The sequence below is a fragment of the Patella vulgata genome, chromosome 4, assembly GCF_932274485.2.
Source record: "Patella vulgata chromosome 4, xgPatVulg1.2, whole genome shotgun sequence".
NCBI lineage: Eukaryota > Metazoa > Mollusca > Gastropoda > Patellidae > Patella > Patella vulgata.
Window position 1 is genome coordinate 21263220 of NC_065882.2, and position 72034 is coordinate 21335253.

Consider the following 72034-nt stretch of genomic DNA (forward strand, 5'->3'; position numbering starts at 1 on the left):
AAAACAGGACGAAAAAACGAGATCCCATGTAGGCCTTCACACTGTCGTGTACGTAAAAGAACCATCGACAGTTGGAATTCGAAATAGGAGCAGGGCAAAATTTCTCTCATAGCACACTGTCTTCATTACCCCAGTCGCATTACCCCAGTCGGTGCAGCAGAGCAGTAGGGCGTTAAACCCCATTTCATTTCATCTCGTTACACGTGCATGCCAACAAGACTTTGGTTTTTCGTTCCATCTAGATGGTGTTCATTATCAAACCCTCCGTGCTACACCACTGACAGGGAGAAACCCACGCCAGAAATTTCACGGGCTTACTCACTGAATCACCGTGGCCATGTTATTGTGTTCATGCAAGTCAGTTTGAATTTCACGTTTCACAAACGTGATCGAACACGTGTACCTGTATCAGAATTTGAATTCGTTAATTCTGTTATTGATGGAAATTAAAATCGTGTTTATGTTGATTCGTGTTATCCCGTCATTTCTATATCGATATAGTCCATAAGCACGACAATATACACAAAATCATATAATTGCTACTTGGATGTGGATGAAAATAAAATTAATCTCCAAATATATCCTTCGTGCCATATATACGACAGAGCATACAGGTAATTATTTTAAATACAGACGGTGGGTCTATGCTTATAATAACTAATATACGTGTATTAATTAATAACTACAAACAGGTTATATGTGTGGGATTCGCCGCGCGGTAAACATGTTGATTTTACAGTTATTTAAGGTGATCTAGTTACATATGCAATGACCGTAGAAAAAAGCCATGGTCGTACAATGCAATATAAATATTAAGGGTGGGGCACTCCCTAGATTATGTTTTGAAAAATAACTGAAATTTCCTATAAATTATTGGTCATTCAGACGGGCAAATGTCCTTAATCGGGGATTCAAATTGTTTTTTTTATTTCGTTCCCGCAACCACCTGTTCGTGCACGGTTAGACCATAGGTTTTCTTCCAACCAAGTTGGTTATGCTTACTATACCCTTGTCAGTCCTGCAGACATTATCAGACGCGAGAACCCGTATATTAGAAGAAGTAGTGTAATATTTTTATAGTCAAAAGAATAACATCTTACCAAGAATTTGAATGACAACGGTTTAAAAACTCTGATCGTGTGTAAATATGTTTGTTTTGTTAATTTATTGTTTATTTGTATCTGACATGTGTATACAATTATTGACTTTGTTTCACTGACCACCTATGACAATTATATTTTATTGGAGAGGACTCCCTTGCAAGTTTTAGTAACTTTTGTCCGATCCGTTTAGTTTAATGTCATAAAATATGTTTAAACTAATGGTTGATTCCACAAACCTAGGCTAGTGTGAAATGCCCTCGAAATCCCCATTTTCCCATGGACTGGATCCCCGGATCCCTTTTGACGAGATGGTGGGGTGAGGGGCTTTAGAGACACTTTATACGTCACCAAAGCAGGCCAACTCCTATCAACTACAAATTACAATTTTTTCCCATTCTCACATGTGTAGAGATACAATTTGCAAAATAACCCTTGTACAGATGAAATTCGAGGAGGAGTATTATGGATATGACACTGTCCGGGCAAAACTCTCTTTTCCCGTATTCCTATATCAACAGCGAAGACCCACGCAAAGTTGATTCATATATTAATTAAGTCTCTTTGATTTTTTTTTATCAGATATGAACCGACACCGTATATGTCCTGATATCGCCGTGTAATAAAATAAGTAAATGGATAGGTCCAAATATAGGTTTATTAAGTTATTACTGTGTATGGCGGTCATACTCACAGCTGTGAACAAGACAGATAAAACCCGATGTTTCAAGTCCGTATTAAATTACGAAAGCATTACGAGACATCGCCTTTTACAGATAAGCTGACAAGCTCGTTAATGATAGTCAGTATTTAAATACAAATAAATGATACTTTTATCTATATAATCGCAAACAAAAGTGTTACATATCAAAGGGCAAAAACTAGTCATAACTGACTCAGTATTTAGCAATCGTTCGTATTTTCGGCCAGGTACCAAGATTTGTGCATTAAGTAACACGCCACAGAAATGAAATGCAATGGGTTTTAACGTCCTACTTTTTTGCACCAACCGGGAAATTGAAGACGGGCATCCATGCAGTGGACTATGAAGGAAGTTTTGAAAGGAGGGTGGCGTTTCCGCTTACTCTTCGTCGCATTCCAACTCCCAAGGGTTCCTTTACGTGCTTGCCGACGTGTACACGAAACCTTGGTTTTTCGTCCTATAGTACCACTGACAAAAGGAAACCACGCTGGAAAACCCTGAGTAACTTTCTTAGCCAACACCGAGATAGATACCGGGCTCCAACGCGGCACAGAGAGCTAACAAGGGTTAGGATTATTTTGAATCTCTTTCTATCTTCTTCACCAAAAATTGTATTTGAACTGTGCTCATTATAGTAATGTCCATAAGCATGTCTACATTAACTATTATAGTGCTTTATTTATTACTTTTCCATTTGTAAAATTGTATTTGGTAGCCTGCCAAAAAGGGGTAGTTTGGTGACTGAGTGGTCCAGGATGTACAGTAGATCATAGGACATGTCATAGGACATTTGCCACGTTTCCGATTTTCAAATCGTTCGGCCTTGATATGTTATCGAATTTCTAATTGTTCTTGTAATTTAGTCGCCACCACGTATGATATATGCATTTGAATATTTTTCAAGTTTCAAGATCAGCGGTCAGTCTTACCTATTTTAAACAAAAACATGTTGATTGTTATGATCGTGATTTATTTATTAATTTTGTGCTATCAAAAACTATATTTAGAACACAGTGTAAACAGGAACAGATGTGTTGACTGTGGAAAATAACAGGTAAACAATACAGCCAGGAGTAATATAATATTATTAAAACCAATTGCGCAATAATATATGTCCGGTTTTGATTCGACGCGTGTGAAAGGCAAAGGGAGATAAATCCAGTTTAACGGCCTACTCCCACTATTCATTGTCTCGTCATCAAATCTCTTCGTCTGCGTTATTTTAGTTGGTACCATTTAATCCACGCCTTGGTCGAATCATAAGGAATCATATCAGACTTCCAAAGGTATAGTAATATAAGCGAACTTTTTTTATGAATAAAGTCATTTTAGATTTAGTTGTATGCTATTCTGACAGTATTGGTGTCAGCCAATATTACATAATAATATGTGATAGAACTGATTAAACACATACCAGATATCATATTAACACGGAGATCATTACTGTGGTGGATGCGTAACGAAGATTTGAAGAAACCGGAAGTGACGCAAGCAAAAGGAAAACACGAGTAATCCTTATATTTCTGACTGAAGGTAAGAGCGATAACAGACGAAACGTTTTAATATTAGACTGTTTGAGGACATCTGTTTTAAGCGATAATTCTAGTTTATCGCCACGTGGATCACAAATCGCGAAAAAGCAAGAACGCTTGGCCTATTTCACGATGAATATTGTGCTTATAGAAACATCAATAATATAATTGTTTAAAACTCGAAACAAGCATGTGCATAACGGTTTATTATTACAAAGTCATGTCAATTATAATTCTACAGACTACACCACGTAGATTACAAATGGCAAGTCTGCGTTCGACTATGAACGCGATCTTTATTCCATTTGCCATCAACAACAAAAATATTTGCAAACTTGTAGCCTATCCAGATTGAATTTCAGGCCTGATTTGTACATTTTATGCCCCTTTGTAATTTTCTTTTTCGTGGGTGTGGTATTTTGGAGAAATTTTAGTATGCCGCTGTGTACGAGGTAGGCTACGCTTACTCTTTCAAAAACACCTCATACCACTTCCCATGTGTGCACTGTATCATAAGGGGTGTCATTGAGTCAACTGGCGTGGTTTCGATTCCCCAGTTGTACTTGACAAAGAGTAGGGTCGCCTGTCCAACCTCGTGGATTTTCTCCGGGTCCTTCTGTTTCCTCCCACTGCTAAAGACACCTACGCGCAAGCGAATTATTGAAATAAAATTGAACCATGTGTTAGTCCCGAAATGATCTGGTTTGTGTCGAGTGGACGTTAAACCCTCTCTCTCTCTCTCTCTCTCTCTCTTTGGTATGAATAAATTTAACTAGGCTTATATGCATTCATATTTATTGTCAACTGTGCTTTACTTCACAATTAGTAATCGATTAATACCTGAAAATAGCCACACCTGGCAGTCCTGCTGCCAGATTGCCTGGAAATCATTTAAGTTGGGGAGCTGAGGGGCCCCTTTCTAGTGCAGGGCCCAATTTCGGGAAATTGGTCATATGTGCCAAAAACCGGACCTGGTATACAAATACATTTGTCTGATTTGTAGTAACCGAAAACAAGCGAATTTCACATTTTGTTCAAATCTGACCAGATCTATACATATGTTGAATTACTTTGTATTTTCACAGATTGAAAAGAAATAAAGTTCATTTGTCGACAAACTTATTGTTATTTTCAATATACATATATATATATGATGCTTCCATTGACACCCATTCTTTCAACTGACAACACCTTGGTATTAAATTGAATAACTTCTTCAAGTTTAAAATGTGTTGTGTAGTCGTAAATATGTTTGGCCATATCTTTGTTGTGTGGGAAGTGGCATTGTTATTGAAAATGAAATGCAAATAAGAGAGTTTAATGACGCATATTGGTCAGTCTTGCCTCGTTAAACAATATCATGGTGATTATCTAATCGTGATTTATTTATTAATTTTGTGGAATTAAACTCTATATAAATATGTTGACTGTGGCGTCTGTGGAAAATAACAGGTAAACAATACAACCAGGAGGAATATATTAAAATTAGGCTAAATTGCGCAATAAAATTATGTCCTGTTTTGATTTGCTCAGCTGTTTACCGGTCAGATGTAAATAACTAGGGCACTTGCAGATATCAAGGTCACAATCCTCGGTAACAATCACGTGCCCTAGCCTGTTTACATCTCGTGACCATGACAAAATCTGGAGGTGGCCTTAATATTTAGACCTTACCGCTGCCTACACGAGAATCGTGTGAAAGTCAAAGGGGGGTAAATCCAGTTTAATTTCCTACTCCCACTATTTATTCTCTCTCCATCAAATCTATTCGTCTGCTTGTTTATCCACGCCTTGGTCGAATCATAAGGAATCTTATCAGACTTCCAAAGGTATAGTAAGAGGTATTTTTATGAATAACAAATTTTAGATTACTGCGTTTGTTTTACGTGCACTTGTGTCGGCACAGGTAGACCTACGTTTTCTGTCCCTTTCAAATGACCACTTTCCTTGAAGCTTCTTCTCACCCTACCACACCCCATGATTCAAGTGGCCTTTTGGAAATTTGATATGTATTTTACTACAACTTGAGACAAATCTGCTACTCCATCGCTAACATTTTTAACTTTTTGATTTGGGTTAAAATGACGATTTTATTGAATTTTAAATATTGCTTTGTTTTGTGGGATGACAATCTGTCTTGGCTGAAATTTATCAACACAGTAAATGAAACTAAAATTGGATTTGTGTTCGACTCTTGCATTATGTTGAATACAAATATAATATGTTATATTTATAGCACGGCTTTCATGAGTTAACAAGTTTAAACATCAAGACGAATGAAGGGTGCTATAAATATGACATGTAACATTGACAACTGCTCAACATGCTTATTGTTATTGCACAGAAAACCCACCCCACTTCTCTATATGATTTCTACTAAAACTAGTGTAAACCAGCAAAAGTGTGCATTAACATTGAACATGTCTAGTTATTGCATGGTTAAGCTCCACACAATCTACTAGAGGGAAAACAATCTGCTTATTCAAACGAAAAGGACAAAGGAAGATTTCCCATCCATGTTACAAATGAAATTAATTACATGTATATTTGTTTTCTTGTTGAGAATTCTAATCCCCCTTAAATTATTAAATAATTGTGAAATGAATGAAAACTAACAATAAAAACAAGGGTTTAATTATATATTACATAATAATTTGTACAATATTTTATATAGAATAACATATATATCAATGTCATCAAAAACAATATTTCATTTTTTTCTCGCACTTTTACAGAGAGATGTAACATGATTATAATAAGTAAGCCATGGCGGATCTAGAGACCATGGATAAGGGGGCCCATGCTGCGAGTGCCATGGGTGCAATGCGCACAACGGAGGGTACGAGTGTCCTTCCCCGGAAAATTTGTAAATCTAGAAGACTGGAAATGCCATTTACAATGATCTGAGACAAAAATCTGGTTCTAAAATAATGAATTATAATGGGGGCTTTCTTAATTAGAAATCCAGATGGGACAGGGGGGAGGAGGGGAGGTCGTGAGCCGGATCCCCCCCACACACACACACTAGATCTGCCATCATTTTGTATATTAATATCTTGATTTTGAGATTATTTGAGTGCAGCTTTGTAATACATATTCAGGTTCTACAGATCTAGAATGATATCAAGTTTTGGCCAATAGCTGTTGAATTTAATTACTTGGCTATCCAGTCAATGTTTATTCCTCAGCTTTGTTAAGTAATTTAGTCATATATGGTCCTTCTAATTCATATCCAATTTTTCTATAATAATTTCTTGTACCAACACCTAATAACAGAAACAATAAAAATAAAGATACAATTAATTGTCCTGTGAACCAATAAAACTTTCCAGAATCGAGACAGAACTTAGCTAACTGCCACACATAGTAAGCTTATTCTATGATCACACAGTTACAGCCTTGTTCTGCTGGTTGTGTAATCCTTGTTTCATTGCAATCAAAAGTACTAAAACATTTGTTAGCTAGGTGAACTCCTCAAATTAAAAGTGTTATTAGGGGTTATAAAAGGTTGAGTTTTAAGCAAAGTTTCATGTAGTGGTCGTGATGATTTTTAAAAATTGAACTTTTAGACAAAATTTTATGGAGTGTCTGTGATGACTTTTAAAAAATTGAACATGTTTACAAAGATTAATGTGCCGATTGTGATGACTTTTAATAACTGAACTTTTTAGCTAAGTTTTATATAATGCTTGCGCTTTCATCTTAAATTTCCGTGATTATATGTATAATTCATTTTTTTTTTTATTTAACAAAATGTAATAGCGCCGCGGAGCAGTAATTTTTACTGGAATGCAGACACTTTATAAATTCATTATATTATTATTATTATTATTAATTATAACTATCTAGAGTTTACTCTAGCTTGGTGTTGAACTGTGTCCTTCAATAAGATACTTTCTGTCTTCCAAGTTACCAAGATCTAACAAGGTACTGGCTCAGTATCCATAATTCAAGATAAAATTAATGTAGCACAAAATATACGAGTTGCAGAGACATGGGGAATGACCTTTAAATGGAGATAAGAATATCATAGTATGTTCTACACCTCAAGGCATGGGTAATGACAGTAAAACACAGAGTTACCCTCCTAGTAAGATGAAAGATATCAAGAATATGTAGGATACTTTATTATAAAGCTGAGACTTATAGAACAAAGTAAGTAAACTTTAACAGTTAATTTAGCCAAGGATTTTCCTAAAAGCATTAAGCCATAATATCAATTCCATCAAATGAGGTGAATCCTTACCGGAAATAACAGCCATTTTCCATGAACCATGTTCTTCTCTTGCTATTCTTTCTGCTTCTTCCATTAATAACATACCAAATCCCTAGAATATATTGATACATTTAACTAAAACAATTCTACTTTATCTTATACTATCTTGTTAACTTTTGTCTATGCCATAATTGTGTAGGTATATACACGTGATCAGTGGATACAGTCAGTATGTTTACTCCTTGAATGTACTAGATTCGAGATTTTCTCAACATAATAACTGATTGGAAAACATATTCAAAACTTCTGGGAATCGTTTTTTACGAAAAATGAATTGAAATGAAATGGGGTTCAACGTCCGACTAGGCTAATGAAGACTACAGCCTACTCTTATTTCAAATTCCAACTGTTATTTTAATTAGCTTATTGGTGGCTTGTTTGACAAGTGCTGGTGTTACTGGAAACGGTGGTTAACCTAATTTATTGTAGGCTTGTGTTACCAACAATAGGCTACTGCAATGGTCCAAACAGTGTACTAATTTACTTATTTAATTTATTTTAGCATCAAACAGAATGACTGAACAGATTTTTAACTGAGATAACTTTCTTTTTTTTTCAAAGATTGAGAGAATTTTCATAAAGTCTCCATTCAATACACATTGGTTTGTTTTTTTAAAATGCTATCTCAAATTGAATTACCTGATGTTGAAACTTTGTAGGATCACGAGCATGTACTGGTACTACACTTCCATAAACATGTAATTCTCTAACTACAGAACAACCACCTGTTAATTCTGGGCGGAATGTATCCTCCGAACATTTACGTAACCTCAATAAACCAATCAAAATGTCTTGTTCAGGATCTTCATATGATAAAAATGTTTCCCAGCCTCCATTAGCAACATAATCTCTTCGAATTAGTTCCGCCTGTAAAGATTCCAATAATAAACATTAACCATTTGAGATTAACATATGGTATTCATTCTACAGTTATGTACGAAATGCTAAGAAGACAAATTATAACTTGAGGCAGCATTTCCATGCAGGTCTACTCTTTATCAAATTCCAACTGACAATAAATGTTTTATGTGCACTACCAATGTGTTCAGAGGATCATGGATTTCTATCCCATTCTAGACTTATCCTTGCAAAGTACCACAAATGAGTAGAGGATTATTGATGGCATAAATTGAAATTCTCTAATTATAGAATAACTATATTGAAGATTCACAGAGAGAGAGGGGTCATTTCGGCACTAACACATGGTTCAATTTTATTTCAATAATTTCTTGCGTGTGGGGGTCTATAGCTGTGGGAGGAGACCGGAGGACCCAGAGAAAACCCATGAGATCGGACAGGCGACCCTACTCCTTATCATGTAAAACCGGGGAATTGAAACCACTCCAGTTGACTCAATGACAGACCTTATGATACAGCTCACACATGCTAACCATTCGGCCATCCAACCCCCCTTTCACAAAGAGAGAAGACATCATTGTCTTAATACATGATTTCTTACCTCATATGGTTGAACTTTGTGGTGTATTTCCTGTATACCAACTTCTCGGGTTCTAACATCACGACATTGTGTTCCTAAATCTTTCATTCTGGCTAAAGCTAGTTCTCGTAAATTACCATGTTCAACACCAGATGTTACTAAAGGCATCGGTATATCTCTGTAAAAACATCAATTATTTAAGATTTTAACTACATAGCGATCAATTCAACTCCATATTCCTGAAGCAATGTTTCAGAATAATTATCTTTCTCTTGTGCTCGTTTCTATGTAGGCTAAACACCATTTATTTAACAGCGACCTTGTAGACAAATGAAATTATAGCTAGCATGTTTTGCAATGGTTAAAGATCTGATAATGCTCATTACCATTACATCAGGAATTTGATTCAACCTGATTGTTTCAAGGCCTTTACACTGAATCCAACGTATGGACGTAAACATGTGATGGTCATAGTATGAGAAACGACTGCTTGTATCGCAGTCACTATAACATTGCTTTCTTGGTTTATTTTCAATATTCCACCCCGGAATTCTTGTCATACCAACAGTTGTAAGGGATGTAAACAAGTCAATGTAGCAGCCTAGGCACAGCATCAAAGGACATGGGAGCTAATTTCAAAAAGACAGGAGCTTGATTTTAAATTTTTATACATGTTTTAAATAATAATTATAGTAAAAGAGCAAATAACATATTGTTTTAAATTCATTAATATATAATTTCATCATTTTGTATTTTTTCAAACAGAACTCATCATTTTAGCCATAAAATGACACTAAGCTTATTTTCTAAAAGAGTTCTTCACTTTGATTTCCAACAGTTTTTCAATATTTTCTAACTGCTTTAGACATATCTAACCTCTGAACTCTGTAGATTCGTGTCCATGGTGGTACTAGTGCCAGTATCCTAGCAACTAGATCAATAAGGACACTAGGGGGATAACTCTTATATCTTCCTGTTTTCCACAATTCATACAAACCTAAAATACAATAAAATAGATATAGTTTATTAAACATATATTAAGCCAGCATCAACAGTCAGAAAGGTATCCTTTATAAAAGATATCCTTAAATCCTTAAATTTAAACCTGTGTGGGCTAAAAGAAAATGAACATGGCCATACAAAGTAGTTTAAAGTACTTCGCAAATGTAATCTTACTTGTTTTATATTAATACAGTTTTATTAGACATGAGAGATGGACTATGCCAAAATTATCTTGAAACAAAATCAATTTTACATCTGTACAAATATCTTACGTGCATACTAATATCAAAGGAATAAAATGTGCATACTAATAGAATTAGACTACTAAAAATCAGAGGGTACATTAGGTAACACTTTGATTTGAATAATAGATTTTATTTTTAACTATATAAACCAAGTTTGTTCACACGAATATTGGGAAATAAATTATACAAACCTGTTCCTCTGATAACTAAAGTGGGATAAATCTTCAAACCATCTGGTCTAAAATCTGGATTCTCAAAAAATTCCTATTCAAAATGAAGATATAAAATATGATGTAAATCACCTATTGCACAAAGCATATCTATTAGCCTATGAACCTCACTAATTAATGCATTTATTTGACAGAAAATAATTTGTATAGAATCTAGCCTGTATGGTCCAGACACTACACAATACAGATAATAGTAACACAAATTTGTTCAATATGAATTTACGAATGTACTTACAATAAACTGTTCTATATCTCTTTCCCAACCAATATTAGGTAAATCAGGCATCATATGTGATACAACTTTAAAACCAGCATCTTTAGACATTTGAAAGGATTCACATGTAGCTTTTACTGTATGACCCCTGAAACATTAACAGGACAATGTTAATAGGTTGGATTGGACTTGGAGATATTCTTACTAATGTGTTCACGACTTTAAATTATTGCATAGTTATTCTTCAAATGTTTTTAACATGATTTTTTCTATACACAATATCATTATCAGGGATGTTCACAATTTAAACAAGCCAACAGTGAGGCTGATGTCCCCCGCCGAAATCCGCAAATAAATAGATGCCACATATTAATTAATCGCACATCTATTTTTTTCAAAAGTATCGACCAATCAAACTGTTTATCAACTTTACACTAAATTTCATCACTCTCTATCAGACAGAATCAAAGTTATATTGTCCCAAAGCATCGACCATGGAAATTGCTTATCTCTGCTTAGCTTGAGATCGATATGTTAATCATTGAACTCAGTCAAGACGAACATCTACATCAAGTTTAAACATTCTACCTCAATTAGAAGCAGTGTGAACATTTTAGCTCAATTAGAAGGAGAGTTATTGTGTTCCGAAGTCTCGGCCAATCAAATTGCTTATCGCTCTGCTTACCCTGAGCAGAAAATGCTCATCATCGAACTTAGTCAAGGTACTGATGTAATAAAACTATACACCAAGTTTCATCACTCTCACTTAATTAGAACTAAAGTTATCGTGTCCCAAAGCATCAACCAATCAAATTGCTTATCTCTGCTTACACTAAGCAGAAAATGCTCATCTTCGAACTCCATCAAAGCATTGACCTAATATACACCCACGCCAAGTTTGAACATTCTAGGTCAATTAGAAGGAGAGTTATTGTGTCCCAAAAAGTGTGACGGACAGACAGACGGACGGACAGGCAGGCGGACAGACAGACAGACGGACGAACCCATTTTAATAGTCCCCTGCTTTCTTCAAAAGGCGGGGGACAACTAAAGTTATCGTGTCCCAAAGCATCAACCAATCAAATTGCTTATCTCTGCTTACCCTAAGCGGAAAATGCCCATCTTCGAACTCCATCAAGGCATTGACCTAATCAACACATACACCAAGTTTGAACATTCTAGCTCAATTAGGAAGAGAGTTATCGTGCCCCAAAGTATCAACCAATCAAATTGCTTATCTCTGCTTACCCTAAGCGGAAAATGCTCATCTTCGAACTCCATCAAGGCATTGACCTAATAAACACATACACCAAGTTTGAACATTCTAGCTCAATTAAAAGTTATCGTGTCCCAAAGCATCAACCAATCAAATTGCTTATCTCTGCTTACCCTAAGCGGAAAATGCTCATCTTCGAACTCCATCAAGGCATTGACCTAATCAACACATACACCAAGTTTGAACATTCTAGCCCAATTAGGAAGAGAGTTATCGTGTCCCAAAGCATCAACCAATCAAATTGCTTATCTCTGCTTACCCTAAGCGGAAAATGCTCATCTTCGAACTCCATCAAGGCATTGACCTAATAAACACATACACCAAGTTTGAACATTCTAGCTCAATTAGGAAGAGAGTTATCGTGTCCCAAAAAGTGGGACGGACGGACAGACGGACAGACAGACAGACAGACAGACGGACGAACCCATTTTAATAGTCCCCTGCTTTCTTCGAAAGGCGGGGGACAATTAGATTGTATACAAATCTTAGATAAATCGGCCAAGCTATCAATAAGATATGGACATACAAATGTTTTAGTGGTTTTCAAGGATTTCAAGGCAGATCAGGACTTAGATATCCCACATTAGACTCAATTTATATTTTTTGGCACTGGATAAATATTTTGCATAACATAATTCATGTTTGAGTGAAAACTGGCTATCACGATATGATACAGAATCATTGAATGAGTTACTTTTAGTATTTACAAAGATGTCGACATTCGGCATCCACTGAAATAATCAACACATCTGACTATCGCTGAAATCTGACTGAATCAATGCCAGGAGATTATCTACCGTTGATATTTTGATTGTGGTTTCTTTATTAAATGTTATGTAACTACTTTGTAGCATGGATTAAGCTGTGAAAAATTAAATATTGTCTGAAAAAACCAAAGGATGATCAACAATTTTAACTTTCATGGGTATTTCTGCAAAATGTAAAGGAAATTGATGAAAAAGTGACTCATAAAATAATCAGTTTAGATTCATAAATGAAATAAATTAAATATAATATACCTATTAGTATCTCTGGCAATATCTTCATATACACTTTGTACTCCAATTTCTAAACGTGTACATCCATAATTTAACATATCACTGAAAATATTCAAGATATTGATTTTCATATAATGATTAGTTTAGAAATGTATTTGTTTAGAAATACTTCAATAATAAACAAACATACTTATATTTATCATAATAATTATTATATATCTTAAATAAACTAACAGTCTTCTGACATACCTTAAATGTTTCTTTAGACAATAATCAGGTCTGGTTTCTATGGTAATACCTATACATTTCGTTCTACTTTTCTCTGAAAACCTAAAAAAAAATACACGAGACAGAAAATATTTTTTGAAATACATGTAAATTAATTTAAAATAAGACAAATATTTATCTTTATTTCCTTTCTATTGCTAAAAAAAATACATTACAAAAACATATACATTAAAAAGAGTGTCTCTTGTTCAACTGAAAAAATACACGTCACAAAGAAACACTTATAAGTATGAAGGCCATGGGCATCACTGTAGCAAAGTTTTGGGGAGAAACCAACAACTTTTATAGCAAGCATCACCATATGAAGTATATCCCTAAATTAACTTGATGACTGCTTATCAGTAACATTATTTCCCCATTGATACTACAGACCATTTAGGCAACTTTAGACAGCACAATATCATATTTAAGAAAATATCAACTTACTTGACTGCTTCATTAACACTACAACTAGTATGACCAGACAGAGCATCATGTAAATTTCTAATAAAATAATCTCTATATTCTTCTGGTAAACTCATAAACGTTCCTCCCATTACAATAAACTCTACTTTATCTACACTATGTCCTAGTTGTTGTAGCTGAAAAATACAAAATAATCATATGACGAGACAACAGCAGGGGCTTCTTAATCTAAGCCTAGTAGCAATTGGTATCAGATGCATCAGAAATACTAAGCATACCATGCATTGAACACAATACCACCACAGCTTGTAACAGGATCTCCAAAACAGCCAGAATATAAAAGAAAATAATTTTGAGGTGTATGAGAACTTCAAGTAAATTAATTTATTTCTCCAAATATTTGATGCAATTAGCCATTGTTAAATTTTTCATTTGAAACCTGCCCAGCTAATCATAAAACAGTAAACACATCAGAGATAATCTAAAATGTCACTGTCTGTTACGACAACATAAGACAATACAGACACCACAAATACACCTACCAGCAGCAATGTTCACAAGATTTTATGAATTTAAAAGTAAACAAGGTGTTAACTTCAAAATATATAATCAAAATATTCTGAATTTCCAAAAGGTTCCTTATTATTCCCCTATGAACAATTTCACTAAGTTTCAATAAATTTATCACCGAGGTTAAAAAAACTGTTTCAACAACTCTAGTAATTCATTGTGTTAACATATTATTTCATAAATCTGAAACTAAAAGAAAGGATAACTCAGCACTTAGCCATCAAAAACATATTAAATTCGATAGGGTTCATCTTTATACTCTAATAAATAATCCCTATGAGATTTAAAATATTTTATCAAGAACTTTGTCCTGTACCAACTTCACAAGATTTCGTAATTCTGAATTTTGAATATCAATTGGGATCTTCCTTACGACCAAATGAACAATCTTTGCAAGTTTGTGAAAAAAATCCAACAATAGCTTGAGTGTTAACAAGAAAAGCGGACAGACGAACAAACAGAGTTGACAATAATATATGTGTACGTTCAAAGTAAATATGAATCCAAATAAAAAAAAAGAAAGAGAGGAATCCAGAACCAGCTGAATAACATAAACTTTGATGGGATCCAAATCACAATAAACTTGATACGGTGGTGACATGGGTATCACAAAACCATCTATTTTAACCAAAGTAAATGTGGGCGTATATAAAATATAAAGCACCAAGTGGTTAATATACTATATTTACCTGTTCCACTCTATGTCTAGTCTGTAAATATGGATTGTAACGAGCTCTTATAGCTCTCATTGATGTCGGCTGCAAAAATATTTATAATACTACAAATATAAGCAAATTACATGGGCACTATTCCTTTCTAATGTTTTCCGAAAATATCTAAATATTTGTTACCTAAAAATTATACAACAAAGAAATTCACACAATTGCGTTGATTACTTTCGATCTTTCCAGCTTTATTGAAAAGCGTTAATGGTCAATCACAAATAATATATTTACCATTGCACAAAATATACATATGATACTGTTTGTTTCTATCATGAGAATCATTCTGATCTTAGTATTAAATTGTTCAACTTTACCTCATAACCTGTATAAGATTGTGTCGAGTATTCAAAGTCAGAATCTGGACCGCCAGGACAATATCTAGTAAAATCAACAAAGATTTATCAGCATAAACACTTTATTAATATACATCATAGATGTGAGATAGGATATCTTCCAGAGAACTACATCATATCAGTCCAACATATTCGTATGTTAAAGATGCATTATGTAAGAGCTAAATTGCCCTATTGTTTTTGCAGATTTCTTTTGGCTTCAAATGTTATATAAACTATTATTTAGACATTTATTCACATGACAAGACTCCAATCAACTCTAGACCATCGGATGGTGGAGATTTAAATGGACTAAAACACGGTCACCATTTTATGATTTAATTTAAAAATTGCGTATCAAGGCTAAGACTTGAATAACAAGTACTGTTGTGATAATATACAGTCTATGCCACATCTTGTCAAAGCTTCAAACAGTGATAACTTCAATCAGAATAAAGTAATTCGAATGAAATATTCAATATATTCATTTTGCATTATCTATTTTTGAACTATTATGGCAAGAATGGCCAGTTCTTTATCTAAATCTTACATAATGTATCCTTAAATTTAAAGTTATATCCTTGAAATAGTTCTACATCAACAAGAAACTCCTTGTCAATGCAATACTGAGAGATCCTACATGAAAAAATTTGAAATGGAACCCCTATTTATAAACAGGACTTAATTGTGTACAGCAATATACAGAGATAAATAGTTCTCAGTAGCTGATCTTTTTTTAAGGCACAATTCAATATGCAAAAAAGAGACACGGTTTTATGTCAATACTTCATGGAAATAACTTCCAGCTATTGCCCCATGTTCCCTTAACTTGAATCATCATACCAAAAATTTTCATAAATTATAATATTACAAAAGACTTACACACAAATATTTCCTGTCATAGCAATATGAGGACATCGATGAGGTTTACACATAACAGCAACTACAGCTATCTGTTCAGAAAAAAAATCATTTCTATCATAAACAGACAATTTCAATAAGATCTGCAGTCTGAGTTTTACACAAGCTGAGGTTTTGTTCTATTAACATGTCTTTTCCAAATTGTTTGAATTTATTGATAAAAAGCTCATAGCATGATATTAGCTTTGCAGATATTTTTCTATTCTACGATATGTCCACTGAACAATGCTATAACTAAAAACTATCAGAGCAATCTGTTTATAGATCGCAAATCTTACTAAGGGTAGTAAATAAAAGAAAAATAGTTTACCAGGTAACAGAAACATATGCTCACCAGCAGCTTCAATAGCAGGACCACATTATAATCATCTCTATATGTATGTAACAATTAAACAAATAATTAATAATTATAACTTACCCCACTGGCTGTACGAACTGGCTTGGCTTTCAGTTTTGGTAGCAATGCCTTAAAAATAAACAAATTACTTTTACCAACAAGAATTGAAACAACTGTATCAGGACACCTGGTAGAAATAAGTTTAAACTAATAAAATTCACACACCAACCCTAAAAACCATCGTTAAAGGACAATATTGGTGCCAGTCATTATCACATATGTGATAGAGCTGGTTAAACACTTTCCAAATATAATTTTAACCTAGAGATCATTGCTACGATAGCTGAGTAATACAGGTTTCCTGAATCGGAAGTGACGAACACCAAAGGAAAACACGAGTTTTCCCAATATTGTCCTTTAAGAAAGTTATTACTGGAATATGAATTTGGTGCATCATGATTTGAACAAATGTTGTTGAAATCAAACGCTGCGGTCACTCAAACTGGTGATTACCAAACGAATGACTAGCTGCTGCATGAACCGTAGCAATGGTTGTCACTTCATACAACTTGAAATCACATAATAGAATCGATGACCCTGCTTGACTTATAACGCAGAGGCATGGAGACTAGTAACTTGTTGATGAACTGCAGGAATAATAAGATGAACCCAAATTCAGAATATCTTCTTCTTTATCATAACAGTGAGGCTGATGTCCTCCGCCAAAATCCCGATACATACTAATTAATTGCATTTATCTTATTCAAAAGTATTGAGCAATCAAACTGATTATCAACTATACACTAAGTTTCATCAGTCTCTATCAGATGCAATCAAAGTTATTTTGTCCCAAATTACTGACCAATGAAATTGCTTAGCTCTGCTTAGCTTTAGCGGGAAATGTTAATCATTGAACTCAGTCAAGACATTCACCTAATGAACATCTACATCAAATTTAAACATTCTACCTCAATTAAAAGCAGAGTTGTTATGTTCCAAAGTCTTGACCAGTCAGATTGCTTATCGCTCCTTAGCCTAAGCAGAAAATTCTCATCATCGAAATTAGTCAAGGTAAAGATATAATGAATCTATACTGGGAGTTTCATCGCTCTCACTTAATTATAACCAAAGTTATCGTGCCCCAAAGCATAAACCAATCAAATTGCTTATGTCTGCTTACCATAAGCAAACAATGTCCATCATCGACCTCCATCAAGGCATTCACCTATGAACGCCTACACCGAGTTTGAACATTCTATCTCAATTAGAAGGAGAGTTATTGTGTTCCAATGTCTCGACCAATCAAATTGCTTATCGTTCTGCTTACGCTCAGCAGAAAATATTCATTATCAAACTTAGTCAAGGTTTGATGTGATAAAACTATGCACCACGTTTGATCACTCTCACTTAATTTGAACTGAATTTATCATGTCCCAATGAAATTGCTTATCTCTGCTTACGCTAAGCCTAAAATGCTCATCTTTGAACTCCATCAAGGCACTGACGTAATAAACGCCTACACCAAGATTGAACATTCTAGCTCAATTAGAATGAGAATTATTGTGTCCCAAAAACTGTGACGGACGGACAGATCCATTTTGATAGTTCCCTGCTTTCTTTTTAAGGTCGGGGACAATTAAAATTATGTAATACGTAAAAACTTACTTTTTTGTATTGGTTGGGTACCGCAGCAATTATATCCACTAATCGTGGCTGACTTGGTAGTCCATATTTACTAGATATCTTTGTTTTTACTCTGAAACAAAAATACTGGAAGTGTCATTTAGATTTAATAAAGATATCTAACCTACATGTAACGGATGACTTTTCAAGTAAAATCATCTATAACTGACATTAATCAAAAGACGATTTTTTGTCTTAACAAGTAGATTTTCTAAACATGTCATTGATTTTAAAATATCATGTTTCTGACTTGCAAATGTAAGTAGGGGCCTAAACTAAGCTGAGACTTAGTCTAATTTCTGAGAGTGCATGTAATAATCAAGATATCTAAAATTATTTCTTTCCCTTTTTATAATGCTTTTACTTTTCATCTCTATATTGTATCACATATAAGTACATTTTGGGTGCTGCAGTGGCTAAAAGCTGGCTTGCACCTGATGTGGGTCGCGAAAGTTTCTCAGGACTGTCCAACCAGGCCCCGAGTTCACAAAGCATTCTCAGACTTAAGTTAAGAATTTACTCAACTTTCAATCACTGTTTATGATAAATATCTTTGATCCAGAAACTCAAAACTTTGCACATAGTTTCTTATTGATGTATTTGATACATTAAAACTACAAAAGTTTTATTAAGGGGCTATAGTTTAGTTAAAATAAGACAAACAATTTTGAGCAAATTCTTAACTTAAGTCTGAGAACGCTTTGTGAACCCGAGGTCTGGTTTCCCATTGTTTAGACATCTGGATGGGATGAAAAATAGAGGTCCCATGTAAGTACATGTTGGCGTGCACATAAAAGAACCAGGAGTAGGAGGTACGTGTAGTGCCGATGTCCGGGAAGCGTTTCCCTCATGGCACACTGAATGACTGCCTGTTTTCATTAGCCCAGTCGGTGTAGAAAAGTATGATGTTAAACACAATTTAATTTCATATTTATTTTCTAGGTGCTACGCTCTCTTTTCAATTTTATCTTACTTATTAAGGTTGATGTCTTTCCCTTCCTGATCAGCCTTGATTAATTCGTTGACAATTTCAGAAACCGTCATCATCATCAGTTCCTCCTTAGAGGCGACTGGCACTGAAAAAAACATTAATGAGGATAATTTCATTTGAGTTGTACAAAACCTTACAAGCATATGTTATAAAAGAAACAAATTCAATACACACAAAAAATATTCAATAATTGTTATTAAAGATTAGGATTGTAGTTACATCATAAAGTGACCCCCTCAGAAAAATTATGAAAAATATATATGTTATAATACATACAGTCTTATGTAAAACTGCAAAGTTATATGACTCTAGCATTAATATTGACTGAGATATGACTATTTGAATCGTGGTACCCTTTCGCAAGTTTTGAAACTACTGTTATGACTCGATTTTTGTGATCTGATGATTTTATTTCTTCTAGTCAGTTTATATTCTTGAAATTATGAGGTTTGTACGAGAATGTTATATAGATTAAAATTCTCTTACAAACCCCATAATTTCAAGAATATAAACTGACTAAAAGGAATAAAATTAGATCACAAAAATCGAGTCATATAACAGTAGTTTCAAAACCCGATTCAAATGGTCATAGGCCTATCTCAGTCAATATTAATGCTAGTGTCATATAAATTTGCAGTTTTACATAAGACTGCAAGTACTATAACATATATTTTTTTCATAATTTTCTGAGGGGTCACTTTATTACAAGCACAGGTCCAGTTGACATGATCATGGAATGACCCTTCAACCTGTATGTATACCAGTACTGTACTTAATGAAGTTAATGTAAAGGTTAGGTCCAAAAGGGTTTGACACCAAATAAACTACAACAGCGATACTTCATAACATTTCTGGAAAATCATTTCGCATTAAAATAATCTTTAAAATGCTGCGCATATTTTATTATTATTAAGTTTGAGACCTAGGCCTACACAAAAATCATAATTTTGACATACACATGTAGTTATTACTAGTAGTAGTCTAGTGGTAATACTAATACTTTAGTATGTAGAATTATAGTCAATGACTACGCTCATTATAGGCTAGATGAGTACCGTTTGTTGTGTATTTTAATAAGATTGGGATAGCTTTCAAAAAATTTACCTTTCTTTTTTGCTTTTACCATATTTCTTGATGTTGATCTCAAAAGACCTATTACTTTGGTTTCGTTGGCTATAAAATATTGCACATTATTTCGTGTTTACATGTGGGGTATACGACCTTCACCTTCCCTTACACGTATGGTTTCGTATAAATAATAGGCTAATCCTATTATAGAAAATATAACAATTTAGGTTCTACTGATAATAAACTAATAATTATATTTTGTTCTTTATACATAATTTGATGAATATGATGGTGTAAAATCTCCTTATATTATATTGTTAGATATCTGATGCGAAACTAACGACACTAATATTTACACATTATTTCCGGGTGAAACCAGTGCACTTCTGGTATTTTTGCGTCATTTAACGGTATATTTGATGTAATGATTCTTGGGAAACGGTGAAACTTAACAACATGTATTGTTTACAGTGGCTGATTCCGGTACTTTTGATACCGAAACCTTTGAACCCAGCGCTTATTTACAATCATGCAATGTTTATTGTCCTATATTTGACAAGTTTTTTTCTTGTCAGGAAACCGTGTACAATTTGCAGTTTGGTTTTCTTGGCTGCTGTGTTTTTGATTTGTTATAGCTGTGTGGGAAATTGTGTTTTGTGGCATTGTGCAGATGATGATTGTGAAGGTGTAGGATGTTAATGACTCCTTGAATCTGGGTTATAAATTTAAAACTAAAAAACAAGTACAGAATTTAGATGATCTTCTGTGGACAAGAGATGGTGAAGACAAAGCAAATAAAGAATTAATACCTGTTTGTAATTAAAGAACATTGCTATACACAAGTTTGAAACTTATGTAATTCATGAGAAGATGGGATAAAATGATTGTAATAGGCAATCCTGTGTTAAAGCATGGACCTTATAATACATGGTTAAAGGCCTTATGAAATTGACATGGTTGCTTGGCTTAGCCTTAGGTTGTTTTGACCATGTTATGAATTGAATATTAATATCATAAACTGCCAATTCCTTTATTTCTTTCAGCCAGCATATTACACAATATATATTATGTGTAGTGCACATTCCCAGTGTGTGCTTAATATGTTGCAATGAAATGCACCTTGTAGATTGACAGGTTTGATCCCAAATAAAAAATTTGTCTTCAAATGGTCTCTTAAATTCCAGTACAAATATAATTATGTATGGTACTTGTTAACATACACCAAAAGTTATGACTGCTGATGTGTTGTTGATAACCTGCTGTGCAAATTTGAAATGTACCGCATGGCAATAGTAGTAGGTATGATTATGGATGATGAGATGAAAATGAAAGGCCAGCTTATAATAATGATCAAATCAATTTCATATGCTTCATAGAAACATATCAAAGTCCGAAAGAAATAATAGGATAAGCCACTGACGATTTTGAATCTTTTGAAAGAGATCTCTTTCAATCCGCAAAGAGTGATAAGAATATGGGATTAAACTAAGCAAGTCTAACTTAAAAAGATGATACATGTAACTCCACCAATCACCAGCCAAAATATATTTTGCAATGTTTGATTACATAACAATTTTACTCGTATTGCATCTTTGCATCTGTTATGGCGACTGGAACTTGATTCTATGTCACACTATTGTAAATCTGTAATTTCACAACATTCTGGAATTTTTAATTGATATAAGTTATCGAGTAGGCAATTTTATTTCTCACAAAGGATGTTCAACCTTGATTTCGATAAATAATCATTTTTCATGTACATTTGCCGTTACAAATATTTCTGAAAACAATCAAACTGACAAGCTTCACCAATGACTAAATTGTATTTAGACACTGTTATAATTTAGATACTGTGCATCACTTTAGTTAAATTACAGATGTAAGATTGATTTATATTTTTACTATTAACATAGCATGTAACAAGTTTAGTTTTAATTTTACGACTAAAATTACATATTACTAGACTTTTTCACTTCTTAAATGTTAAGTAGAGTATACTGTATCTATTTTATCATATCTGAATATTTTCTGAAGGATAAAAATTGAATTGTATAAAATATTATTTATAATTTAACTACATAAAATTATATTTTTAAACCAAAAGAATGGTAACTACATAATGTACATTATAGAGTATGTGTAGATGTACCATAATGGTAGAACTGTTTTTTTTTTTTTTTTTTTTTTAAAAGCTTTCATGTAGTGTATTTTGTTTTAGGTAAGATACTGCTGTACATCTTTGTATCTGTAATTTGTGTAATCTACAATATGTAGGATAGATTATGTGATACTTAATCTCCTTATCTTGTACTTGAAGATATAGTATTAAATTCACCATATGATGTATAGAGATAAATCATTTTGTAATCAATGGTACATGTAATAACCAAAATACACCTCTCTTATCAGATTACTTAATATTTGTTTTTCAATATTTGATATACATGTAGCAGCCACATGCCATTTAAAATGGCTAGACTTTTTTAATCTATATGTAGGTCAAAATACTCAAAAATATAAATTTTGATTTAATGTATGGATTTGTTTTGGGTTATGACAATCTGTCTACTTTCAAAAATATTGTATTCATTGATAAAGCCAAAGTTGAGATATAACAGATTGTGAACAAAGTAAGCCAAAAGCAAAACTAAAATTATAGTATTCATAATACAAACTGACTTCAATTTTAATTTTTCAAAGCACATTACTAAGCAAAATAGCAGATTAGATTGATGTAACTCAACACTTAATTTTGACCTAAATGAAACAGATTTAGCTCATTTAATCCTTATATCTACAGGTAGAAAAATAATGTTGACAGTACTATAAGCTTATTATACATTTAAATGTATCTTATTTATTCATTGAACTGAAATATTATTGAATACTGTATTTAAGGTTTGCCTAATTTGTGTAAATATTTTCTTAACATGTCTAATTATCTAATCTCTTATCTTCCAATTGCAAGGCACAATTCCGTTACCAAAATATATCCCACCTAAGAAATTGTACTATTTATAACACATCAAACTCTAAGAGAATTCATATCAACAAGAATATACAGTACGCTGAATGTATATATCTGTAGTATGTGATGTACAATCGAATTATTGATAAAAAACATGCCACATTTGATACTGAATTGTTTTAGTCAGTGTAAAATCATCTATTTTTTTTAGCCAAATAATGCCGAATATTAATAAGTGGCATCAAAATTCCCTCCCCCCTGTAGATCATTGGAATGTGTAACATACATTTATTTATTACTTTACTATGTATTGCTTTTCCATCCAGCTATGTGTACCATTAGGGTTCATCCATGGATTGTTTTGTCTGTAATTGTGTAAAAATGTTTATCCTGTAAGGATTTGATGGAGGAGGGATTATATGTCTGTTATTTGGTGCTATTTCACAGTAATATGTGTATGTATTGTTTTTATAATTTTTTTTAATGATTCTGTATTGTAGTCATTATTGCTTCTTTTAGATTGTGAGATAGCTGCAAGCTAATACATGTAGTCACAATCTGATTAAAATTAGATATTTGTAATGTTTCATTTTATTTTTGACATTGCACTACATTGACAACTGATATTTTCTTTGAAGCCAGTGTTCAGGCGATATGAACTTTTTGACCAGTCAAATTGCCTGTATTTGGTATACACAGCTGCATTTTGTTGGGAATTATAGAATTGTATACCGCTTTCAAACTCAGTTTGATTGACTGATACAAAATATTGCTCTCCCAAGCCACAGTTGTGATAGAAAGTAGGTTAAATTACAATGTAGTGTTGAAATAAAAAAATACAAAAAATGGAAACAAGTTGTAATCTAATTTTAATTGCTGCTTCACTCTGTGAACAGATTATACCAGCCTTCTAAATCTTATATAAATTATTTTTGTTAATCTCTTGAAAGTGACAAAACAAATTTTTGATATAAATATTTCACACACACAAACTTAAGATTAAAGGTAATTTTAGAGTTCTGGATGAAATATATCATATAGAGTGATCAATAATTGTTACTAAAGTTAAAATTTGATTTATATTTGTTATGCTGGTAATACTCATTCTGGTTAATTTGAAATAAAAGATTACACACAAAGAAATTTGAGCATTTTATGTAATAATTTCCACACAGTATAATTATTCAATGATCATTATTATATTAATTGTATGGTTCTTTCAGTTTTGCCCAAAAATTCTGATTACTGTCCAAAAAATAATTGTTTCTCTAGACATAGTGGGTGGGTAGCTGCAACTTGGGCGCGAATCCTATGGAGCATGGCCGAAATAGCTGGAAATGGCACATACGGCGTCAATCTGATTAAACTACAGATCCTATTGAGCGTGTTTTGCAAGAAACTGTGGGTAATTCACTAGTAACATTAATGCGGATTGGTTAATCAAATGTCTGACGTCATAGGGTCAAAAGCGGCTTGTATGACCTCTGACGTGACCTATCGCTACAACCGGCCAGATCTTCACATAGTGTAGGCCATCGAAAGTATAAAAAGATAGGTTACCAGGCAACAAAACATATGCACACAGCAGCTAAATTGTCCGGGCAGTCAACAAGAGTTGTCGCATATTTTTATAAGCCCACATTTTCATGTTGACGTATTATGCCGTCGCCCCTGTCCGTCCGTCCACAATTGTTTGTGGACTCTCTACAGGTCACAATTCTTATCCGATTTCGACGAAACTTGAAATATAGGTTTATCCCCAAAAGATCTCGGCTGCTTTCGATATTGGCATGTATCGGATCGAAACTTCATGGATTATGGCCCCTGTTTGTACGAAAAATCACGTTTTTAGCTTGTGGACCCTATAGAGGTCCCAATTTTTATCCGATTTTGTTGAAACTTGAAATGTAAGTTTATAACCCAAAGATCTCAGTTCCTTTCGATATTTGCGCATATCGGACAGTAACTTCCTGAATTATGGCCCCTGATTGTACGAAAAATCACGTTTTTAGCTTGTGAACCCTATAGAAGTCATAATTTATACTCGATTTAAAAAAACGTTCTATTATATCACTGTCACACCCTAAGGATGACTGAGTTCGAATTTCGTGAAAATCGGCCCAAAATTGACAGACAAAATGGCTGCCGTTTGTTCAGTTCCTTTCGATATATATACGCATATCAAATTGTAATTTCCTGAATTAAAGTCGATCAGACATTAACTTTCACCTCTAGAGCGTCCACAAGATTTTTTGAAGTTATCGAGGGCCATAACTCTGGTAGTAATTATCGGAAATCGCTGAAAATCAATAGGCTCCCTCGTCTCATGACCTTAAATGCTGGACCGACCGACCGACAGACGGGGGCAACGACAATATACGACCACATTTCAATGTGGCCGTATAAAAACTAAACGAAATATAGATCCGTATTTTAATGATACAGCGTTCCATTTTCCCAAATTTTCTGGGGTATGTATGGTCATAGGCGTACAAGCTCGATGACAGTTAGGGAGGCAGAACCCGAAATGACCGGAAAAAATTGGGGTTGACAGGCAGCGCGGCGCCAGTTCCCTGCAAAGGCGAGCTTGTCATGTATGATGGATTGGAACCCCCCAAGAACATTTTTGAATATTTGACGACTGCAAACGCATTTTCCTGCTATTCCAGCCCGTGAACAAAGCAACTTCAAAGTGGCCTAATTAAGGTGGCTGACTTGAATTCCAATCAATCGTTTATAGTCCATGAAGACGGGACCGTTGGGTGAAAATTTAACTGCTGCAAACGTGTTTTCCTGCTATTCCAGCCCGTGAACAAAGCAACTTCAAAGTGGCCTAATTAAGGTGGCTGACTTGAATTCCAATCAATCGTTTATAGTCCATGAAGACGGGACCGTTGGGTGAAAATTTAACTGCTGCAAACGTGTTTTCCTGCTATTCCAGCCCGTGAATATAGCAACTTCAATGTGGTCCAATATAGCCTACCTGAATTCCAACCAATCAATCGTCGTGGGGTATGGGGGCCCCGCCCTCCCGGAGAAAATTTGGAAAATTTACCCACTCTAAAGATGTCCAATGGTTTTGTAACCGAAATCCCACTCTGTGCCGAGCTGAATTCCAACCATCCAACCACACTGTTGCAGCTGCATGCACAAATAATAATGGGTGCTCAAAAAATTTCGCACAAGGTAGAGTGGCCCCAGACAAAATGTTTTAATCCATAGTCAATTCAGTATAAATTCATGGTATTCAATTAAAAGAAAAGTAAAGTTAGTGTTTTATTTGATTTCGGGCACTTTATTTTACCAAGTAGATGAAATAAAAAAAATTTGTTTTCACTTTACCCAGATTGCCTGAAAGTTAGGGGGGCAGCTTGAATTCAATACCATTTCTCTGGGTGTATGGAAAATGTTAAAAATATCATTTTCAGTTTTTGAGTCACCCACACTAACAGTTTATCATTCGAGCTGTTTATAAAGATTGCTGCAATTTAAACTACATAGCTAAATACAATGCATCTAAACAATGACTACTGGGTATACTCCTGTGCTGTCAGTTGAGATTGTCAAATGGCAATCTGATCAAAACACAGATCCAATTTCGCTTCGTTTTTTATAGTTCAAAATTTCGTTCTTACTTGTCTTCACTACATTTGGATCTGGAAGACTTGTTATTTAACTCGTGTTCTGCTTGAAATGAGGGGTCAGCCAATCAAATAGTCTGTCGAATCAAGCGTTTGACCTTTTTTTGCGCGGAATTGTGGGTAGACATTACCAGCGATAGAAATCAAACGAAGCAAAAGTAGATTTAAAAAAGCATGGCGGTCACTAATTGGTTAATCGAATGACTGATGTTATCGGGTCAAATGTCTCTTGCTTGGTACCTGACGTCATAGAACGTGAACTCCCACTATAACTTGTTAGATCTACATGTAGTGTAGGCCATCGAAAGTATAAAAACGAAACGAAATATAGATCTATATAGATCAGTTACAAATAAGCATAATTAATAAGTGTTTATGAGCTTCCCAGCAGTCCCAGGTTATTGAAAACAAGACTTCTAAGAGGCCATGTTTTACTCTCAGGATACAATAACTCTCAATCTGATTAAAATACAGATCTATATTTCGTTTCTTTTTCTTATACTTTCGATGGCCTACACTACATGAAGATCTGACCAGTTGTAGTGGAAGGTCACGTCAGGTGTCACACAAGCAGCTTTTGACGTTTCTAGTGGTTTACCGAAAGTTCTGTGCACCGCACGCCAAAAACTCGCCGTAACAGACAGTTTCATTCGCTAATCCCTCACATCATCCAGAACATAGTTATATAACAACTCTTCCGGATCCTAGTATAGTAAAGAAAAGTAAAAACGAAATTTTGAACTATAAAAAACAGAACGAAATAAGATCTGTGTTTTTATCAGATTGAGTAATTCTGTGTATGTTTTGAATCGACACATAAAAAATTTGCATACAAGAACTGCAGTAACAAATGAGATGGGGGGGGGGGGGGGGGGGTCTGTCAGCTATGCCAAAGAGTGTTCGATCCCGCAGTTGGTACATAGAAAAGGGTTAACTAATGAAATATACACCATTTTATATGACAGTTGACTGGATCTCAACTCCCAATTCTCTCTATATATTTATCTTTAGTTAGTGTCTTATAGCAGACAGAGAAATGGAGTTTAATGTCCACTTGACACAAACTATATCATTTCGAGACCAACATATGGTTCTCTTTTATTTCAGTAATTTGCTTGCGCATAGGGGTAGCTGTGGGAAGAAATCGGAGGACCCGAGGAAAACTGAGGTTTGGAAAAGCGACCCTACTCCTTGTCATATAGCAATAAAGTTTTAAAATATGAGGCATCATTACCAAGAAAAAAATTGTAATAATATACTTAAATTATATACTTGTCATTAAATTTATTGAAAAGCCAATCACTGACTTTCTAAGAAGGAGGTATTTGTCACCAGCATTTGTTAAATTCCTTGAAAACAGCTAATAAATTTGCACAACTCTTAAATTGAAAATTAAAATGTAAATCATTGCAAAATTTTTCCTACTATCTAATAGTAATTTGAACATCTGATGTAACTCTGCTGATAAATCAAAATTTCTTATTTAACGAATCAACAAAAGCCTGCAAAGAGCTAATGCAGGTTTTGTAAAAAAAAAAAAATGATAACAAAATATATATTTATTGACACCCTCAAAGGAACCCATTACATAATAAATTCCACAATTTCTCATATAATTTACAAGGTTAGAATTGAAATAAAACTTGTTAAAACCACTTATATGCATATATTTCTGTATGGGAAAGGTCATGATCTCCAAAAATAAGCATATAGCTTATAATAATATACCAATATCTAAAACGTATTTAGAACTATAAACAAATCTAATGACACATGTTGGGTATTACTGTCAATATTAAAGTAGCATTAGTAATTACTTGTTAATGTTTTTAAATTCTAACCTCAATGTAATAATTACTATGAAAAAGAAATGCCCATGTAAGCATACTATGAATAATGTAAAAATATACAGGCATTACATATAAACATTGAAAACAAAATTATTTTACATATAAATGAAAACACATTTACATCTATTATTTGATGCAATGGAAAACATATCACTTTGTTATATATGATTTCATATGCATGCTTATATTTACAAAACTATACAGAATAGATACATATTTGAATTTCATTCTTTTCACAATTGATCACTACTTTAATGTGCCCATTCTCCATCTCCAAAAATTGGAACTGAAAGTCCATTGAGGAATACTGTGCCCATACTTTTGTAACAGTTTTTTTTATTAACATTTGTTCGAAGTAAAATCATTGAAAGTTCTTCCAAAGTTGAATACAGTGAATTATAAAGAATATGTCATTCGATAATATATACAATATACATTTACAAGGAAACAATATAAATTTATATAAATAACAACAAAGTTAAATAATGAAAAAAGAAAGTAGGATTATTAACAAAAAAATGTGTTAGAAATTAAAATCCAAACTGGATACACTTGAAAACTAATGTTCATTTAATTTAGAAATTTCCGTAGAACTACACATAAAGTTAAAGTGAAGTTTGAGTCTTATCCGAACCCACTAAAAGTAAAACTGTACATAAAAGAAATGTGAATGAATTAATATATTTATCATGACATCTAATCCTTTTATAATACTCATTTAGAACTCCACTGGTTGTAATAAACATTGTTTGAATAAAAATTTAAAGAAAGATACAAATTGAATTGTTCTACTTATGTCAAGTTCCCTTTGATGAAATAAAATGGCATGTATTGCTATTTGCTATTACTGTACCGGGGGTGGGGGGAGTTGAATTAACAAAACTTCTAATGTAAAATAAACATTTCAATGACAACCATCAATTTACACTACCCTGGTACGAAGATTAATTTAATCAATCTACAGTGAAACAAGACACTATTGTATGTATTTATTAATTGTTAAAATGTTGGACCCCAGGTCAGATCTAGTGCTGTTATCACTCATTGATGTATCAATACAGCAGCCAACCAAGCACATGTGGCAAAAAGTTATTGAGACTCAAATAGCAGAGGAAAGATCTGAGCCAATCCAACCACACAGAAGACTTCAATGCAAGTATCATTATTTATTTTGGTGCATCAATGTGTAAGGATTACATGATATCAGCACTAGTCACAACAATGATATTATTGTCTAGTATTAGACATTTGCAATTTATTCTAGCATTAAACCCAACTGCTAACACATAAGAAACTACCAATCCCCCGCTGATTCTTAGATGACCAAATAAATGAAATGAACTATTATTTAATATTCTAAAATACTTAGAACTATATTTAATCTATCTTGATGGCTGAATATATTTTACAGATAAACCAGTAAGCGGCGAAGAATCCCACAGTACCCGTTAAGATCCAGAACGTTAAGACCATGAGCAGTGTGTAACTAAAATACACCAATGAAGGAATGAACTCGGTTATCTCCAACTGAAGAAAAAAGAACAGAAATAATAATTATGGTATAGATAGAAATAATTTGAAGATAGGTTGCTGAACAACAAAACATACACCTCCAGTTATCCAAGCAGTCTACAAGTACAAAGGTTGTCGCATGGGATCATAATAAACTATAACTGATCAAGAGTAATTACCCACAAAGAAATTATCAGAAATAATAAGAATATGATTGGCTGTTCAAGTTATCTTTCAGAAATAGACTAAACACCAGTGATGGGATTTCGCCTGTATCCTTTGTCGGACAATTCACCAATCCAATCCTGAACAGAAGTCATTGCTTTTCCTTTGTCGGACTATGTATCAATCCAAAAAGAGTGATTATAAACTTAATCTTATTGATTAACATGGGGTTTCTCCATTGTCAGACATTTTAATCTCCTTGATGTCAGTTTACAATATGTAGAAACTAGTCATATATGTTATATCCGTTAACTTGTCTCACATACACACACAGACACACACACACAAACACGGTGTTGTTGGCACGCTTTCATTCTATCGTATTACGATAACACGTAATTTTGAAGGAATATTACTGACATGAATTTAAATACTGCACGGGAATCAAAAATGAACAAGAGCATCGCTACCGCTGCAATATACGTCCACATTCCTGCTTTGATTGATATGGTACTTTTTAAAACTAGAAATGGGCGTGGCTCTGCCCCTGGGGGTCGGGCATGCACCAAAAACAATAGGGATCTTCCTTGGGGTATAAGGAATAAGTATACCAAGTTTGAAGAAAATCCAGTAAGAATTGCGCCCTGTAGGCGACACAAAGACACACGAAAAGAAAATGGGAAATGGGCGTGGCTCTGCCCCTGGGGGTTGGGCATGTACCCCAAACGATAGGGATGTTCCTTAGGGTACAAAGAATGTGTATGCAAGATTATAAGTTAAGAAATGTGGCCTGTAGACGACAAACAAACAAATACTAGAAATGGGCGTGGCTCTGCCCCTGGGGGTCGGGCATGCACCAAAAACAATAGGGATCTTCCTTGGGGTATAAGGAATAAGTATACCAAGTTTGAAGAAAATCCAGTAAGAATTGCGCCCTGTAGGCGACACAAAGACACACGAAAAGAAAATGGGCGTGGCTCTGCCCCTGGGGGTTGGGCATGCACCCCAAACGATAGGGATGTTCCTTAGGGTACAAAGAATGTGTATGCAAAGTTTCAAGATTATTAGTTAAGAAATGTGGCCTGTAGACGACAAACAAACAAATACTAGAAATGGGCGTGGCTCTGCCCCGGGGGGTCGGGCATGCACCAAAAACAATAGGGATCTTCCTTGGGGTATAAGGAATAAGTATACCAAGTTTGAAGAAAATCCATGAAGAATTGCGCCCTGTAGGCGAACCACAGACACACACACACACACACACACACACACACATACATACATACACACACACACACACACAGACAGGGGCGACGGCATAATACGTTCACATTATGAATGTGGACGTATAAAAATAACGAGATGCACCTTTTTTTTTTTTTTATTATGTACAAATTTGAATATATTGTTGACACATGATTTTTGTGTGTGGTCTGAATCTGCCTGCTTAAATAATGATGAGAGTTATGACCCTTTTATTTTCAGTAAAAATGTCTGATAGGAAAAATTTTGTAATCTTAACACTGCTAAACACGGTGTATAAATTTGAATGTATCAGATGATAACTTTAGTCTGTCAGAGGTGCTCAACTGATAGTCCGAAAAGAGTGACATGGAATTGATTTGCTACTGTCCCAACAAGCTTTGCAGTTTGAGCAAAATTGAATTCCAGAAGATCCTGTCAAGTAGCCTTTTTGTGAACTATTAACAATATATAGAATATAACCTACCTTTGTAACAAAGTAAAAGATAGAATAGGCAAATACATATACAGCTGAACCACCAGATACTATAAATGATCTCCACCACCAATGATAATCCTGAAAATAATCAATACAAACATACACTTATATCTGTGCAACTGTAAGGGTGCATTAAAGGGCTAATCAGTATTTAAAATGCAAGTCTAGATTTGATTTGGGATTAAAATAAAACTGTTGATTCCAATGATTTCATCTTTTTATTTGTTAGATGACAATCAGTCTTTGTTAAAAAAAATTATGTCCATAGATACAGAAACCAGCGTTGAGATAAAACCGATAGTGTATTGTATGTAGTAGATACAATTTAATAGTATACAGATTATCTTAGCATTAATCAAAACAACCCTTTTTTTATATTGAAACTTTAATTACTTGTTTGTGAAAAAAAGGACAAAACCGATGTATGCAATTAACCCAGTCCAAAACTTTATTTTACACAGATTTCAAATGCTTGCTGCCAGCCCCCGAGGTGCAATTCAAATAGCTTCAGTATTTTGCTATCTATTAATTAACCTCCCTATATTAAAATTAATATTTAGGCTGTGAGAAATTCTTAACACTGTTTAAAGGGCAACTTACCATGATGACATGCAGTTAACCAATATAACTTTGCTAACTCTATGACATACATAAATAAAGCCTTGATTATTCAGCAATATGTACACAGTAAGGAGACATACATATTATTATAAAATAATATACTAATATTTAATTATATCTTACCTCACCACACAATTGGAAATACACCATAACTATTGAGATTTGGGACACTGAGATAACAAGAATAATAAACACCAAGAAGAGGAAACCAAACAGATAATAAAACTGGTTCTCCCAAATTGCCTAATAAAAAAATAAAGATATGCATTTAGTTAGATATAATTAATCATTTTACTTTATTCCCACAGTGATATAATCAAATATATGAAAAAGAGCACTCCCACACTTCACAGTCAATTCAATTAGATTTACATACACTCATATGTAAAGCAATAGTTTATTATCAACTCAAAAACATTGAGTAATTCAGAAATTCCTCCACATGACCACATAAAATAGTAGCCTAGTTCTATGCAGACACAGATGTAGTGTAATAGTGGGTAACCTAGTCACCAAACATACACCTAAACTCAATAATCGTATTACATCTAAAAGTATCATAGACTTTCTCTGACAGTTGCAAAGAAGTTACTCTCTAAAATATATATCTGTGGTGTAGTAAGAAATCTAATTAAGAGTTCACATGATCTAAATAAAAAGAAAAAACAAATTAGGCCACACACAAAAAAATATTCTGGCTCTCGGATACTGCCGCATCATCAAAAATGGGCTGTGTCACACGTTTTTATTTAAAAAAAAATAAAAATAAAGTCAATAATTTCAGCTCGTTTATATTTTCTGCGATCATGGGGAGTAATTTTATTGAACGTTTCTTGATAACAGGAAATGAACACTAGACTCGGCTATGAAGTCTGTAACCATGAGAAACAAAATTGACAATCAAAAACGGCTCTGGATAATCAAAGGCTAATTTATTACGGAATCGATACCACGTAATGCCAGTAGGCTAATAATGCTCGCCAAAATAAAAAGAGTTATTTTTTGTTTTATTAAGAGTTGAATAAATATTACATTTATAATAATTTTGTTTTTCAAAAATGAAAAACTAGTTAGATTTTGAGAAAAAAAAACAAAAAACATGCTCCCACAATCAATCTATTTAAAATATTTTTTTTTGTGTGACCTTAATGTTTGATTTTTATGGATTGTAGTTAGTAAAGTCTATACTTACAGTGAAGATAAAGAACAGTTCTATAAACATAGCACCAAATGGTAAAATACCTGCCATCAGCGTTCTACAAAATATGTTTCATATTATTACTATACCATTCATACACAGTTTCATATCATTATTGTTACAATTTACTGTTGACTCTGTCACATCCGACTTCTGAATACTACGACATTCTGTGAAATCCGTGATCATTTTCATGTCCCGTTTTATTTCCTTATTACTTCAACCCAAAAAGTTTTGAGTAATCCGTATTCTGAATATTACAAATTATGACATCAATCAGCACACAATTTGCATTGAATTAACATTGTATAATCCGGCCTTCAATGCGTCTTGTGTTCACTTACAAAAGATTGACAAGCGATCACCAATCAATTATTTGAGAGATTAATACTTTTGTTGATCATCTTGATATCAACATAATGACGCACAAGTGGTTTCAACATCAAAGCCTCTAAATATCGGCATGCCTCCACCAATTACACCGTTTTGTTTTTTAGAGCATTACCCGACAGATCATTGTGTGATAAAAAATGCAAAGGCTATAGGAAAGTAAATATTAAATCTTTGCCACCAAATACAACATCGATACAACAGAGAAGATTATACTTCTGGTTTTCGAAGGTACAATAATAGTTCCAGTATTGAGTATGCCGTCCAGCTGTGTAATCCGGCATATTTGAACGGTCCCGTAAGATGTCGGATGTGAAACAGTCCACTGCACATCTATCAACAGCGTATTTAATTATTAAATATATATTTTGTTGAAGCTGACCCTGATTAATGATTTTTTTTAAAATTGCTGAAAATATATCAGGATCATGAAAATATACAATTTGGTAGGGAAAAGTGTTAACATTTTACATATTTATGTTAGACTTATTTGCAATATATATAGAAAATGGGGGGTATAAATTTGTAATATTAACTTGTCAAGCCACCAATGTTAACACTTTTCCCTACCAAATTGTATATTTTCATAAAATAGTGGTATGATATTTTCAGCAATTTTAAAAAAAAATCATTAATCAGGGTCAGCTTCAACAAAATAACTTTATAGAATGGATAACACTTACCCTAAACTCGGACTCATATACCAGGTTTGTTCAGGTACTTGTCGAGGAATCTGATTTGTTCTAACGGGATGTTGATAGGGCTGAAATAGAAATATGACCACTATATTCCTCAGTTAACAAAAGACAAGACAGTGAAAACGAAAACTGACTTTTGACACCCATTTGAATGATACATGACAATTATAGAAGAATGAATACAGATTGAGAACCTACCTGTTTTCTAAAACCAAAGAAAAATCCAAGATAAATTAAAGGTGTAGATATACCAAACCACATACATAACAAGGCTAACATAGTAGTGAATGGTACCTGAAAAATATACCAAGAAGGATTGTAATAATCATAAAATTCTTACAGATACTGAGATTGGGTGACTGATTTGACTGGTGACTGCAACCTCCCTTGTAATGGAGTTTGAGCACAGTTGTCTACTGTCACTCAAGATGACTAGTTTGTAACATCCCCTTTGTTAACACATAGAAAGTAAAAGCTTTATGTGAAATCATTGGAAATTCCAGTCTACAGTTAGAAAATTTATTCTTTTTAGAAGGCTAAGGAGGACAAACAACTTTATCTCTTAGATCAAGATTCAACCACTGATCTTAATAAACAAACTGTTACATCTCTACTCCTCCCCACAAGATCAACTACAATCACCATGATGTAGCTTTTCTTTCACACAAAATGAACAAGCTATACATATATTATATGTACTTATTAAAATACTTACGGCTCCAGACGAATGCTTTCCCCAAATAAAGAAATTAATAAAGAAGCAAACACTGAATACAATGCCAGGATAAAACATGGCCATCTGAAAAGCTGCACTCTTCCATTGTGTTCCCTTCATAGTTTTATACAGACGAGCACAGAAATATCCAGCTAATATTCTGAAATACACAGTAGATTTCATTTAGTTTTGATTTAAATCTTTTTGGGGTGTTTTAATTTAACAATTTTAAATTCTTTTTTACAATCATATATCATTGAAATGCAAATATTAATAAATGCACAGTTGCCAATAGAGTACAATGTTACAAGCAGTTTCTTGTATCCTTTATTCTTTATAAAAATTTACAAAAATTGGTTATTGCTTGCAAAATTATCTCAACTTTCCTTTTTTGCAGGAATAAAGTCATTATTTCAAGAGTATAACAAAATAATGGTTTACTTGTAAATTGATTAACATGTTCCATATTTTTAATAACCTATCACAATATATTGTAATGACATAAAATAAGCTTTTAAATATAGTAATAACCAGAATTTCCCAATCACCCAGCACTCATCTGAGCTCTCTGTCTATAGTTTATAGCCCAATAAATTTTTTACTCACCCCATAAACATATATAAAACAATTGCAGCTGTCATCAATGCTCCTCTAGACGATGGTGATAACATTCCTAACATGGCAAAAACTGTAAATTTTGTATTACACAATTAGTATACAATTTACAATTATAATAATACTTCATATACAATAATTTTATTAATTTCTGCTCCAACATTTGCTTATACTAAAGGACCGGCAATAGACTACCAGTCTTCCCAAAAATTAAATTCAATGAAAATCGAAAGAACATCATTTTTCTTTCATTTTGTTAAAATATTCAAAACCTCCAACAAGTCCAACTTTCCAATAGTAAAACTTTATGTAGAATACGTTGCCAAGTGGTAATCAGTCTGCCGTTGGGTCGTTTTCGAATTATTCAGGGTCAAAGGTCAAATGAGGTCATTTACACTGAAAGTGAATGCACAGCCATTCTTGTATCATAAAGACCCGCTGAAAATGATCAAAACTTATTACTCAATAAAAATTTAAACTTGCTAAATTCACCTTTGTTCTTTGTGACCCCGGAGGTCAAAAAGGTCAAATTTTCCATTTTTGCACTAGGAAGATTTAAAGCAAAATTTTACTATAGAAAAGTTGGGTCTGGTTTTGTGCCTATTTTATGGACACCCCCCCCCCCCCCCCCTATAAATATATTTACATCAAGAAAGTGATTACATTTAATAAGAAAATGAATTTCCAGAAATTGTTTTGGTGTTTTTAGATACTTCTTTTGTAATTCCTGTCTGATCATGGTGGAGGGTATAGAATCACAGGGCGCGTTATTTCAAAAAATGATTTTCAGAGCTGACTTACAAACAGTAATAAGGGCCATAAGAAATATTTGTGTGCCGGCGCCAGTGACAGCTGTAAGGAGTCGTGTATAACGTGGAGGACGGAAAACATCACCATGAACCAATTTCCATCCAGTTTCTTCAATAGTTTCATCCTAAAATAAATAATACAATAAGAATACTTAAACCAGCGGCTGCCAGGCAGGATACGCCCACAATTTTGAGAGATGGATAGAGAACAAGCTAAAAAGAAAGTGATTTTTCCTACAATCAAGGGCCATAATTCATGAAGTTACAATTCGATATGCGCGAATATCGAAAGGAACCAAGATCTTTGGGTTATAAACATGCATTTCAAGTTTCATCAAAATCAGATTAAAATTGTAACCTCTACAGGGTCCACAACCTTGATATACCATATTTTTTACACCTTTCGCGTACAAGCGGCGGCCACTTTGTCCGGCAGTTTTGGTTTAATTTTCAGGAAATTTGAACTCAATCTTTATTATGGTGTTACGGTGATATATTCAAATGATTTTTAAAATCAGATAATAACTGTGACCTTCAGAGGGACCACAAGCTAAAAGAGGCGATTTTTCGTATAATCAGGGGCCATAATTCATGAAGTTACGATCCAATATGCGACAATATCGAAAGGAACCAAGATCTTATAAACACGCATTTCAAATTTCATCAAAATCGAATTAAAATTGTGACCCATACAGGGTCCACAACCTTGACATATACTCTATTTTTACACTATTCGTGTACAAACGGCGGCCATTTTGTCCGGCAATTTTGGTCCGATTTTCCCCTAATACAAACTTAACCTTCCATAGGGTGTAACAGTGATATAATAATACGTTTTTTTAAATCAGATAAAAATTATGACCTCTATAGGGTCCACAAGCTAAAAACACGATTTTTTGTACAATCAGGGGCCATAATTCAGGAAGTTACGGTTCGATATGCACGATTATCGAAAGGAACTGAGATCTTTGGGTTATTAACTTACATGTCAAGTTTCAACAAAATCGGATAAAAATTGTGATCTCTATAGGGTCCACAAGCTAAAAACGTGATTTTTCGTACAAACAGGGGCCATAATCCATGAAGTTTCGATCCGATACATGCCAATATCGAAAGCAGCCAAGATCTTTTGGGGATAAACCTATATTTCAAGTTTTGTCAAAATCGGACAAGAATTGTGACCTGTAGAGAGTCCACAAACAAATTGTGGACGGACGTCCGGACGGACGGACAGACAGAGGCAACAACAATATACGTCCACATGAAAATGTGGGCGTATAAAAAGACAGAGGTCACATCTTTCATGTAACAGGAAAGACTTCATGTTTTTTTTCGAATATATTTAGCTTCAACAGAATACAACAGAGTAACAAAAACTATAAATTTACAAAAAGTGCTTGAAATCCATAAGAGAACATAATAAACCAGTGATTGTATTCCACACAATGTCATTGTTTAATGTGATTAATCTCTGAATACCATCCAAGGATTAAATTCATAAATTAAAAAATAATATAATTATTGGAAGTCATGCTGTTAATAATAAAAAGAGACCAATGAACCATTATTTAACTTGATATTATCATCAGGATGGTTTCACACGTCCACATTTACAATTTCACTCATTATGATTTCCTTACCTTTTATGACCTTTTGCACAAAATACCCATTCTTTGGTACATAATAATGTGAAAAGGTTATAAATATCAATTGAACTTTTTGTTGAACTGTATACAGACATTTATGGTATTCAAGATATAAACAAATAAGAATATAGCAGCCAAATACACAAGCTAGAAATCAAATAATACATGACAATCAGAATAAACTTTTCAATAAATGTCTGTCACTCATATGTCTTATCAGTTTTGCCAAATATGTTCTACACAGGAAGTGAGGTCTAATTGTCTGAAAGTAAATGTTTATTGTGAAACCTCCCAATTAAGAAGATGGTTGTCAAATACAAACTATCACCCATCTTCTACATCTATATAATCTTCACCAGCACCAAGGAAAATAAAATTAAAATAAAAACGACTCTTACATATAATTCGCCTACCTCATCCTCCTTGTTGTACTTGGCAATATCTCGTCTTAATGTTCTTACCATGATCATGGTTAATATACCTAGAATAATCACCAGATACTTTGATATAAACAACTTGATTCATTTGAGCTCTATTCTGCACCGACTGGGCTAATGAAGACTGGCAAACATTATGCAGTGTGCCATGAGGAAATTTTTCCCCAGTAGCAGCGATACCACCTACTATAATTTCAAATTCTAATTGTTAAGGGTTCTTTTAAGAGCACGCCAATGTTTACACAAAACATGAAGGATAATTAACTGGATGTCTTATCCAAATCATCAGATAGTTTAAGTGGTGTTCTCATTTCTAATAGTCCCAACACAATGGTTTTCATGATAAAGTTTTATCAAGGCATTTGTCAAAAAAATCATAAACGGTGAGTTAAGTAGAAAATTGGTTTAACAGTTGAGATGAACTGCACGAGATATACATCGTAAACAGTTTTGATCAGGTTATGTTTAGGTCAATATTTATAGTAACGGGTTGAAGGAAGTGACATTACAAATTATATAATTTCTATAAGAGAATTAATCAGTAAAATAAATGCATTTAGGAACAGTTCCCATCTGTTAAAAATAAATTGTTTAAGAGTTTAATCAAACTTTCCTGAACCCAGAATAGTACAATGACAAGAAGTTAAATACATCTAAAATAATTAAATTTTTCTTTACAAACCGGACAAGAAGAAGACAACAACAACAGAGTTTATAATAGAGAACCAATGGATCTGAACATCACTCATAGATAAAAATATATCCCATCTGGATGCCCATCGTATAGGACTATCTTTCCATTCTACTTCATATGTAAATAAAAGCTCAGTATTTCCTGTAATAAAACAACAATCATTTAATGTAATCTTAAAAATTAGCGCCAAAATGTTATGCATGTCACAGTCCATAAAGTGTTTGGTGAAACTAAGTACATAAAGCATTCACAAAATTCTATAGTCAGCAAGGGCCATAATAGAAGTAATTTGTTGAAATCTAATAGTCTGCCATTTATCAACCATTTGAACTACTATGTATATAAAATACAACAAATGAAATGAAAATAAATGGGATTTAATGACCTACCGTTCTACTCCAACTGGGCTAACGAAGACAGGCATACGCCATACAGTGTGCTATGATGAAAATTTTGCCCGAATTTATATATTATTGAATTTCAATTGCCAAGGGTTCTTTTACATGCACTCAAATGTGTACACAGGACCTTATGTTTTCATCCCATCTGAAGGACTGATTATATATTGTACCTTGCCAGGCCCTGTACATGGGGGAACAACACAAGAAAATCCTGATGAAATTTCTCCGGGATCAAACATGGGATCACCCACTTAGTGAGCTGTCTTACTCACTGAACAACTCTGGTCCCTAAAATCAAACAGGATTCTTCTTGACACCAATATGAAGAATGCATACAAATTTCTAACAGATCAAATGACAGCATTTGTCTACCAATCAATAATCACTAGGCTACTTCTTCCCAATTACAAAAAGATCTGAGCATAATTTCAACAAGAAATATAACACATATAAAGTCAACAGAATTAATGTAAACTTTAAACGACAATAACAAAATTATGTTTTGGGAACCAAAATGGGGGGGGGGGGGGAGGAGGGGTGTATAAAAGTACCAATGAATGTGTAGGTATTAATAGAAATAGTAATTCTAGCATGTTGGGGCATAAGGGAATATAGAAATGGTGTACCTGCTGGATTCACTTTTTGTGGGGCAGGTCTTCCTGATGTTTTATAATTACAAGTACCCGCTTTATCTACAGTTACTTCTCCATAATTCAGACTAAAATTTAAAAAAAAAAATATAACATTACAAACATACACCCATAAAAAAGCATTTTGAAAGATTGCTTGCAAGCTTTCAGGATCAGAGGCAACAGCTATACTCCAACATTAATAATTAGATGACCACTTCATATCCCATTATCCATATACATAAATTTTTAACAAAAGAAGGAATCATGTTTCTAGTTTTTATCATTTATGAATCACAGTTAATAAGATCCAATCTATTTCTCAAACATTTGAAGGCGACTGACAGTTACACACATGTAATTTATATTTGATTTACCTTTTAGGTTCAACTTCACAGCCGACTACACGATAGGTTGCACTGAAAAAATACAAAATGTAAGGTTCATGAATTTATTTATGAAAAGTTCATTCTTACTGTGACAAATGTTACCACTTTTCTTCAGTGCTACAGGTTCAATTTCACAACAAATACATACATGTAAGTTAAATAGAGTTTGACAGTAATATGCTCAATCTATGTAGACTGGTTTAGCACAACTAATGAACTGACCAATATTGTACACAAAATCGACTGTGTGGGCGCCCCATATGTTTGAACAGAATCAGTATCTTTTTTTTCATTAAATTGATATAACTTATTATCTACAACATGGTCGATTAATTGGTGGTGAAAAAAAAGGGAAACTAAGATATGGCTTGTTATATGTATGAATATGGCCTTTTTATTGCTTCATTTTGAGATTTTTTTAAAGCATATGGCACCCGACAATTCTAGTTCAAAAGAAAATCCTGTTTAATTAATTAAACCTGTTTACTTACCCATCTTCTGAATGATATTTTAAGATAAGTTTCAGATGATTATGAATAAATACCTATAAAACAAGACATGGGGATATACATATTATTTTTAAATCAAATATCATACAGTACCATGTGCAATTCACCTCTAAGTAACGAATAATAATCTTTGTTAATCAGTGGATAAGTTAGTCATTTTAAAAAGACTGTAACTTTCATTTTAAATAAATTATCTGTAACTTTCATTTTAAATAAATTATCTGTATAACTGGATAGTCAGGTCATTATAGAAGAGATGGTTTTATAGAAGAATTCAGTTTTCATCAATGTACATCAACAGTTGAACATTAAGCAATCATTGCAAAAAATTCATTTCTGTCCAAGATTTTAAGATAAGATACTTCAGGCATATTATCAAGAAATTGTAGATAATGTGACATTAATAATCTGGCCAAAGAAACTGAACTTACATCATTGGCAATTTCATATCCAAGTCGATATCCCTTTTCATACTGAGCTTCTTTAGAATCTAATAATTCAAATTTAGTAGCACAGGGTAAATTATCTATTAATCTGAAAAACAAAAGTTGAAAAAACTAAGTTCAATCTTTTGTAATCAAAAGACAAAATAAAAACAAAGGGCCCAGGGGCTGTAACATCTGACCCGTGACCAGTTATAGCACTCTCAGTGTAAGTCCTCTACAGAAGTCAGAAAATATAGCTATATCATATATGTGACCCATCAACGAAATGGGTACATGTAGTAAGTAGCAATTTGGCCATACTGAGTTATGTACATATTCTTTGGGATTCAAGCTTCATTTTAGTACCTTTTCTGGCTTCATATTATGTTCGATGGTCAAGATATCGCCAAATACGTCCAGGTCAATTGGAGAGAAATGAAATGGGGTTTAACGTCCTACTGTTCTGCTCCGAAATGGGCTAATGAAGAAGGGCATACCCTATACAGTGTGCTATGAGAGAAATTTTGCCGGAACAGCCTACTCTTATATCGAATTCCAACTGTCAAGGGATCTTTTATGTGTATGCCAATGTGTACACGAGACCTCAGTTTTCCATTTGATCCGAATGACTAGACAGCTATCCTTATCAGTCCCTCCGTCCTGAATCACTGACAAGGGGGAACCACGCCGGAAAATCAGGATGAACTTTCTCGGCCAATGCAGGGATCGAACACCCGACCTCCAGGCTATCGAGCCAGTGTCTTACCCACTTAGCCGCCGTGACCTCCCTCAATTGGGAGAATTTAAAAAAACAGATTTTGAGAAAATCAAGGTTAAAAATGAGTTGTTTAGGATAACATTTTCATCAAATCTAAGTGTCGACCAAAATTTACATACATTTTTTTTTTATGAGTGCTAGCACAATACAGGCCTATTGTAAGACTTTTGTAGCATTGTAAGACTCTTTAAATCAGTAGCATTGAATTAATTAATATCTTTGGCAAATTATTAGATTCACATATATGTACTTAAATCAAAATGAGCGAATAAATGACAGATTGGTATTTAAAAAAGAGTTATAATTTGGTAAACATTAGCTGGTTCTGTGGGAATGAGAATATCATGCTTAACACAAGATTGGAAATTTAGCTATTGCATTATTTGGCTTGAGTAACCAATCTCTATAATTATTTACATCATATTTGACCAATTAGATAATTGAAGGTCCAAAACCCAAAGCTACAAAACTATATTATTTGTGAGAATTCGTCAGACAGCAGCCTGATTCCAGAAGGGAAAAGATGTGACAATTTCTATTGTAAAGTATGCTTATATGTATCCAGCCATGACATATAAAATGTAAAAACGAACCGTTGCATTGTTATTCCTGGTAAGACAAACGTCTTAACTGAGAAAACAGTGAAGTAAATACACAACGTGAAGTGGAAGCAAAGAGGACAGGTGAAAATACTAGACGATCACAAGGCCACTAAGATATGTAGTAAGAAAAGATGCATGGGTCATACACCGGAGGTGGCGACCGGTATCAGCATGTCCTCTGCTCTCCATGTCTGACAGAAAGACCCATGGTGCTACACTATACGATTTACTACCCATTTCGATATTCTCCCCTGTGTGCTAAATTTCACTCACACAGCAATGTCCAAGCACATTAGTCAGTCTTGTGCTATTGTCTGAAATAAAACTATTTCAAATAAGTATCAAGATATTGGCCACTAGTACCATAAACTGTTCAGAAATAGTTCATCAGAAAATGTTTAAAGTTATACTTACAAATGAACATAATAGTTGTGTTTTATTCTGTCAATAATAACCTTAGATTGAGCATCAGTTACTAATTGTTTGTTCTCGGGACATGAGGACTTACATGCTATAGGTTTCTTCATAAGAATCTAACAAAAAATAAATCATCATTATTGATATTAACAAGCCAACAGTGAGGCTGATGTCCCCAGCCGAAATTGCAAAATAAATAGATGACACATATTAATTAATCGCACATTTATTTTTTTCACTAAGTTTCATCACTCTCTATCAGATGAAATGAAATCAATTAGCTCTGCTTAGCTTCAGCTCGAAATGTTAATTACTGAACTCAGTCAAGACATTCACCTAATGAACATCTACATGTACATCAAGTTTAAACATTCACCTAATAGACACCTATGCCAAGTTTGAACATTCTACCTCAATTAGGAGAGTTATTGTGTTCCAAAGTTTCGACCAATCAAATTGCTTATCACTCTGCTTACCCTCAGCAAAAAATGTTCATTATCAAACTTAGTTAAGGTATTCATATAATAAATCTATACACCAAGTGTCCTCACTTTCACTTAATTAGAACCAAAGTTATCGTGTCCCAAAGCATCAAACTGCTTATCTCTGCTTACCCTTAGCGGAAAATTCCCATCTTCAAACTCCATCAAGGCATTCACCTAATTGACACCTACGCCAAGTGTGAACATTCTAACTCAATTAAAATGAGAGTTATTGTGTTCCAAAGTCTCGACCAATCAAATTGCTTATCACTCTGCTTACCCTAAGCAGGAAATGCTCATTGTCGAACTTAGTCAAGGTATTGACCTAATAAACACCTACACCAAGTTTGAACATTCTAGCTCAATTATAAAGAGAGTTATTGTGTTCCAAAGTCTCGGCCAATCAAATTGCTTATCGCTCTGCTTACCCCGAGCAGAAAATGCTCATTATCGAACTTATTCAAGGTATTGATGTAATGAAACTATACACCAAGCTTCATCACTCTGACTTAATTAGAACTAAAGTTATCGTGTCCCAAAGCATCAACCAATCAAATTGCTTATCTCTGCTTACCCTAAGCCGAAAATGCTCATCTTCGAACTCCATCAAGGCATTGACCTAATAAACACCTACACCAAGTTTGAACATTCTAGCTCAATTAGAAGGAGAGTTATTGTGTCCCAAAAAGTGTGACAGACAGACAGACAGACGGACGAACCCATTTTAATAGTCCCCTGCTTTCAGGGGACTTTCTTTGAAAGGCAGGGGACAATAATAATTAATAGGCTTACCAGTACAGAAATTTGCCAAATGTTAAAATAAGAAACTATTGGTATTCTGCCCATGCCATTAATAATAAAAGGCCTTTGTTGTTAGCCCACATTTAATGTAGAAGTATATTGTCAATGTCTTCATCCAGTGCCATCCGTCCACAATTCTTTTTGAATACTCTACAGGTATTTACTTCAAAATCAAATTTATTATTCATTGGTCTAAACGAAAAACTATATAGCAAAATGTTGTTATCTTCTCATTTACCTTTAATTTATGGCAGAGTTCTTCACGGATTTTTTGAACCCTATCAAATTTTAAACTGTTGGGATTAATATAAAACAGGGCAGTAAAATCTATTTTACATTTTTGAAATCCATTGTCAAGTATTTTCTAGTGAGAACTTTGAAGTTCACATGTTTAGACCTTCTAAATATTACAAGACCTACCTCATAAGCAGTATTCACTATTCTATCTCCTCTAAGAACTTCACCTGAAGAAAATAACAGTATTTTTTAAACAGAAGAAAGTTTATTAAATTTTAAATACTTTTGACACAATAACCTATTAATAAGATAAATAAAAAAAGCTTTGAAGCCTAACTCTTTGTTTTCTTGTTTTAACTCATCGGTTGACAAATTGTCATGAATAAGCATAACATCCCCTACTGACTTTATCATCACAAAGCAGCTATAGTAGTAAATGGTGGTTATAGGAAATGCATATTACAGAGAATTATATGTCCTATAAAGACATTCCAGTGATATTCTAACTGCTTGTTATGATGCATAGCACAGGTGCAGTAATCAATTTTAGATCTAATTTGTCTCTTAAAACTTTTTGAAAGAAAGAAAGTTGTTAAAAAGAATATTTATGTAAGAAATTACATAATCTAAACATTCATATTTTTACAATATGTTCCTTGAAAGGTAAGGATACAACAAATTTTAACATATTACTGCCAAGTAGAATTTATTGTTTGCTATCACACTATCGTTGTTTTTAGCATTACCATTTTCTTTAAATCCTCACCTTTTTTACAATTGAAACTGATATTGTATTGTAATAAAAAAAATCATGCCCTTGGCTAAAGATTAATTTCAAAGGAGAGATAACCTAATAAAGACAAGTTACATAACCAAATATAAAACAGTGAAGTATCATAAATATATGGAGATCAGGTTACATGTATATCGCCTCAGGCATATTGATAACTGTTCAGATTTCTATTAGGGAAAAAAGTGAATTCAATTCATTTGTTACAATATTCAGACAGTAAATCTGCTCTTATAAAGAGTTATATTTTTGAAAAAGTAACTGTACTGTACGTGGAAAAGGCATAATGAAATTTTGTTACTGATTTTAAAATCGGTTATTCATGTTTAATAAGCTATAAGTAAGAACTTATTTCAATGTGCATTTGAGAATTTTGTTGCTTATTTTTATACCAAGATGCCTACTCTATGAGTTGGTGGACTAGGGTGTGTGTGTGTATACCATTACTACTGTCTATCTGCTAATCTTTTATTTGAAGGACACATTTTTTTAAACAATAATATTTTAAATACATAAGTTACATACCCGGTAACCTCATTTACTTAGCAACTCTAGCAATCACTTCCTTTTGGCGCAATATCTTTATTCAAAACTCAAACCTCACTTTAATTTACTGTGCTCTGTGAATTCTGGAAGTTCCCCTTTAGATCAATTTTTTATATGAAACCATTAATATTCAAAGATAAGAATTTAACATCTACCACTGAAAACTTTCAAATAACTTCTTTAATCTTTAAAAATAAACTTACCCAAGTTTTCTATTTTATGCACTACTCCCTTTGCTGGTTTGCAAAATGGTAGTGAATAGTATTCATATGGAAGCTGTGTTTTTACACTGGTTAATTTTACAGCCTAAAAACATAATAATTTAATTAACAATAACTTATAAAGGATAATGATCAGTGCCTTATAAAGGAGAGAGAGAGAGAAATGGGGTTTAACGTCCACTCGACAGCCTTATAAAGGCCTTCATGTGAATAAATTCCTGGAGAGTCCAAAAAAATCTCTCCTAAAATTGGAAAAGGGAAAATCGCTGTCCTACAAAGGTTGTGGACTCTCTAGATGTCACAATTTTTATCCAATTTTGATGAAACTTAAACTATAACTTTATATCCCAAAACATTTCAGTCCCTTTCGATAATCGTGCATTTCAGACCATAACTTCCTAGATTATGGCGCCTGAAAAAACTCTTTTTTTCTAGCTTGTTCTCTATCCTACTCTTGCAAAATGTGGGTGTATCTTGCCCTTCAACCGCTGGTTTGCTTATTTGTAGGTATATGTAGTCAATCATTCTAACATAACAAGGAAACAGATCTGCACCACTAACCTTCACTTCTACAATATCTCCATCAGAAAACTCTACAGGTGCTACTCCAGGAACATAAAAACTATTAACACCTCTTAAAACCAGTAAAATACAAACTAAAACTGGAGGTGACATCATGTGATCCTAAAAAATAAATCAATATCTACATTATCAATACAATTATTACAATGTAATTACCATTGGGATTTATTTTAAACATTTCTAAAAAATATATTTTAGATTGATATTTTTAGAGATTCAACTTTCACAATATTGCAAGGCACTCAAAATGCCTCAAATGATGATCATTGATCAAAATTCATGCAATATCAATATAATTTTCATGATGCTTCATTGCACTTTGTGATGACACAAGTTTGCCCAAGCAGTCAAATGGTGTGGCATAAAAGACAACAGTTAATATGTCATTTTTCGATGCCACTGCTGAACAGATGAAAGATAAAAAAAATAAAAAAATCAAGCGCATGTATGTAGTTAATGATGCAGCTAAGTGGATGGCGATACAGGCCACAAACAAGATAAATTATGTTCTACGGTATCACACTCATTACATTTCTAATTTTTTCCAAAAAGAGTTTTCTTTGTTCGCACTAATTTATCGATTGGTACTGCTATCTATGGCAGGCTTGTCGATGAATGCATGTCAACGTATAGCTTACGGATTATCGTTAAAAATTTCTAGTGGCTTGTAAAAACAGTGCAGGTCATTTTGAAATAAATTCTACAGTATATTATTCTGTCTTAAAAAAATAAATTACTTTTACAGAAACGATGATAAAGAACCATAAGTGCAACTATGTTTTATCGTTTGGTAGAGTCTTTTAATAACCATGTGTTTCATGTTAATATGTTCTTTCATGTTTTGAATTGGCCTGTTTCTAATAAATTCATCAGCTGCTTTTTATATACATATTACAGAAATAAAACATTCTTTTCATAAACATTCAACATTGAAAATTTTGCAGTTCCTAGAGAGATCTATACGGTGACGGTGCGTTATCCATTTTTAAAATCGCTTTTGGCTTATTATACATGTAGATTGATTTGACAGTTGTGTTCAACCTTTCCTTTCAGCTAATTCCCGAGTCCGAAATGTCACCTACCCAAGTCCGAAACGTCGAGTCCGAAATGACGCGGGACCGTAATGACATGTCATTGCAGAAAGCAGGTATACTATCTCATATAGGCCTATCTGATCTTATGCAATATATTTATTAATCTAATTCAGTAGCCAACAAATGTCAATTTTAAGCTTTCAAATTCATGACTATGACTGAGAGTGAGACTGAGTGTGAGATAGAATGTCGCATCACTTTTATGGATGGTGTAAATGCAACTATACTTGGTGTCTTAACCAACCCCTCAGAGACTAAAAAGAAGAAAAGTTTATTATGGATGTACATGTATTTGTTAATGGCAAAACTTGGCAAAGTACTAAAAACTAGGCCTAAAATATATCGTAAAAATTATGAATCAATAAATAAAAAATCGTCACGGTGATCATTCATGATGAGGTTATTGTTACATCTATCATTTCATACAGTAACATTATTCTTAATTTACTTAACAGCAAATGTTATCTAGTCTTTGTGTTAATAAAAATAAAATGTATTCATTATCTATGATAGTTCTACAAGAAATCACTGTTTCGAGTGACATTCCATTTCGCATACAAACCTTGGTCGCCATGTTGCTTTGAACGTGGAACTAAATGTGACGTCACAACCGGTGTGCTTTTTGGAAACCGATACTTTTATTTTTCGACCTCAGTAGAAGCTAATCCATCTGACATAAAATATAATAGTATTTTACAAGGTTTCGGCGGATGATCAGAAGCGTCGTTGGATTTTACACGGTGCAACGAGTGTAAATAAATATTATGAATGATGTACACTAAGATGTTCTACGGACCTGTCTATTTTCGTAATAGTAGGAAAGGATAGGCCTAGATACCGTTATATTTAAAAGTTATAATATATCGCTTAGGTACTATTTTCAGACAAATTAAGAATAAAAAAATAAGGCGAAAAATAATAGTATTAATAATTTTTTATCAAGTTATAATAATCAGGGTGCATTTGAATAGCTGCAAAATATCAACTATATTAAACTCTTTCACCCCTTTTTCTTAAAATAGAAAAGTCCATATCATTCATTTCCGTTCATGCGCTCTTCCTTTTGTTATCAACCTCGTGGTAGTTAGAAGAAGATTTCTGGCTCACCGCTGTTCAAAGATAAAAAAAACTTTGATTACGTCGGCCAGCATATAAAATGGTATATAAGTTTTATCCTTAAGTAATTAGTAAAAGGTTATTTCAAAGAAACTGGTTCAAAATTATGTTTATAAAGTGAAAATAAACACCTTGTAATTTATACGTAAAACCATTGAGTTATTCCCCCCTTTGGCCGTATATCCATGCAATAATATTTTTTTAAGTCCTCATGCCAGCCCCTAAGTACCCTTTCGCTCTTTATTTCCTGCAAAATTAAAAATATTTTTCAATGTCTCAATAAGTGGTTCAGTTTGAACTGGAGAAAAAATCGGTGCGAAGAAAGTCAAGCAACTTCTTACTCTTAGCTTCACCATACCTGGTGCCAAGCCAGCGGAAGCAATTCCTGAGTGATTTGGTGGGGGTGGGGGCTACCATCCTTAGAATTTAGTCGAGGGACCAAGGGCCGCCTAGGTCCCAGAAGCTTTCGGGGGTTTAGATTGTCGAAGACACTTTCTAAGCGATTTCTGGCTAGTAGAATTACTCGGCAATGAAATGAACTTTTAATTCTATTTTAAATCCCTTGACCCTTACCATGAAAGCACTGCAGTCGATGGTACTTTCCTGTGATGCTGAACTGGAAATATATATATGCGTAATACCAAGGTTGTGGACACTAGGAGTAGGGGTCAAAAATTGTTTATAACCAAAAGATCTCAATTTCTTTCAATATTGGCTCATATCGAGCCATAACTTATTGGATTATGGCTCCTGATTTTACGAAAAATCACATTTTTAGCTTGTGGGCCCCAGTTGTTTTGAGGCGTGCAATCGCTCCCCAGCACCTGAATGTCGACCAAGGGGAGGTGTTTCTTCCCCGGCTTAAAATTGAAAATAGCTCTCATTATTTGTAAATCATGGACATATGTTGTTTTTTTTCAAAAGAATGTGAAATACTCGCATCCCGATGGCCGCGATGCTGTCATTGTGAACATTTACTTACTGTATTCAATTAGTGTATAATGTGATTGTGATCGCACATGGTAATAAAATTCTGATGAATATGTTGCTAAAAATAGATGGCGCCTATGCGTCATTGGTTAATTTAACTGAAATGTAAAGTATAACTCTCGCGAGACGTGAAAAATTACAAGAGATGGCACGTGAAAATTTCCAATGAGAATTTTGAAAAAATAGATTATATTTTGATGGAATTTTCAAGCGTTTGATTATATTATGAATAGGGGTTATGTTTTTAAACAAATTTTTACAACCTATAAATATTTAGAAATGTCGACAAGTATTTCTATTGGAATACCGTATGTAGTTATAGACGATAGCAGAAGTTTTACCGTACGACTATGAGTGCTATTATTTAACAAACAATGTTTATTATGATTTATGTAATCAGGAATGACCCCTTACACACAGTTATTGATCTTCAGAACCATTTCCCATACATACAACTAATCACTATCCGTAATATCAGATCACTCTCCTTAATTTCTAAATCACTCTTATCGAAACTGGGAGAGCTCTTTTAGGGGAGAGATTTTTTCAACCCAGGAATCAGTATAGTGCATAGCAAGGTTTTTTCTTCTGAAAGCCTACGTTCTACTTCTAGAAGTCTCACTTCCATTTTAATATCAGGCCTCGTCTAGTTATGTCACTGTATCTAACTGAATAGTTACTTCCGGCCAAATTATGGGGATGGGGGGGGGGGTCCTGTCGTCGGGCCTGCTATGTTCATATCAAATTCTTACCTTGGGTTTCACGAAGCAACAGAGCGAGCTTTCTTAACTTCGCTTCAATGCTATGAGTCTACACTGCAAAAGCAAAAAATGATGACAAAGGTAATAAGTGACTTGGCTTAGCACTGATTATTTCTAGCCTTTATGCTAATCCTCAAAGTGAAACAAGATTAGGAGTAGGAACATTTGTTGCAGGCTAGATTGTTTTCTGGTTCGTATCACTGCTTTAAACGAGATAACTATGGAATTTTTCATCCCGGTTCTTACTTGTCATGGGTAGGCCTATCGCCTACAGGATTGACGAGAAAAGTGTTACCTAGTCTTTTAAATGGATCAAGAAACCAGAGGCCACTGGAGTGCATGTAAAATATTTCAACAATTATACCACTATTTTAGTATTTATATACATAACAAGCCTTACTTTTAGTCTTAGGTCGGGTGTTCGATCCCTGCATTGGCCGAGAAAGTTCATCCAGATTTTCCGGCGTGGTTCTCCCTTATCAGTGATGCAGGACGGAGGGGCTGACAAGGAAAGCTGTCTAGTCGTTCGGATAGGACGAAAAACCGAGGTCCCGTGTACATATTGGCGTCAGGGCTGCCGACAACCAGTATCGCAGCGCAATTTGCGATACATATTTTGTCCGTTGCTAACCAAAAATTAAAATCTAACGTTTTTGATTCGCAGTTACTGCGAATCATTAATATGCCTGTCATTTTGGATATTGACACAAGAATAATCCACATTTTGAAGACTAGAAGGCTTACTCAACACTTTCAACGTGTATAAAATGTTGAATAAAATTTTATAAACAAAACTGAATTCTCCGTGTGACATTTTCTTCTCGAACTGCCCAGACACAATACTATATAACACAGGGACATAACTCTATGAATAGGGACTATTAAACCGGAAATAGGGAATCAAGTAGTACCACTCACGTTGTGAGACATCAAGTAATTATATCATATTCATTTTGAAAGAAATAAATCCAGTGTATCTCCCACGTATTGTAAATAAAATATAAAAAAAATAAATACATGTTAACGTATTGTAAAATGATAAATCAAAGTAAAAATTCCCGTAAAATATTATTGTTTATATCGCGTGTGTCTAGTTAATCGAGGTGCGCCCGATTGAACAAAAATAATAATACACGATAAAAAGCAGACAATTGTTTTCTAACGAAGATTTCTAACGTAACAAAAAAAATACAATTAAAATGAGTGGGGCTTCGGAAGTCACTGTCAAGAATTGGCTTCAGACATAAGACCTAACTAAATGTCTACATCACATTCACAAACTGTCACAAGTACTTGTGGCAGTGCTAAAAAATCTAAGAATAGTCAGAATGGAATCTAATCATATTTCAATTCGTTATGAATTAAAGTAATATCTTGTTATTTAGGTGTTTTACGTTGAAACTGAAAAACTGCTAATCAATTTTTAAATTTGCTAATCAAATTTGGCAAAATTGGACATTTTGATTAGCAGTGCTGCTAATCAACTGTGAAAAATTACCGACAGCCCTGATTGGTGTGCACGTAAAAGATCCCTTGGCAGTTGGAATTCGATATAAGAGTAGCCCAGGTTAGGAGCAGAACAGTAGGACGTTAAACTCCATTTCATTTCATTTCACTTTTAGACTTAACATAGTTTCTCACATTTATAGTCACTATATAAACAGTAATGGTGTATTTAACAAATTATAGCCATTTAAACATCAATAAAAAAAAATAGACTGAAAATAGTGAAAAGGTAAATGGCAAGGGGCCATTACGTCAGAGCATGTTTGAATGCAAAATAGTTATGTAACCTAGTGGGTTACTTCCATAAAACGGGAACAACCGTATAATCTGGATATGAATTTATGCAAGCAGTAACAACATTAAAATCGACTAACAACTAAAAAGGAATGAACAATATGGTGTGCATTCTTTGATAATTACAATATATATCTCTACAATTTATGACTTTGTTGTCAAGGTACTAATCTCTATTAGTTTTAAGTTCAATTTGATGTACAATAAACAATTATAAAATGTTGCCACTAGTGACTTAATTTAAATAGTTAATTAAATGGTAAATAAAAACAATGAGCCTACTTAATGCTATTCAACAACTATACAATAATACTTATGTTGATAAAAGATCAAGATTAAAACAATAAATACATTTAATTATATTGTAGGAGATTAGTGTCCCAGTGTGACTATAGCTGTTAAAAAGTATAATATTGGGTTCTTACAATTATTTCTGAATAAACACTATATTAAAAATTTCCGTCAAGCATCATATTGAAATGCTTGGTTATAGTTACATGCCTTTGGTTTGAAATTAGTCGCGCTAAACTAAATCTAATTTAATTACTTGCTAGAGGCAACTCAACAGTTGTTTTGAGAACCTTGTAATTACTACTAGTACTAGTATTCTATTCTTGTCTAACAAGCAAGCTTCCGAGATATTAATTGTACTAAACCAAAATATGCCGCTCGGTATAGTTAAAGATACATTTTTTAAGATTTAGATAGAGCTGACCATTCTTACTATAATAGCTCAAAAATAGATAATGAAAATATTGAAAATTTCATTCAAATTACTTTATTCTGAGCCAAGTTATCACAGTTTGTAGTTTTGTGCTTTGCAGTAACCAGGGCACTGGTACATGTATATTCGAGACTTAACCTTGCTTTCCCATTTTTAAATTAAATTTTTAAATGGCGAACCGCTCTAATCAAGTGAAAATCTTGACTATCCGATGCCGTCGATAGTTGATTATAGTCTTGTTTTGTTAATAAATGTCTAATTAATAGTTTATATAACATTTCAGGCCTAAAGAAATACTTGCAATAGGCAGATTTAGCTCTTGCATAATGTATGTTTAATTATAAAGCAAATTAAAAAACTAAAAAAAGAAATGTAATTTTCTAAAGTTCCTGTAACAACCAAAAAACCAAATTTTACTGTTATTTAGCATCATTAACAATAGATTTTTTACAATAATTATAATGTTGCTTTCAAATCTTGCCATGAAAGGTGAGTTATCAATCGCTTAAGTCATTTTTATGTATAGCAATGTTTGTTGCTCCTATATTCGACATAATGTTATCCCCACGTGAATTACATACACTTTGTACTATTAAAGTTCTAGTAGTACTCAGTATAGTTTATTATAGTGATATGGTGTAATAAAACTGTTATTACTACAACAGAAATAGAATAGTAATAATTTCTCTCAAACCATAATTAAACTCAATCCATCAGTCACTTTAAATAGTTCCTGGACGCTGGAACTAAATTTATATTTATATCTTATTGTTTTTCAAATTGAACTTTTCAGTCCTACGCTAAAGAAACCTCCAAAGCCCCTCCAACTGAGGAAGCAAAGATCCACAGAATCAGAATTACTTTGACAAGCCGCAACATCAAGAGTCTTGAAAAAGGTAAGATAAAATTTAAATGCTTATTATAGCCTAAATTCTTGAAATTAATTTCAAATCTATAAAATCTAATTACGTTCAGTCCCATAACCTATTGTTTCAAACAAAAATCACAAGGGAATCACAGTGGCTCAGTGAGTAAGCTTACGGTCCTGTGTTCAATCACTGGGCGAGCAAGTTCATCAGGATTTTCCAACGTGGTTTCCCCTTGTCTGTGGAGTAGGAAAGAGGGCCTTGCAAGGGACAATGTATAGTCATTCAGATGGGGGGAAAAAAACTGACGTCCTGTGTACACATTGGTGTAAACGAACCATTGACAGAATTCAAAATAAGTGTAGGTCGTAGTGTAGCTTTTTAGGTAAAATTTCCCTCATAGCACACTGCGTGGGGTATGCCCGTCTTCATTAGTCCAGTCAGTGCAGATTAGTAGGGCACTAAACCCCATTTCAAAATCGGTTAGCTTTGTTCTAGTTTGGTAAGGCTGCCTCAACAGACTACATAAAATGGTGCTACACAGAGGAAAGTAATGATATGTAAATTATATATTACATATTACAATAATTACATTAATATATTTCAGTATGTACTGATTTAATCAGTGGAGCTAAAGACAAGCAACTCAAGGTTCGTGGACCAGTGAGGATGCCAACACGTATCCTGAGAATTACAACTCGTAAAACTCCCTGTGGAGAAGGTTCAAAAACTTGGGACAGATTCCAGATGAGAATTCACAAACGTATCATTGATCTTCACTCACCTTCCGAGATCGTCAAGCAGATTGTATCCTTTTATTAGACTAAAAATATATCGTAGTTTGAATTATACACCTTTTTATGCCTAGGTGTTAGAATTGAGTCTACATCACTACCACTGAAGCTAGCCATATTTACCATGTTTTAGTGAACATCACCATGTTACCTCAGGGAAGATCCGACTTAAGAAATCCAACTTAATGCACAGAAATTTAATAAGAAAAACATGCAGGATCAAAGGGTCCAAACAATTTTATCTGAGTAGATCCCACTTATACGAATATATTATATGAAATTAATTAGTCAACATACATTTCCTTTTATTTCTTCTCAAATATGATAAAAATTCAGTATATCGAAATATTTAGATCATTTGTTATATTTTGCCGTTGATTAATCTTTTAATGTTGAAAGCTGAATTGTTTTCTGCAGAAATTGAATAGTTATATTTCTTTAACCATTGCTAGACATCCATCAGTATTGAACCAGGTGTGGAAGTTGAGGTGACCATTGCTGATGCATAAAAATCTAAGACTGACCCATCAAAAATAAAAAAAAATTGAAATATAAATTGTAACTTTAGTGGTTTTATTGTGTTAAGTGTTTCACTTCTGGTCGTATATTGTCGTCGCCCCCATTATGAGCCTTGAACACTTTGGTTTCCCCATTTATCTGTTCTATATTTGTGAGATAGCATATTGATAAAACCCCAGATTAATGTTACGGTTATTTTGAAACACATATTACGGTCATTTTTATACGCCCAAATTAAAGCATTTTATAAGAATTAGATAAGAGAATGCAAAATGAATCTATTGAAAATTTCATTCAAATTCCTTTATTCTGAGCAAAGATATTAGCCTTTGAAGGTTGACAAGATGTGTGCATTGATTGTAACCGCCGCACTGGTTGTTCGAAGATTAGCCTCTCTTCTCCATTTTGGCTAAGTGGGTAAGACGCTGGCTCGCTAGCCTGGAGGTCGGGTGTTCGATCCCTGCATTGGTCAAGAAAGTTCATCCAGATTTTCCGGCGTGGTTCCCCCTTGTCAGTGATGCAGGACGGAGGGCCTGACAAGGACAGCTGTTTAGTCCTTTGGAGGCGACGAAAAACCAAGGTCCCGTGTATACATTGGAATGCACGTAAAAGATCCCTTGGCAGTTGGAATTCGATATAAGAGTAGGCGATAGTGTCGCTGCCCGGGCAAAATTTCCCTCATAGCACACTGTATGGCGTATGCCCGTCTTCATTAGCCCAGTATAGGAGCAGAACAGTAGGACGTTAAACCCCATTTCATTTCATTTTCTTCTCCATTTTTATACGCCCACATTGAAATGTGGTTGTATATTGTTGTCGCCCCCATCCGTCAGTCCGGTTGTGGACGCTTTATAGATTTATACATAGTGTTTAAGGTCATGAGACGAAGAAGCCTATTGATTTTCAGCGATTTTCGATAATTACTGCCAGAGTTATGGCCCTTGATCGCTTTGAAAAATCTTGTGGACGCTCAAGAGGCTAAAGTTAATATCCGATTGATTTTAAATTTATACACAGTGTTCAAGATCATGAGACAAAGAAGCCTATTGATTTTCAGCGATTTCAGATAATTACTGCCAGAGTTATGGCCCTTGATCACTTCGAAAAATCTTGTGGATGCTCTAGAGGCTAAAGTTGATATCCGATTGACTTTAAATTTATACACAGTGTTTAAGGTCATGAGATGAAGAAGCCTATTGATTTTCAGCGATTTCCGATAATTACTGCCAGAGTTATGGCCCTTGATCACTTTGAAAAATCTTGTGGACGCTCTAGAGGCTAAAGTTGTCATCCGATTGACTTCAGATTGATACACAGAGTTTAAGGTCTTGAGACGAACAAGTATATTGATTATCAATGAATCTTTATGACTTGAACAGCTAAATCCATGATATTAAAAGTTTTGTATACTAGGTGTTAGGATGGTGCAGAACTTCATAAAAACCAAACAAATTCTAATGGTTTTCTGATAATTACTTAATGAGTTGTTACTCTTAATCAGATTTTAATGTATTATCAATGTTTCATTACCGAAAAAAGTAAAAATATGCAACAACTCTTGTTGACTGCCCGGACGATATAGCTGCTGTGGGCGTATGTTTCGTTGCCCGGCAACCTATATTTGAATTAAATTATTAAATGTCCAAACCGTTCTAATCTACTTAATGGAGACATCCAATAGCATCGAGAGTTGATTATGGTCTTGTCATGTTAACAAATGTCTAACTATTAAAATAGTTTAAGTAACATGCAAGTAACAGATTTAACTCTTGCATAATGCCCATTTAAAATGTGGACGAATGTTGTCACCCCTGTCCGTCCGACGTTCCAACATCTACAATTGCCTGTGGACGCTTAAAGTTATACATGGGACGAAGAAACCTATTGATTTTCAACAATTTCCAATAGTTACTGCCAGAGTTATGGCCCTTGATCTTTATGAAACACCTTGTTGGTGCTCTAGAGGCTAAAGTTGATATCCAATGGCAATTGATTTTCAATAATTACTGCCAGAGTTATAGCCCTTGACCTCTTTGAAAAATCTTGTTTAAGCTCATGAGGCTAAAGTTAATATTTGATTGATTTTAAACTTATGCACAGTATTTAAGGTCATGAGACAAAGAATCCTATTCATTTTCAACGATTTCCGATAGTTACTGCCAGAGTTTGGGCCCTTGATCATGAGACAAAATATCAAAACAAATTCTAATGTTTTCTGATAATTACTTCATAGGTTATTACTCAGATTTTCATGTGTTGTAAATGTCCAAATTACTGACAAAAGAAAAAAATATCTATTTGTTAAGTTCAACTCAATTTTCGCCAAGCTCGCTGAGATCTTAATAAGGTTAAGGCACTGATATTTGGCAAGATTGTAGTTTAAAGGCTCAATACCACTCTTGTTGTAACTGAATAATATGTCCCAATCTTTATTCTGGTCAACAAATTGTACTATTTTACAATATTCCAATTAATTGATGATACAAATTTTATCTTAACACACCTAATTTAAAAAATTGGAAAAATTCAACTAAATGATTTGAAAAGCCTGACGGTACGTAAAGCTTTTCAAATGTGACTTGGATTTAAAAACAATTTTGAACCCTCTCAACAAGTAAAATAGGATTTACTGGATAATTTACACAACAGGTAAGACACTAATACATCTAGTACTTAGAATAAGGCTATTTTTTTATTTTCTGGAGCTGTCAAGCCAACAAGAGTGTTATTGTCCCTTTAAGGTTTGGGTATAGGTCCAGGGTTAAGGTTGGGATTAGCACTAGCCCTCTTTACATCTTTTAGACCAAATTAGAAGTTGGACTTATCAATTAGATCTAACCATACTTGAACTTATAAAGGTCAGTCATCCTGTACTGAGTTATAAGAAGGTACTCGCAATATCTCTGAAACAGATTGATACCACAGTTCTAAAATAGCCTTTCGAATAAAGCAAGTAACAATTAAAATGGGCTCGTACGTCTGTCTGTCAGACTCCGTCACACTTTTTAGTACACAATAACTCTGCATTTTCTGCTTAGGGTAAGCAGAGATAAGCAATTTGATTGGTTGATGCTCTGGGGTACGATAACTTTAGTTCTAATTAAGTGAGAGTGATGAAACTTGGAATATAGTTTCATTACTTCAATACCTTGACTAAGTTCGATAATGAGCATTTTCTGCTCAGGGTAAGTAGAGCGATAAGCAATTTGATTGGCCGAGACTTTGGAACACAATAACTATCTTTATAATTGAGCTAGAATGTTCAAACTTGGTGTAGGTGTTTATTAGGTCAATGCCTTGACTGAGTTCGATAATGAGCATTTTCTGCTTACGGTAAGCAGAGATTAGCAATCTGATTGGTCAATGCTTTGGGGCCCGATAACTTTGTCATAATTAAGTGAGAGTGATGAAACTCCCAGTATAGATTCATCATATCATTACCTTAACTTAAGTTCGATGATGAGAATTTTCTGCTTAGCTAAAGAGCAATAAGCAATTTGATTGGTCAAGACTTTGGAACATAACCACCCTGCTTTTAATTGAGGTAGAATGTTTAAACTTGATGTAGATGTTCATTAGGTGAATGTCTTGACCGAGTTCAGTGATTAACATTTCAAGCTAGAGCTAAGCAATTTCATTGGTCGATGCTTTGGGACAAGATAACTTTGATTCTATCTGATAGAAAGTGGTGAACCTTATAGTGTATAGTTGATAATCAGTTTGATTGCTTGATATTTTTGAAAAAAAAATAATGTGCGATAATAGATGTGTCATCTATTTATTTTGGGAATCTTACGGCGGGGGACGGGGACATCAGCCTTGCTGTTGGCATGTTTGGGGTTTTTTACCCTTTACATGAACAAACTCGAGAATGGACATGGTCAATGTCAAATCTTTCTCCCTGCTAAGACATGACGTATGCATGAAATATAATAATGTAAGCCAAACATTTACAAAGTAAGATAAAAATAACAGGTCACTATAACATTTACATGATGAATTTGTTAAAACGATTTGATATTTCATTTCTCTTTGTAAGAAACTGCGTATTTTATAGTTATAAGCCTATTATATTTAAATTTGCCATTTAAAATCGATAACATTTGTTACAATTCTATGGGAGGTTTTTTTCGACAATAAAACAAAATATTTATGTTCTAAAGTTAAACTATAATATGAAAAGGGCAATAATCATTAAATTATTGGAAATTGTTGAAATTCGACATGTCACTTGCCATTAACTTTTATATTTTGGGTTATCTGTAGTTGGTATTTGTTTGGGATTCTTGTGGGAGTAGGGCCTAGTGTTGCACTAACAGGTATGTTCATCTCACTAATCGCAAAATATATGGGACATTGGGTGGGGGTAGGTTAGGTCTAAATATTAAGGCCACCTGCAGATTTCGTGAATTTTTACTTGACAACATCATCAGTATTGCCACGCTTCTTTTTTTTTTACAACGCAGTTTGGCAATTTATTTCGACAGTGGGGCATTTTTGAAACTCCATGGGCTTTTGGTTCTCGACAGTCAGAATCAATGGTGATAACTGTCCCTAGAGCGCTCACAATCTCAATAGTGATTGTAACGGCAATATTACTGAAATTAAAAGGATTCTGCTATTCACTATTATGGCAATATTGTTGAAATTAAAAGGATTCGCTGCTACTCAATACTCACGTACTATTGTAAACGAATAACTTAACAAATTTACAAAGATCTGAATACTCTAGGGCAGTTATTAACAGCGGATGAACAAGGCCAAATACATTATTGCAATAACAATATGGAAGTACAGAATTATACATATTGGGGAGGTTTTGTTGGGGTTTTTTGGGTGGGGTTGGGGGCATATGTGTGATATTTTAAACTATAATTTTATATTTGGCGTTCATTCTGGCATGTTTCCCCTATATAAGTTGTAAATGGTGCATGGGTGCAGAGAAATTTTACATTATTTGCGTTATGTATGATTTCTTATCATAAGTTATATCATAGATTGTCGTGTATACATAGCCTTATCTTCAGCAAATATAGGTCATTATCTAAACTATAGGTATAATAGATATATCTATAGCAGCCTATGCCAGGGACATTCCTGAACCAGTTAACTTGTTATATATTTAGATCAACTTGTTTTTGTTGTTTTCGGGCTGTAGCCTTTATGTATAAGACGTTCCAAATCACTGCACCGACGTTTACAGAATATAGCCATTTAAAAAGGCTTGTCATAAGGAAACCACAGGTATAAACAGGGTTAAAATGGAAGTCGTCTTTAAGGTTTTAAAGCATTTCTGGATTTAAGGACACTTGCTTTTCTTGAAAGGTAAGTAGTTTGGTTAATTTGAATATATAAACAGATATTTGCATGTTTGACTTCATGTATCGTACTTTAATATTCCGCTAGTAGCGAAATACTAGTACATTTCGAGATTTCATAAATTGATGCTGCATCACCGTCCTAATAAAATGGTAAATCGGGAGGTGTTGTCAAAATATTACCACACACGCCCAACAATTAACTTAAACAAAATTGTAGGGTATTTATCTCCTGTTTTATATAGTAAAACTTTCAAAAATCCCGCATATGACACTGTACATCGTGTACATCTCAAGTGTTCTAATGTTTTTATTTTGACAATATGAGCTGAAATTTTCTGACAAAAAAAGGGGTACACCCTTTGAAAATATTTTGCTTACAATCCACCCCGTTGAACATAACGGCACTATGAACGCAGGTGAACCTGTCGTTGGTTGTCAATAATCGAGTACATCCTATCCTTTTACGACAGGGTTATTTATAGACCTAACCTATGGAATTTATTCAATCTTTTATTTATAACCACTCAACTATATCGATCTAACAAATTTACTTTGTAGTCTCTCACCGTTATAAGTCGTGTAACATTTTATTTACAATATGATAGTTAACCGCTCGGTGTTCTTAAACAAATGTAGTTTCCATAGTTGTGGTTAAATGGAATCTTTAGCCCATATGTGTGTCAATTTGGAATAGTTATATTGAGGTAGGTGGGGTTGTCAGTTGTCCCATCGACATTTCATTACATTGCTATTCAAAGTTATATTATTTAGAGCCACCGATGATGGCCCAAGAGGCGTGGCCAAATATTCTATCACATGGCATCTGTTGCAGTCCAGTTTCGCAAGCTGCCCTATGTGGATTGTTTAATGCGTCCGACAATTTTACCATGCGTGACATATGCCCTGTCGTTCCCCTTTTTCACTTTGTGTGTACCATTTTTGAAAAATGACGATAATTGCACATAACCCTTGATTGAGTATACATCACAATCAATATTTGTTTCATTATAGTAAGCTTATGAGGCGATGTCGTTCCTGTCGTCGCAATGATGTGCAAAGTAGATTAAGTGAGAGATTTATTGTTGTTGTGCCCGGTCAGAGAGCCCACGATTTAAATAGTCTTAAAACACCTAAAAGGATGCGTACATTTTAAAACACTTGAAAGGAGATGTAAATTAAAAACAGAAAACCCATATTACAGTATTTGAATATTTTCTTGTTGAAACGTAATTTTATCGTTTTAATAGTAGCATCTGCAACCGGGCTGAGCCAGGTTGACAATAATAGCCTTATACATTTATTTATTATTTTTGGGTGCACACGACTTAAAGTTTTTTTTAATTCCATCAGAACGATGCGCTGGAAGCATGAGAGATTGGATGGGGACAGATCTCCTGGTCGAGTGGCTTATAACCTATCCTCTGTCGGCAAATAAACCCTGTTATGTATGAATTGTATAATCCCACGCTTATACGTAACAAGGAGGGGGTTCGTTGGTATTTTGTTGGCGGGTTTTATACGCCCACGTTGAAATGTGGTCGTATCTTACCGCGTCCGTCGGTCCTTCGTCCACAATTGCTTGTGGACGCTCTAGAGCAGTGATTCTCAACCAGTGTGCTGCGGCACACAGGTGTGCAGCGAGATCTTCCTAATCCTGCCGCGAAATTTTGAACGGCACACTAAGAAAATGTGAAAAACCACGTGATCCCAATTGAGTATTCACTGGTGTCTACTGATAAGTTCATAGGTGTGTTTTTCTTTATTTACTTTGAGTCATTCTTTGTGTCTATGACTAGTTTCTGTCTTTGGTTGTATTCCGTCTGATTTACCATATTTTTATTTTGCAAAATTCAAATATTTTTCATATGTATTTAGCCAGGTGTGCCGTTATTTTTTTATGTGTTCTAAGGTGTGCCGTTGGCATATAAAGGTTGAGAACCACTGTTTCGCGTCATAATTTCCGATAATTACTGCCAGATTTATGGTCCTTGATCACTTTGAAAAATCTTGTGGTCGCTCAAGAGGCTGAAATTAATATCCAATTGACTTTAGATTTATAGACAATGTTAACGGTCATGAGACGAAGAATTAAGCATATCGATTTTCAATGATTCACAATAATTACTGTCAGAGTTATGGCCCTTGATCACTTGAGAAATCTTTGGATGTTCTAGCGACTAAAGTTAATAATATAAATTTATACAGTTATTAAGCTCATGAGATAAACAGAGTGTTACAGAGAGAGAGAGGGGGAGAGGGAGAGAGAGACAGGATTTAACTTCCACTGGACACAAACTAGGCCATTTCGGTGCTAACATTTGGTTCAATTTTGTTGTAGGGGGTTTTAGCAGTGGGGGGAAGCGGGGGACCCGGAGAAAACCCACGATGTTTTACAGGCCATCCTACTCCTTGTCAAGTACAACCGGGGAATCGAAACCACACCAGTTGACTCAATGACAGACCTTATGATACAATACGTCGGCCATCCACCCCCCCCCCCCCATGAGATAAATAATCGAAACAAATTCTAATGATTTCTAATAATTACTTAATGGGTTGTTACTCGTAATCCGATTTTAGTGTGTTGTAAATGTTTCCATTACTTACCAAAGAAAAAATTTGTGACAACTTAGCTGCTGTGGGCGTATGTTTTTTGGGGTGGGGTGGGGGTCAGATTCCCCCTTCTATTAAAGAAATATTTATAGAAGACAAAGTTATAGAATTAGAACATGACTTAGTCCTTAGTCCTGAATGGACGCTAAACCCGATTTTCGCACCGCGCGTTCTAGATAGACACGTTATGTTTATGTGGACATTGGTTAGATAAAACCAGTATTATATAACAGCATACAATCAGTTAATTGGCTTTTTCATTAGCTTGTATCACTGTCACTTACTGGGTAATATATAGTTCAAGAGTTACCCTCCAATCAATATTATCCATGACAACTGGCGCGTGCACATCTCACGTGCATCCTTTGTCATTGTCTTCCATATTTAGAAACTAATAATAAGTCATGTGTGTGATTAAATCGGAAAAAATGGTATGTACATATTTATATATACATGTATATTCGATTTTATGTTTAGATTTCACATTTCTTAATGTACTTTGGTTTCCTTGCTAAAAATGATCAAATGTACTGTTATTTATTATAGTAAACACCAAACGCACGTGTTTGTTTTTATACTGGGTTGGCTTTGTTTACTTTATGTATGGGTGAACATGTACGCTTGTTTAGGTTGAATTTGTATTGCCCCAGGACATCGAGTACATCGAATACGATTTATTTTATTCACGGGAAAAATTGCACTATCTACGTTTTACTAAGGTAATGGAAACTGGCAGGCGGTCATATTTATTTATATTGGTTACATTTAAAAGGTGTGGGATGGGGGTGCGCGATTATTAACAGAATAATTATCTATGGTCTTGTTTACTTTCCATTATAGTATATCGAAATTCTATTATATAATATTCTCTGTCCAAATAATATGTTATTTTTTTTTATAATACTGGGCCGAATCCCACCCAAGTCATAACAGCAATATGTAATTTCGTTAGCCTTTTCCTAATAATTGACGCAGGATCTCCATACTATTATATTCATGGATTCATTTAGAATTTGCCTCTTCTATTTAGTCGTCATTAACATGCTGTCTGTTACCAGATTAATAACGCGGCCCTGTTTATTATAGAAGTAACATATACAGCTGGTGGTATTTGAAAGTTTTACGAATCACCATCTGTCGGTTTGAACGTGTAAAACAAATATTATTACAACCGTAATTATTGACCCATTTCAATAGCTGACACAGGGTTGCCCCGCAATATAAATATGGTGGACTATTATCGATCCTTTATATTAACTACCACAATCTACCATTCAGCCTTGGCCTATAATCAATTAAAACACATATCTTCATTATAATAAAGCACTATAGTAAGTACTGAATACATTTCGAAATAATAACCCGGGAGCCGAGTGCGATTTAAACAAAATATTGAGTCCAAAAGGTTTGAGGTCTATAACACATATTTTACCCCTAGATCATTTTGGAAAGCCAAGTCTTAAGTTTTGTAACCTGTGCATATTGGGAGCGTTCCTCCTAACCCTCCCATATTTAATGGAAGTTAAAATTTAATGTCCATCCACAATTTTCTTGCAAACGTTTCATACTTAACACTAAGAAACAGAATGCATGACTTAAGAGCATATAAAGCCTAAAAGCTAGCTAACGAAGTCATGAAACCAAAAATATCACTTAAAGTAGCTAAGTCTCTAACTCAATATCATCCAAAATCTTCGACATTGAAAACACGAATTATTTGTCAATTTAAATCAACATTGATGTTTTGATCTTACGGGGAAAAGATGGGCTTCTGATATCCAATAATTAAGACAAAATAAACATTTTACCATTGGTACACGACCATGGTGCATTGTTAACAAGGGACTCGTAGAAAGAGGCTAGATATTTCCACAAGTTATGTCAAACGGTGACGTCATATTCTTATCTGGAGAGCATGCGCAATAAATACTATTGGTATAGAGTAGAATAACCAGACGCTAGAGATTGCCATTGGATTGAGGTTCCGATTTCCCGCCCCAATCCATTGACATGGGCACATTTTCCTTCTAAGGCTTGCAGGCGACTGACTCCTGGAACCGTGGTTCGAAATCGTAGCATTCAAGTTTACTGCACAGTCCTACCTGAAACCAAAAATAACGTTTCTGCTTACTCGGATGGTTAAAACACGAACGAGGAGACGTTTGTACAATGCCTCGTTTAAAAGACCACTGATTATAGTAGTATAACGTTGCAAAGAAACGATATGTTGCCAAGCAACAAAATATAGCACAGTATATAAAATAGTTACAAATAAATTTGTCTTTTCTTTTATTTTCAGGTGTTCAAGCCAAATAAAATGGCGTGGCCGGATTTCATTTCCCGTATGTTACAATCCACAGCCAAGATTGATAAAGTTGCCGTATTTAATTCCAATGGCGCCCCTATTGCTGTCACAGAAGATATGACAATTTCGAAACTGGAAGGACAGGCGTTGCTTAATTCTCTTTACGATCCCTCGAGATCCATTGCTAAAATCCACATTGATGATACAGACTATACATGTTTCCAAGGCAACGACAACACACTTTTGGGAAACAACAAGTCCAAGAAAAAGACATTTATTGCTCACGTGACTAATGAATGTTTAATACTGGTGCTCGGTAATTCTGAAGGACACGGTTCTTTTTTGTTTGAACTGAAACAAAACTTATTTCAGTTGCAGAAAAGAAATGAACAGAGGCACAGTCGGCAATTACAAGATGGCACCCATAATAACGCCAACAGACAAGATTTAAGGAATCGGTCCGATTTACCTTCAGATATTCAACAAACTTTAGAAACACCCACATTACCAAGTATGCCACAGCAGACAGTATCTGATAACGATGTTTTAGTAGATCTGAATGATGATGAGGATGATGACGAGGAAGAAGGTACTGATAATGAAGCTTATGATGATGATGATCAGCAGCAATTACACGACATAGTTTTATATTAAAGTAGTGCCTCACCCACAACATTGGCAGCTATACTAAATGAACATGATTAAATGGAACTTACGGAAGGTGAGACAATAGAAACAAAACGCGGCATTTTGTGATCCGTGTCCAACGGCTGTATTCGGTCTTTGGAGACGGATATATTATGATTTTAAATTGTTCAAAAACAATGTCCCGAGCTTGGATTAAGACGTTTGTTACAATCAATAAATGATTTGTTACCCGGCCGTATAAGAAAGAGGTGGCGGCTTGATTTTTAAAAGGAATGCTTTATAGGTTGTGTTCGGACATAAGGAGTGTCATGTTCGGTAGCACTTAAGAAGTCGAACCAAAATCGAAGCATAAATGCTCGGTTTACATACATTGATTTATGGTTGATTTAGGTACTGAACATTTTGTATGGACATGACAGTAATTAACAACAACAAAAAAATTACCAATCCATTCGTTTCTATGTACGGATTTCACCGGGCATGGGTTCACACAAGCTAATTAAGGATGCAAATCAAACGTCCAAATGTAAAGATCACTTTAAAATTATATACCACCTTTTAATATTATTTATAGTGCTTTTCAATATGATGTTTATTGGATCATGTAAGTTAAATAGGCATTAACACTCTCGCCAATTGTAATAACTGTAATTAATTTTATATCATACTAACAATAACCTTGGATGAACGTCCGTTATACCACTTGAAAACCACGATTGGGAAATGGAAAGTTGAAACGTCTAGATCTCATCGATGCCTTTGAAGATTTGAACATTCCCAGTGTGACTGTATAAAATCACATTAAAGCTATCTAAAAAAATTTAACCAACCGTCGAAAGTCTCCAAAGCCCTAATGCCTCTTTAATACGAAGTATCATAATATCTATTAACTGTAAGTGTTTAATCTGCCATTAATAATCCTCTACGCATAACAATATAGTGTACAAAATGCATATTTATATCATAAATTACTGGTGAGATGGCGGTGTTTCTTTTGTTGATTGCCGAGTATCCTATCGCCCAACAGTAGGACGTTAAACCCCATTTCATTTCATTTCATTTCCTATCGCCCATTTACCAGTTCACAATGCACAATGTCTTGTCACTCTAAAAGAGTCTAAGGGGGTCTTTTAGAAATTTTACTAGTCTGTTAACTTAGTCTATTTATTTTCAACAATATTTTACAATTTAATTAGTAACAAAATTACTCTCCAAAATTACTGTAAACACCCTTTTCAAGACAAATTTTTATTTTGACCCGAGCAGCCAAGCCTGGCAACCATGTTTTATGCTTCTAATACTTTACACATTACATACCAACCCGTGTTCTACAGATAAATAAAAATCAGTGGTGGCTACCGAGTGCATAGCCCATGACCCTTTGTGGAATGAATAAAAAAATACTATAAATTATGTAAATTCTCACAATTGTCTCGCCTGGCCTCGCTCAGTCCTCCTGCCCAGCGGGCAGCAGCTGTCATGGTCGCCTGAATCTGTAGAAGTATAGAATATTAATAAGTCTTTACAAATAAAATTGTACCAATCTAAAGATCAATTTTACAGCTTAGTCTACAATACACATTGTTTGAAGTAATCGATCCAGTTATAAAACATTAAACACAGCGTCTTCGATAGCAAGAAAAACCCCGCTTGGTAAATGTGGAGTGGTTTCCCATTTATCTGTTATATATTTCTCTTCGGCTTTGTGAGGTAGCATATTGATAAACATCAGATTAATGTTACGGTTATTTTGAAACACACATATTACGGTCATTTCTATACGCCCAAACAAAGAAGCATTATGTAAGAATTAGACAAAATAGTTCAGAAATAAATTATGCAAAATGAATGTATTGAAAATTTCATTCAAATTACTTTATTCTGAGCAAAGATATTAGCCTTTGAAGGTTTTGACAAGATGTGTGCATTGATTGTAACCACCTTACTGGTTATTCGAAGCTTAGCCCCTCTTCTCCATTTTTGAATCGAATCATTAAATGGCCGAACCGTTCTAATCTACTTAATGGAGACATTCAATAGCATCGAGAGTTGATTATGGTCTTGTCATGTTAACAAATGTCTAACTATTAAAATAGTATAATGTAACATGCAAGTAGCAGATTTAACTCTTGCATAATGCTATGCCCGTTTAAAATGTGGACGAATATTGTCACCCCTGTCCGCCCGACGGTCCAACATCTACAATTGCCTGTGGAGGCTAAAGTTAATATCCGATTGACGTTAATGTTATACATAGTGTTTAACGTCATTAAATGAAGAAGAATCCTATTGATTTTTACTGATTTCCTATAATTACTGCCCTTAATCTCTTTGAATAACCTTAAAGTTTAAAGTTATACACAGTGTTTAAGGTCATGCGATGAAGAATCATACTGATTTTCGATTTCCGATAATTTCGGCCAGAGGTTGAAAAGTCTTGTGGACGCTTTACAGGCTAAAATTATCACCCGATTGTCTTGAAAATTTATATTTATAACAGAAAGAATCCTATTGGTTTTCAATGGTTTCCGATTACTTGAACAGCTCTGAATCACTATATTACATATTTTGTATAATAACGTTTAGCATTAGGCAAGGACGAGAAGTTAAACAAACTATAATGATTTCTGATAATAACGTAATGTTTTGTAAATTATGCTTTCATTACCGACAGAAGGAAAAAATATGTGACAACTCACGTGGACTGCACTTGGGTGTTATAATATGTTGTCTGGCAACCTATCTTTATTTCTGTTTTTATACCTGTGCAAAATGAAATGAAATGAGGAAAATTCGACCCGGACAGAAGCGCTACAGCCTATACTCTTATTTCGAATTCCATCTGTCAGCGGTTCCATTACGTCCACGCCAACGTCTACACAGGATCTCGTTTTTTTGTCCCATTCGAACGGCTAGATACTTTTCCTTGCCAGGCCTTGCATCTGCGACACTGACAAGAGGAAACCAAACCGGCAAGTCTTGAACTGAGCCAAACAGCCGGTAATATAGATTTTAGATTGAATTCTGTATAAAACTTTCCAAACTAGCTGTTTCTTAACATTGTTAGTTTTTTAGAACAGATTTATATATTTGGAGCCTGTCTTGATGTACAAAGGAGGTTGGCAACAAACATGTAATGAGTCAATAGATTATACATGTAGTTACTTGGCTTACATCCACTGCAGATTCTTCAAACGATTTTGATTTTTAAAGTTACAGCCTCGCCTATGGTGGCTGATTGGTATCATGTCGTAATGTCGTGATGTCGCCTTTCATAACGCGACAACCCGATAACCCGACATCACGACATTTCTACCCGACATTACGACAACCCGACAACCCGACACCACGACATTTTTACCCGACATCACGACATTTTTACCCGACATTACGACATTCCGACACCACGACATTTTTACCCGACATCACGACATTTTTGTCCCTCGCCTTTCGAAGAAAGCAGGGGACTATTAAAATGGGTTCGTCCGTCTGTCTGTCTGTCTGTCTGTCCGTCTGTCCGTCCGTCTGTCTGTCCGTCACACTTTTTGGGACACAATAACTCTCTTCCTAATTGAGCTAGAATGTTCAAACTTGGTGTATGTGTTTATTAGGTCAATGCCTTGATGGAGTTCGAAGATGAGCATTTTCCGCTTAGGGTAAGCAGAGATAAGCAATTTGATTGGTTGATGCTTTGGGACACAATAACTCTCTTCCTAATTGGGCTAGAATGTTCAAACTTGGTGTATGTGTTGATTAGGTCAATGCCTTGATGGAGTTCAAAGATGAGCATTTTCCGCTTAGGGTAAGCAGAGATAAGCAATTTGATTGGTTGATGCTTTGGGACACGATAACTTTTAATTGAGCTAGAATGTTCAAACTTGGTGTATGTGTTTATTAGGTCAATGCCTTGATGGAGTTCGAAGATGAGCATTTTCCGCTTAGGGTAAGCAGAGATAAGCAATTTGATTGGTTGATACTTTGGGGCACGATAACTCTCTTCCTAATTGAGCTAGAATGTTCAAACTTGGTGTATGTGTTGATTAGGTCAATGCCTTGATGGAGTTCGAAGATGAGCATTTTCCGCTTAGGGTAAGCAGAGATAAGCAATTTGATTGGTTGATGCTTTGGGACACGATAACTTTAGTTCTAATTAAGTGAGATTGATGAAACTTGGTGTATAGATTTATTATATGAATACCTTAACTAAGTTCGATAATGAACATTTTTTGCTGAGGGTAAGCAGAGTGATAAGCAATTTGATTGGTAGAAACTTTGGAACACAATAACTCTCCTTCTAATTGAGGTAGAATGTTCAAACTTGGCATAGGTGTCTATTAGGTGAATGTTTAAACTTGATGTATATGTAGATGTTCATTAGGTGAATGTCTTGACTGAGTTCAATAATTAACATTTCGAGCTGAAGCTAAGCAGAGCTAATCGATTTCATTTGTCGATGGTTTGGGACAAGATAATCTTGATTCTATCTGATAGAGAGTGATGAAACTTAGTGAAAAAAATAAATGTGCGATTAATTAATATGTGTCATCTATTTATTTTGCAATTTCGGCGGGGGACATCAGCCTCACTGTTGGCTTGTTACCCGACATTACGACACTAAAAATGTCGTAATGTCGGGTAAA

The 72034-nt window shown here is 34.2% G+C and overlaps 2 protein-coding genes and 1 long non-coding RNA gene across 5 annotated transcripts; 1 reads left to right on the top strand and 2 right to left on the bottom strand.

Moving 5' to 3' along the window:
• Positions 1-5960: 5960 nt before the first annotated feature.
• On the bottom strand, positions 5961-20505 carry LOC126818249 (elongator complex protein 3). Of its 2 annotated transcripts, XM_050545558.2 has the most exons (17): positions 20371-20505; positions 19249-19351; positions 18258-18348; positions 16674-16721; positions 16217-16287; positions 15317-15380; positions 14967-15035; positions 13729-13883; positions 13264-13344; positions 13036-13116; positions 10762-10888; positions 10488-10560; positions 9926-10046; positions 9071-9227; positions 8251-8478; positions 7582-7663; positions 5961-6601 (listed from the first exon to the last, which is right to left on the bottom strand). In XM_050545558.2, the coding sequence occupies exons 1-17, from the start codon at positions 20390-20392 to the stop codon at positions 6513-6515; spliced, it is 1662 nt and encodes a 553-aa protein (XP_050401515.1). In that variant the 5' UTR covers positions 20393-20505; the 3' UTR covers positions 5961-6512. The 2 variants fall into 2 exon arrangements, with proteins under 2 accessions (XP_050401515.1, XP_055956625.1); XM_056100650.1 differs by lacking the exons at positions 19249-19351; positions 20371-20505 and adding an exon at positions 18900-18903 and having other exon boundaries at positions 18258-18347.
• Positions 20506-26494: 5989 nt separating this feature from the next.
• On the bottom strand, positions 26495-49726 carry LOC126818246 (transmembrane 9 superfamily member 4). Of its 2 annotated transcripts, none has more exons than XM_050545555.2 (20): positions 49500-49726; positions 47823-47945; positions 47244-47346; positions 45888-45931; positions 44182-44300; positions 42394-42496; positions 41945-41997; positions 41442-41483; positions 41062-41153; positions 40023-40175; positions 39317-39384; positions 37250-37382; positions 36440-36521; positions 35834-35993; positions 35317-35412; positions 35104-35183; positions 34025-34088; positions 32956-33075; positions 32200-32289; positions 26495-30320 (listed from the first exon to the last, which is right to left on the bottom strand). In XM_050545555.2, the coding sequence occupies exons 1-20, from the start codon at positions 49509-49511 to the stop codon at positions 30171-30173; spliced, it is 1887 nt and encodes a 628-aa protein (XP_050401512.1). In that variant the 5' UTR covers positions 49512-49726; the 3' UTR covers positions 26495-30170. The 2 variants fall into 2 exon arrangements, with proteins under 2 accessions (XP_050401512.1, XP_050401511.1); XM_050545554.2 differs by having other exon boundaries at positions 39302-39384.
• LOC130012549 (uncharacterized) lies at positions 49530-55179 on the top strand. Its single transcript, XR_008788022.1, has 2 exons — positions 49530-49688; positions 51444-55179. It is a non-coding gene; the product is annotated as an uncharacterized LOC130012549 (long non-coding RNA).
• The last annotated feature ends 16855 nt before the right edge of the window (positions 55180-72034 follow it).

What these genes read in the sequence shown, in the direction of transcription:
- LOC126818249 (XM_050545558.2), bottom strand. Translation starts at nt 20,392, where the DNA reads ATGGTAAAAGCAAAAAAGAAAG. An exon ending in AAAGACATCAACCTTAATAA is followed by an intron (nt 18,349 to 19,248) that starts GTAAGATAAAAT and finishes TTTTTGTTTCAG; the next exon opens with AGTAAAAACAAAGATATCTA. An exon ending in CTAGACATAGAGTGGAACAG is followed by an intron (nt 13,884 to 14,966) that starts GTAAATATAGTA and finishes TGTATTTTTCAG; the next exon opens with CTACAACAACTAGGACATAG.
- LOC126818246 (XM_050545554.2), bottom strand. An exon ending in GATATGAAATTGCCAATGAT is followed by an intron (nt 41,998 to 42,393) that starts GTAAGTTCAGTT and finishes CTTGTTTTATAG; the next exon opens with GTATTTATTCATAATCATCT. An exon ending in TGTGAAGTTGAACCTAAAAG is followed by an intron (nt 41,154 to 41,441) that starts GTAAATCAAATA and finishes TTTAAATTTTAG; the next exon opens with TCTGAATTATGGAGAAGTAA.